The following is a 72,089-nucleotide window of genomic DNA, read 5'->3' as shown; positions in this document are numbered from 1 at the left end:
ACCCAAGGTCAATAGAGGCAATACAGAACTGGCCTAAGCCCTTAATGAAAAAACAAGTCAGGGCCTTCCTTGGCATAACTGGGTACTTCGTCGGTTCGTACAGAATTTTGCCTCTATTGCAGCACTATTGACTGACCTAATGAAAGGCCCTAAGTCAGTAATGATTAAATAGACCCCAGAGGTCATGTAACAATGGGTTAGCATGGGAGCGTCTGACGTGTGACGCTAGGCTCCGCCCCCACCACCCTGCACGCCCGGATCGCTGTACCTCACCGGTCCCGGATCGCTTGCTTGCTGTGCCAGTCCGGGATGTCGCCTGAGATGCCGAAGTTTGGGCTCTGACCCCTGCCTGTTGCCGCTATCTGGGAGCTATCCTACGGAGACGCTGCTGTCTGGGTACGGAGACGCTGCTTACGGGACGCTGCTTATGGAGACGCTCCTGGCTGGGTGGTGAGTTGCCGAGGCACATGGTTCTGAGGAACGGAGGAAATCTAAACCAGAGGAGGCGGTGAGCTAACGGAGCTGAAGTGGTTGGGGGGTGTAAGATGGTGATTGCAGAGCTCCCTTAAGACTTGTGGGGCCGCTTGTATCTTTCCCCCTGGTGTGAGCTGGTTTGGGTCTGCATTGATGGCTTTTAAGGAGTGAATATATAGGGGTTGCAAGCCGGATGTGGAGATCGGAGGTCGTTATGTAAAATTGAGGGGTTAAGTGTCCTCAGCATTGTCGGAAGACAGAAAGTTATAAGTGAGGGAAGAGGGAGATAAAGAGGGAAGTAGAGACAAAAAAAAAAAAGGGGAGGAATTAAGATATTTAGTCGACTGTTGAATACAGTATAACAGCCGTACTTATACTCCCAATGCTATCCCTAGTTGGACTCTGACCCTAACCCTCTGAAGACGTTCTTCTACAGGACTAACCTCCTTTCTAACACCTTTAACATCTCTAACATCTTCAAACCCCTTCGGACTAACCACGGACTATACTAATCCTAGGCGGCTTCATCATTGTATCTGGGGGAGGAGAGAAAAAAGGAAAGAAAGGAAAGGAAAACCAGACATCTGATTCGTTGAATATCGGTTTGGGACGACTCAGTGCTATTTTTTGTAAAAACTGGATGGATAATATCTTCCCTAGTGATCAGATCAAGGATCTGCGCCGAATAATAAGAGACTATCTACTAGCTACTCGTGGGACTCTTTTTTTTTATTTATTTTTTCCCCTTCCCCTCTATATGTGATACTTGTTTATTTTTTGGGATATTAACGAATTGTTTTTATCTTTTGGTCTGTTTGCTTTTTTATATTTTTGGTAATCTGGTAGCGGTGGTGGCTTGGGAAAAAGAGGGGAGGAAAGAAAAAAGGAAAGAAAAAGGTGAGAGAAAGGGAGTTTAAAATGCCACCAAATAAACAATCTGCCCCTACGGGTGGTAGCGGCAGGAGATCAATAACAGGCTCAGAGAGCGGGCACAAACAACAGGGTTTAAATACATTTTTAGCTCCGAGTTCACCAGGTTTTAGAACTCCACAAAAAAATGGACCCCAGAGGCAGAAATGGCTTTTCAGAGCCTAAAGTGTGCCCTCTGTCAACAGCCAGTGCTCATTTCCCCAGATTTCGGAAAAGAGTTTCTGGTCCAGACTGATGAGTCCGATACAGGCTTGGGAGTGGTCCTGTCACAAGTGGTAAATGGGGAGGAGCACCCAGTGATGTACCTAAGCAGAAAACTGACCCCAGCAGAGAAAAATTACGCCATAGTGGAAAGAGAGTGTCTGGTCATTAAATGGGCACTGGGGTCTCTGAAATATCATCTGCTGGGTAGAAAATTTGTCTTGGTGACAGACCATGCTCCTTTGGCCTGGATGAAGCATAACAAGGAGAGAAATGCAAGAGTGACAAGGTGGTTTCTCTCCTTGCAAAATTTCAATTTCAACGTAGAACATAGGCCGGGGAAATTGCAGGGGAACGCAGATGCTTTGTCCAGGATATACTGCATGGTTGCTGAAAGTGCCCAGACCTCCGGTCTGGAGAAGAGGGGAAGGGGGGATATGTGGTAATGTGAACAGAAGAATATATGGTAAAGTCCTGGAAGGGAAGTATATCTCATCCAGGTTCCTCAACTGGGCGAGGTAAGCAAGATCCAGGATGGTGTTGCTGAAGCTATTTTCTTTAGTAGTTCATGGGCTGGATTTTATTGGACTAGGGAAGTGTCATGGAAGGTGTACAGAAAACTAGAAGACACAAAATGAAGATCCGACTAACTGGATCCAAAACTAAGGAACCAAAGGGAGAGCCCTGCAACAGACCTTGCTCTCTCCCTAACTGCTCAGCCTATGCAAAAATCTCAATGGTAGATGATCGCATATCCTCGTTCCTGGACTGTATAACACCTGAACACCCTATAATAGTGAGGGGACACGACCACCGGCTCCATACACTTGATACGGAGGGAGTCAGGGTCACCTGGGATCCAGCAAACAGGAAAACACAAATGAATAAACAAAACTTATCTGTAGAAGACTCAGTAGTAGCATCCAGCATGCACACACTCAAGGAAGTTGTATAAACCGCAAAGTGATGCAGTATGGGAAGGGATTTAAAGGGATGCAATCAGTGCAACTACATGACAGCTGAGAGAGGCTAACGAGATGAGAAAACAAAAGCTTCTCAGATATCTGGTGGTGACAGGAAGGTAGGCTTGGTAGTGGGACCTCCCCAGTCCAGGGCCTGTTTTCCCCCTAGGGATCCAGGTGTGTCATCTGGGATCGTTAAGGGGAAATAAAAACCTGTCCCAGGCTGTTAGTCTGGGGAAGTGATGTCTGGAGAGAAGTCCGGAAGGCTGGCTGTTGTCCTGACTAAAGAAAAGCCTGATAACCTGTGTGACCTGGATTTAATAGGTAAGCCAGATTCTGACCTGTATTAGTTAGTGCTCAGACGAGCAGGATTTGTTTTACATTTTTGCAGAAAGTGTAAAGGCTCTTTAGGCCTCATGCACATGGCTGTTCCGAGCATTGGGGACCACAATTGCGGTCCCCAATGGACGGGCAACATCCATGCAGCGGCCCGGACCCATTCAACTTGAATGGGTCCGTGGTCTGTACGCATAGCAAGAAAATATGACATTTATTTGCGGTGCGGAGCAACGGAAAGAAAACAGCATGGAAGCACTCCGTAGTGCTTCCGGTGTTCCGTCACTCCGTTCCGCATCTCCGGAATTGCGGACCCATTCAAGTGAATGGGTCCGCATTCGTGATGCATGGTGCACGCGGCCGTGGATTGCCGACCCGCCATTTGCGGGTCGCAATACGCCCACGGCCGCCCAACGGTCGTGTGCATGAGGCCTTATTTTGCAGTTTGTAGCACAATAAAGTGGAACCTTATTTTAACTTTATCCTGTTGTCTGCACACGAACCTGTCACTGCCGCCCTGCTTGAGAGAGCAATCCCCGACAACTGATACATGGATAATACACGGATACACTGCAGATTTGCCATCATGGATTTGTGTGTGGTATTTGCAGTGTATTACAGTAGTAGCAAAGTGGGTCAGATTTTAGCAAATCATATCCACAGGCTGCTGAAAAGAATCAGTGTAAATTTACTGATGGTGTGGATTTAAAATCTGAAGCATGCCAATTTATGCTGTGCATTTTACCTTTTGTAATGGAGAGGATAAAATCGGTGGCAAATGTGCTGCAAAATCCAGCTCCCATCAGGAAAACAAAATGTCCTAGTGATGAGGTACACTGGTGCAGGTCTGATTACAGTTACAGTACAATTGTTTTTCTAATGAGTCATGCACCAGTATATTCACCATATGACTAGGGCTGATTATTATCCACTGGAACTAATATATGACAGGTCCTATTAAATGACTGTGTGAGATTTGAAGTAGGCCAAGACAAGATGCAAGATGGCTTCGACAAGCCACATTGACCATTTTGGTTAAGGTTAACATTTTTTTGTCTGGCCAAAAGCCGGCATTTTGCTAGAAAGTGCCCGCATCTCTGTTGGATTCCAATGTAGTCCATGGCCCCTCTGGGTCCAGCAGTATCTGGCTAGACCGGATTCGGTGATCTCTGGAAGACTGTTGTCTGCAGTCACAGCCTCCAGGTCTGAACCTGACCTACATTTACACGATCTACAGGCTTGGTCAATCTGTCCCAGTATGTCAGAAATCTGTTGTTATTGTGTGAATTGACCAATGGTGCCTGCGGTTTTACATTTTGAAGAATTAGTGCTAGACTTTCTCATTACACCTGGAACCTACCCTCAGACAGTCAGTCTATACATGCACCAGATTTATCACTAGGGCTCAGGCTTGGTGATAAATTTGGTGCAGGGATAGACACTTTTTTCTAGAGGCTCATGCACACGACCATTATTTTTGTCTGTATCCGATCTGCATTTTTTGTGGGTAGGAGGCAGAACCATTCACTTCTATAGGGCAGCAAAAGATGCAGACAGCACAAAACGTGCTGTCTGCATCTGTATTTCCATTCTGCGGCACCTGCAAAAAAATAGAACATGTTCTATACTTGTCTGTTTTAGGATAGGACTGTTTTATAAATGGCAGGATGTTCCGTTCCACAAAATGCGAAATATACGTGGCCAGTATCCGTGTTTTGCAGATAGCAAAAACACCAACGGTCATGTGCATGAGCCCTAACTCTGTAATAACTATTGGTTGGCTTATGTTGAGACAGAATTTTAGGCCAAAATTGTGTTGCAATGCATCTTTGCCACAACATTTTGGCTAGACTAGGCTTAGAAACTTACTTTAAACAAAGACACTCTAAACTGCGCCACCTTTTGGCCCAATGTATGCTAAATGCTGGACACTGTTTTCCTTACTTTTTTATTTTATATATACAGTATATGACATTTGAGGTGTTGCAATTTGTGAATTAAATAACATGCAATTGTGGTGACAATATATTTGGAATCCTTGCAATCAATATAGAAAATGCTCTTCATATAGCACTCTTTTTGAACATGTCACGTTTCTAGTTGATCATGTTATTTGCCTTCCATATATTTCAAGTATGCTTCGAAATCTGACAGGATGATCTAATTTTTGATATGATTACACTTGACAAATGGGGAATCAGCTTAAGCCACATTCAAGACATTATGTCAGTTTTAATCACTTGAATAGTTCACATTTATTCATTCACTTGAGTTCTTAACCAGAGGCATCTGCAAATGTCTGAGGGGATCCAAATTTTTATAACAGTGCTAGCTTTTTTTAAAATAAACTTTATGGGTATGGCCACACAATGCAGCCATGCCGCGGTTGTGATGAGGTCGAGGGATCAAAGTAACTAATTAGGACTACATCGTTAATTAGGTCTTGTTTGGTAATTAGCTGTGGTTTTGTGGGTAATTAACCCCTTATGGACACATGACGTACCGGTACAGCATGTTTCCCTGAGTCCTGATGTACCGGTATGTCATGGGTTTAAAATGCGATTGCGGTTAATCGGAACAGGATGCCCACTGAAATCATTCAGCGGGCATCCTGTCACAATGCCTGGAGGGGGGGGGGGGGGTCATGTGACCCCCCTGTACCGGCGTTTCCGGTCCATTCGGGTCTCCGGTGTCCCGATGAACCGGAAAAGGACTGTGATCGGTGGTGTGATTACACACCACCGATCACAGTCTGTGCATTTGGGAGAGGTGGTGCTGGCCGTGCTGCTGAATGCCGCTGTCAAGGGTGCTGATTGGTGCAGGGAGAGAGGCGCGAGATTCAAACTTCCAGCGCTCCTCTCTCCCCTCCTCTTCCTGTTCAGCACCTACACCGTCCTCACCAGGCTCCTGCGATCCCCCCCCCCCCCCCCATCGGCACCCATCACCCTCCAGGTAGGTTAGGGTCAGTGAGGGAGAGGCACCGTTAGGCAGGGATAGAAGGGAAAAGTTAGTTAGGGAAAAAAAACAAACAAAAAAAAAAAAAAAACAAACAACACTTTATCTAAACTTCTAGTTTTTTTTTAGCTTTGAGACCCTAGACCCCCCCTGCCACTTGCCACCACCACCAGCCCCCCACCACCACTTTTTTTTTGCGTTCGCTGACTGGCCGGCACTCTTCGCGTCCGGCCACTGTTAGCACATCGCCCGCCCCACCGCTGATAAGCAAGTTTGAACTTTTTTATTTTTTTCCTAAGGCCTCATGCACACGACCGTTGTTGTGTTCTGTTCCGCAAAATAGGGTTCCGTTGTTCCGTGATCCGTTTCCGTGTGTCTTCCTTTATATTTGGAGGATCTCTAGACATGAAGGAAAGTAAAAAATAAAAAAAATCTAAGTCAAGTTTGCCATGCAAATGATAGGAAAAAAACGGACGCGGATGACAATCTTGTTTGCCTCCGCGTTTTTTCACGGTCCCATTGACTTGAATGGGTCCGCGAACAGTTTTCCGTGAAAAATATAGGACAGGTTATTGTGACGAACTGCGACCGCCGCGGCCACAATACGTCACGAAACCGTCACAGCGCCCCTAGTGGTCAATCCGCAAACAGGCCTCCCAGCCACTTTCAGCACACCGACAGTCTAACTTGAGTCCGTACAGTCGATAGGCTGAAAGCGCAGGGAGTGGACCGCCGACTGACCACCAGTAAGCGTGCGACGAACTGCGACCGGAACTACACACAGGGTAGTTTAACTGCCACCACCTTGCAATTTATGGGAGCAAAGAACCCACTATCTAGATAACACAACCGAGTAGCTTTCCCTTCGGAGAGGCTAGGGTAAGTTTTTGCAGTGTTTGAAAACAGGCATATGGCTAGAGAAATGACTTGGAGGTCATTTATTATATATCTATATACAATACAAATTATCACGATGCACAGTAATTATTAACACAATAATCAAGGAAAGTATAGTCCAATAAACAAAAGGGAGAAAAGAAAGAAAATACTTAGTTTCCGCAGAAAAGATGTCTGTTGGTGAAATAGTCCGTTGCAGGGGTAAAGTCCAAGAAGCCTTTGTCCAGTGTAATATGCCTACAGCCCACAGGTTCTCTGGCTGAGGCCCTCTTTAGGTGTTGTTAAAAGTGGAGAACTCCTTTAGCAGATTCTAGGTCTGTGTTATAAAGGGTCCTAGAATCAAGGCGGGGAATTTAGAGTCCGCCTGCTGGGCAGGCTGTATTCCTGAGGTGAATGTCAGTTCTGAAATATGGCATGTGCCATATCGCGGGATGTCTCCGCTGTACACAAGTAACAAGCACATATTCACATTCCCCACAAAATATGGAGTTCAGGGATACCAAATATTACTATTATAACTGGTTCTATGATGGGGTAACACCATAACTTTACCTGGGCACATCTTAGAGTTATGTTTTTCCTATGTAAACGTCCAGTGAATTCTGAGTGACACGATGATGTAATTTTTACGTCCGTAAGATGCATGGGCTCTCTTAAAAAGGTAAAAATCATATCTCAGATTCATGTTGCAGTCTGGGAAACCTTGGTGCCGGCCTGTCTGCAGCAAGCCAGCTTACAGACCCCTTATGGCAGCGACACCAAATGTCTCCCCCCCCAGGTGCAGTCTTCACACCTAGCTGTGATATCTCTTCAGGAAGGGAAGTTCTTTTGTCAACCTGAGGAAGCCAGCTGTAATTGCGTTATCTGCTGGGCATCTATTGACTGACTTGAACAAAAGGACTATGTCGTTCTCTGGGTACAACAGAAGGACAGAAGGAGACACTCTGAATAATCAAATTGTAGGTTCTAGGGCCTAGGGAAATAATTACTGTTTAATAAGGCAGAGTAATATTGATAATATTGGGAGGACAGTTCAATATTCTCGCGGATCATCCGTGACCGTTATAAAAAAAACTAACAAAAAAAAAAATGAAGCTCCCAGGCTATGGAGATACTAAAATATTTTTTTTGGGTTCCTAAAATGATAATATAGTGTAAAATCTAAATACATTTTAAAATGTAGACATATTAGGTATCGCCGCATCCGTAAGAATCTGCCCTATAAAAATAACATTTGACCAAACCCCTCGGATGAACAGCGTTAAAAATATAAAATAAAAACACCAATTTTTTGGCAACATTTTCATTTGAATCCATTTTTTCCGGTAATAAAGCAAGGGTTAACAGCCAAACAAAACGAAATATTTATTGCCCCGATTCTGTAGTTTGCAGAAACACCCCATATGTGGTCTTAAATGGCTATATAGCCACACGGCAGGGCATAGAACGAAGGGAACGCCATATGGTTTCTGGAAGGCAGATTTTGATGGACTGGTTTATTTACACCATGTTCTATTTGAAGCCCCCCTGATGTAGCCTAGATTAGAAACTCCAAAAAAGTGACCCCATCTAAGAAACTACACCTCTCAAGGTATTCAAAAGTTACTTTACAGACTTTGTTAACCCTTTAGGTGTTCCACAAAACGAAATAGCGAATGTAGAAACAATTTTAGAATTTAAAAATTTTTTGTTACCTTGCTTCAAAAAAGTGTAATATAGAGCAACCAAAAATCATATTTACCCTAAAATAGTCCCAAAACAACAACCTCCTTATCCAGTAGTTTCCTAGATGGGGTCACTTATGGAGTTTCTACTCTAGGGGTGCATCAGGGGGCTTGAAAGGGTACATGGTGTAAATAAACCAGTCCAGCAAAATCTGCCTTCCAAAAACCATATGGCGTTCCCCTTCTACTATGTCCTGCCGTTTACCCAAATATTAGTTTACAACCACATATGGGGTGCTTCTGCAAACTACAGAATCAGGGCAACCCATATTGAGTTTTGTTTGGCTGTTAACCCATTTTTTTCCCAGTAATAAAGTAAGGGTTAAAATGGAAAATTTTCCCCCAAAATATAGAAATTCCAAAATGGTTTCTCCATCTGCCATTAACTCTTGTGGAACACCTAAAGGGTTAACAGAGTTTGTAAACCCAGTTTTGAATACCTTGAGGGGTGTACTTTCTTAGATGGAGTGACTTTTTTTGGAATTTCTATTCTAGGGGTGCAACAGGGGGCTTGAAATGGGACATGGTATAAATAAAACCAGTCCTGCAAAATCTGCCTTCCAAAACCCATATTGCCTCCCATTTGGCCAAACAGTAGTTTAGGACCACATATGGGGTGTTTTTGCAAACTACAGAATCAGGGCAAGCCATATTGAGTTTTGTTTGGCAGTTAACCCTTGCTTTGTTCCTGGAAAAAACAATTGATTATATTGGAAAATCCCCCCCCCCCCCCCCCCAAAAAAAAAAAAAAAATTCTCACATTTTATGTCCATTTGCCATGAAGTCTTGTGGAAGACCTAAAGGGTTAACAAAGTTTGTAAAATCAGTTTTGAATACCTTGAGGGGTGTAGTTTCTAAAATGGGGTCATTTTTGGATGGTTTCTATTACGTAAGCCTCACAAACCGACTTCAGACCTGAACTGGTCCATAAAAAGTGGGATTTGTAAAATTTATGAAAAATTTCAAAATTTACTTCTAAGCTATGTAACATCCCCAAAAAATAAAATATAATTCCCAAAATGATACAAACATGAAGTAGACATATGGGGAATGTAAAGTCATCACAATTTTGGGGGGTATTACTATGTATTACAGAAGTAGAGAAACCGAAACTTTGAAATTTGCTAATTTGGTATTTTTTTTATGCAAAAAAATTAACTTTTTTGACCCAATGAAGTACAATATGTGACTAAAAAACAATCTCAGAACGGCCTGGGTAAGTCAAAGCGTTTTAAAGTTATCAGCACTTAAAGTGACACTGGTCAGATTTGCAAAAAATGGCCTAGTCTGTAAGGTTAAATAGGGCTGTGTCCTTAAGGGGTTAAGAGAGGCGCGAGATTCAAACTTCCAGCGCTCCTCTCTCCCCTCCTCTTCCTGTTCAGCACCTGCATAGTCCTCACCAGGCTCCTGCGATCCCCCCCATCGGCACCCATCACCCTCCAGGTAGGTTAGGGTCAGTGAGGGAGAGGCACCGTTAGGCAGGGATAGAAGGGAAAAGTTAGTTAGGAAAAACAAAAAAAACACTTTATCTAAACTTATTGTTTTTTTAGCTTTGAGACCCTAGACCCCCCTGCCACTTGTTAGCGCATCGCCCGCCCCACTGCTGATCAGCAAGTTTGAACTTTTTTTTTTTTTTTCCTAAGGCCTCATGCACACGACCATTGTTGTGTTCCGTTCCGCAAAATGACAATGCTATAAGCGGCTTTATTTAACCAGTACATGACCATCGCACGCAGGATCGCATCCTGGCGGCGGCCCTGTAATTCCTCCTGGACGCGCCAGCGCGTCCTCTGGCGAGATGCGAGATTTCGGGCAGAGCCGGCCCGCACATGCGCAGTGCGGGCCGGGAATCGGTAAAAAAGTATTTCGTCACCAGCCTGCCAGCCAATGATCATTGCTGGCAGGCTGGTGACTTAAAATATAAAAAAAATAAAAAATATCGAATCAGAATCCATTTAACACCTTATATTTATAAATATAAGGTGTTAAATGACTTGTGTGCTCCTCTGCTGTTCCTTTTCGTTTGTTGGTCCCAGCAGAGAAGCACACATCACAGTGAGTACACACCAAACACTACACTTAGCCCCAGATCACCCCCCATCACCCCAATTAACCCCTTAATCACTAGTGAAAAGGGAAAAAAGTGATCAGTGTAAACTGTCACTTTTTTTTAACTGGTATTGACTGTTAGGTTTTAGGATAGTTTAGGCCCCTTTGTTAGGTAGATAGCGTCGGTTAGCGCCCAGCCCAACGCACTCACTGATTCGCTAATTAGCGTATCGCTAATCAGCATTGGTACTTTTATAGTATCTGTAAGTGATCAGAACTGATCACAGTCAGATCTATAATAGTATTAGTGTCACCTTAGCTCGCCCTCCACCCAAAATGCAGCGTTTGCCCGATCAGGCCTGATCTGTCGCCCACACGTGCGTTCATCCACGCCCGCCCCGCCGAAGTGACAAACAATTTATTTATTTTTGATCACTGCACAATCACTTTACAAGCGCTGCGGCGATAAAAAATAAATAAATCAGTTTTGATATTTTTGATCAATCGCAGCGGCTTCCGGTACTTCGCTAGCCTCCCATTTGTAAGACAGGCTTGCTTTTTTTTTTTTGGTTAGTCTCAGGGAATACCCCCTAAATTTAGTTAACCAAATGGCAAGTAACGGGTATTCTTCTGAAGAGGCCTACAGGCTTCTGACCCAGTCGGATGAGGAATGGGAACCCTCATCTGACGAATCCAGCGGGTCAGAATACGAACCTGTAGAAAGCAGTGGCAGTCTGACCCAAAGTTCGGATGAGGAGGTTGAGGTCCCTGATACCACAAGGCGTACCCGGCCCAGTGTTGCTAGACCACAGGTTGCGCAGGATCCGCTTCAAGGGCAGCGCCAGCCCCACGTGCATTAGTTCCCCCGTCGCAGCCACCGCACAGACAGGCCCGTAGAGCCCCTGAGGTGCTGGCAAACCCTGATTGGCAGCCCCCAACTTCAGCCGCACCAGTAGTTCCCCCTTTCACCGCCCAGTCTGGAGTTCGGGTTGAGACAGCTCAGATCGGATCAGCACTGGGGTTTTTTGAGCTGTTCTTGACTGCGGTGCTCTTGGACTTAGTCGTGGCAGAAACAAATCGGTATGCCACTCAATTTATAGCTGCCAACCGGGGAAGCTTTTATGCCCAGTCTTTCCAGTGGAAACCCGTCCAAGTTTCCGAAATTAAAAAACTTTTCTGGGCCTTCTCCTCAACATGGGCCTAACAAAAAAAAGCATGAATTGCGGTCATATTGGTCCACGAACCCAATTCATCACATGCCCATGTTCTCTGTTGCCATGTCCAGGACACAATTTGAGACCATCCTGCGTTTCCTGCACTTTAGTGACAACAGCACCTCTCGTCCCAGAGGCCACCCAGCTTTTGACCGGCTCCACAAAATTCGGCCCCTCATAGATCACCTTGACACCAAATTTGCAGATTTGTATACCCCTGAGCAAAACATCTGCATAGACGAGTCCCTTATACATTTTACCGGGCACCTTGGCTTCAAACAATACATCCCAAGCAAGCACGCCCGGTATGGGGTCAAATTGTATAAGCTCTGTGAAAGGGCCACAGGCTATACGCACAAATTTTGTGTCTATGAGGGTAAACATCAGACCCTGGAGCCGGTCGGTTGCCCTGACTACCTGGGGAGCAGTGGGAAGACAGTCTGGGACTTGGTGTCACCCTTATTTGGCAAGGGGTACCATCTTTATGTGGACAATTTTTACACAAGTGTGCCCCTCTTCAGGCATTTGTTTTTAGAACAGATTGGCTGCTGTGGCACCGCGCGACCTAGTCGCCGGGGCTTCCCCCAGCGGCTCGTTACCACCCGTCTTGCAAGGGGGGAGAGGGCTGCCTTGTGTAATGAAGAACTGCTTGCGGTGAAATGGAGAGACAAGCGTGACGTTTACATGCTCTCCTCCATTCATGCAGACACGACAATCCAAATTGAACGAGCAGTCATTGAAAAGCCCCTCTTGGTCCACGACTATAATTTGCTCATGGGAGGGGTGGACTTCAATGACCAGATGTTGGCTCCCTATTTACTTTCCTGCAGAACCAGGCGCTGGTATAAGAAGCTGTCTGTATATTTAATTCAATTGGCTCTGTATAATAGTTTTGTTCTCTACAGTAAGGCTGGGAGAACAAAGATCCTTCCTCAAATTTCAGGAAGAGATCATTGAGAACCTCCTCTATCCAGGAGGTTCCGTGGCCCCAACCACCAGTGTAGTGAGCCGTCTACACGAGCGACATTTCCCCAGTGTCGTTGCTGGTACCTCAACCCAAGCGCCACCCCAAAAAAGATGTTGTGTCTGTAGCAGGAGTGGAATATGGCGTGACACCCGCTATTTCTGTCCTGACTGCCCTGACCACCCTGCCCCATGCTTAGGGGAGTGTTTCCGGAAGTACAACACACAGGTACACTTAGCATAGGGATCACATCTCACAGGACAGGTACACAGGGCTCTTAGGGACATTTCACTTGGGACAAAGTGCATAATGTACTTCGCCACATCTCTGGGCGATTTGCGCTTTGCACATTGTCCCATGGGGAAGGAGAGGTTTGTCCTATAAAAGGTAAAAATAGCAAAAACTAAAAAAATAATAACCGGTAAGCAAAAAAGTTAATGTTCTGTTCAAATGTTATTATAAAGTTCATGTTAATAAATTTATTGCGTTGCGGCCTGTTTTTTTTTTTTTTTTTTTTTTGTTTTTTTTTTACACCTTCTACACCAACCGATGAACCAGCTGCACCACTGATGTGCATTCTGACAGAAGCATTGCGCTGCTGTCAGATTACACAAAAGTCGGTGTATGCGGCACTGCAAGACGAGATTTCTCCTCTGCAGTAAAAAAAAAAAAAAGATAGATATGTTTGCCTAGGCTTATGAGCTGAGGGGCGGTGTTCAGATGCTTTGGCAAATACACATATATATATATAGCAAAGAAAATCCGCAGCACTCCTTGAAGTATAAAAAAAAGTGTAGTTTTATTCACACATGTCAAAATGTATTATTTTGACATGTGTGAATAAAACTACACATTTTTTTATACTTCAAGGAGTGCTGCGGATTTTCTTTGCTGCTTAAGTCCTGAATCGAGGGACCACCGCGGGCACCTCACAGCTACAGCTGTATATCAAAAGGAGTGCTGCCTGACTTTTTCTATGGATAGATTATATATATATATATATCCTGTGATTCGAGTTTTGTCATTTATGTTTTATGGTGCCCCTGCAAACTTTTGTATGTGGGGGAAACCACATGCGATTTCAAGTCTCGTCTTAATCAGCATCGCTTCTCCATACGGAAGAAGCGCAGGGATCTCCCTGTTTCGCATCACTTTGCGGATTTGGGTCATGCTGAGGGCGACTTGAAATTCATGATTGTCGATCATGTTCCACAGCTGCGTTTAAGATGCTTAAAAAACGTGAGTCCGAATGGATCTTTAAGTTACAAACTGTGAAACCGAGCGGTTTGAACGTAGAATCTAAACCATGGTTATTTATATGACTCCCCTTTAGTCTGCCCCGGGTTGGCTTTTGTAGTGAAAAAATATTTTTCTCTTAAATGAATATATTTGGATAATATATTTTTTATTCTTGTCAATTACAGACTTGGACGGACGGGCTTTGCTCAACATGAAGCTGGACACTTCTTGAATTTCTATGGCTCATCCCGCAACAGCTGCATATATACTACAAAGTCATGATACAACTTTATTAGGATGCTTTTATTATTATTACACCTGACAGGGTTAATGGAGTAAAATGGGGTGAATACGGTAGGTACCGGCTTCCCCCTTTTTCACTTATAAGTTCGGATGACGGTGCATTTACTCTGCACGTCTTCCGCAATTATACCCGGGGTGATACATTGTTTTCAATTAGCCGCTGCTCTCGATTTACTCATTGCTGAAAAATTCTTATACTTATTCTATTGTGATGTACAAAACGCAACCTGTCATGTGATACCCGCCTACGAGATCATGTGATTAATCTACCGGTGAGGTCACAGACAGGCGCCCGCCCCCGTTATGACATCATGGACATGCGCAGTGTGAGTTCCGGGACGCCGTCTCCATGCGGTGATGTCCGCATCAGTGTGTCAGCCAACGATTGAGCCAGCCCGTGTTCATCTTATACTCTTGATTGTCACTTATGTAATCTTTTAACGTTACGGCATAATCACTATACTTGGACACTTTAGAATCCGACTATTTGAATCGGATATATCTTCTAGGCACAAAGCTTTATTTGGATTACTTCTTATGAGATTTCTTCACCTTTTTATCACATGAATGTTTGATTGTCATTATTTATGTATGTTAATGACCTATGACTATATAAACTCACAGTTTGTTACAATGCCAGGGCATACGGGCTGAGTGGGTATGGATGTTGGGCGGAGCTCCTATGTCCTGGCAGACGCCTTTCCCTCTTTTTTTTTTTTTTTTTGGCAGAGATTTTTTCATCCACATTGATCGATGCGAATGAAGAAATCTGTGCCGTTCATTTTTTCTTTCAGCCCAGAGGCTGAACGGGAAAAAAAATAATAATCTTTTTACCTGTATGCTCAATATAAGGAGAATAGCAGAAACTCCTAATGCTGGCCATACATGTAATGATTGCGGAGACCCTCAAATGCCAGGGCAGTACAAACACCTCACAAATGACCCCATTTTGGAAAGTAGACACCCTAAGGTATTTTAAAGTTTTTATTTTTTGTCACAAGCGGAAAATGATGAGTCTCATATTCTCATATTCCACTAACTTGTGACAAAAAATGAAAACTTCCATGAACTCACTATGCCCATCATGAAATACCTTGGGGTGTCTTCTTTCCAAAATGGGGTCACATGTGGGGTATTTATTCTGTCCTGGCATTTTAGGGGCTCTAAAGCGTGAGAAGAAGTCTGGAATCCAAATGTCTAAAAATGCCCTTCTAAAAGGAATTTGTGCCCCTTTGCCCACCTAGGCTGCAAAAAAAAGTGTCACACATGTGGTATCGCCATACTCAGGAGAAGTTGGGCAATGTGTTTTGGGGTGTCTTTTTACATATACCCATGCTGGATGAGAGAAATATCTCTAAAATGACAATTTTTTTTTTTTATTTTTTTTTTTATATTTTTCTTTACACATTTGGATTTCAAACTACTTCTCACGCATTAGGGCCCCTAAAATGCCAAGGCAGTATAACTATCCCACAAGTGACCCCATTTTGGAAAGAAGACACCCCAAGGTATTTTGTGATGGACATAGTGAGTTCATGGAAGTTTTTATTTTTTGTCACAAGTTAGTGGAATATGAGACTTTGTAAGAAATAAAAAAAATAATCATTTTCTGCTAACTTGTGACAAAAAATAAAAACTTCTATGAACTCACTATGCCCATCAGCGAATACCTTAGGGTGTCTACTTTCCAAAATGGGGTCATTTGTGGGGTGTTCCTACTGTCTGGGCATTGTAGAACCTCAGGAAACATGACAGGTGCTCAGAAAGCCAGAGCTGCTTCAAAATGCGGAAACTCACATTTTTGTACCATAGTTTGTAAACGCTATAAACTTTTGCGCAAACCAATAAATATACACTTATTTTATTTATTTTTTTAGCAAAGACATGTAGAACAATAAATTTTTTGAAAAAATTAATATAGAAATGTAGTTTTATTTGAAAAATTTTACAACTGAAAAAAGGGACAAATGTCATTTTTTTGCAAAAAAATAAAATAAAATCTGTATATTTCGATTAATAACAAAAAAGTAAAAAAATGTCAGCAGCAATGAAATACCACCAAATGAAAGCTCTATTAGTGAGAAGAAAAGGAGGTAAAATTCATTTGGGTGGTAAGTTGTATGACCGAGCAATAAACCATGAAAGTAGTGTAGTGCAGAATTGTAAAAAGTGGTCTGGTCATTAAGGGGGTTTTTAGCTAGGGGAGCTGAGGTGGTTAAAGGGGCTGTCTCACAAAAATTATTCTACAGTCTTCAAATCAGCCCCTGGATTTGAATACTTTTGTAATTGCTTGTAATTAAGGTTATTCACTGAACGCCATCTGTATCGCACCGCCTGCTGTTTGCTCTTTTTCTAATTGCTCTGTCCTGCTCACTGAAATGGATGCACATGCTCAGTTCCATACTTCAAATGCCGCCAGCTGCAGCAGAAAGGACACACTCCAGAGAAAGGACATGCTTCCTCAGCTGACAGCTTGAAATAAATCTAGCAGAAAAAGTCAAGCAATAAATGGCGAGATCTTTCCATCCATGCGAGATGCAGGGCAGGGTCTACCTCTGTTAAAAGAGGTTGTCATGTACTAGATTATGTATAATTGAAATTTTTTACATTATTCATGGCATAATGCTGTTAATTACATTCAGATTTCAACAATTCACTCATGTCATGTATATACTCCGATGCATACCTGTGGTACATTTCTCTCTAAGCTTTATAAGTTCGTCATCCAATCTTTTTACACCTCCAACCTTTTATGCTTGAAAATAGGCACTATAAAAAGGGAGTAAAATGGATTTAAATGTAAGGTATGGCGAAAGGACCACATTTATAAAAGCCCTACATGAGTTTTCGGTCATCAAAAAGTCACGTGTTTTTGAGCCAAGCCGCACTTGAATAATAAAGTGCTACTTCTTGGTGGGTTTGCGCCCCCACTCACCACTCTTCCATACTGAGGTGGTGGTAAAAAAGGAGAGGGGAGGGGGACAGTGAAGGGCTGGACCTAGATGGTAGAGCAAATTCATTAGAATTTACAGCAGAAGAGTGACATAAAATTATACCCGAAATCTGCACCAGCTCTGAGGTGTCACAGATTTTAGTTTTGTGCACAGATCTGCCGGGCTGTTAGCACAGATGCATTTCTCTAGCGCCACCTTGTGGCAGTGGCTCCCTACGAGTCAAAGTCTGACTTTTTAACAAACCTTGGGACAGGACAAGGGAAAATAGCCATGCCAAATACTCACTGTAGACAGCTGTTTCAGGGATGACTGCCTCTTGCCCCTAAGGAGTAGGATTCTGGCTGGCTGAGTGTGATGCCTTGGATGCAGTTTAGGCAGGATGCCGGCCCTCCTTAAAGAGACCACCTGGTACAGAGACTTATTGGAAGTGCTCTGTGGTATGGAGACTTGCCTCTTACTAACTGTGGCACATCCCATGCCAGCAGGCAGAGATTAAAACCAATATATCTTATGTAAATTGTATCTTTGCATAATAATTCCAATCTAGAGACAATACTGGAGCATGTGGATGTCACCAAAGAATCAAAATGTTGGCTTCAGCAGGCAGATTAGAATTTTCATCACTTATTTTATAGTAATCTTAAACCTCAGAGAAATACATATATTATAGTATATATTTTATATTTCATTGTAAAAAATAAAAGTATTACAAAAACATTTTTGATTTAGGGTTAGATTACATAGCTAACAGAACTTAAATCAGACATTTACCGATTAACAGCTAGTAAAAACATTACAGTATATATTTCTATCCAAGACAATAATGGAATGAACCCCAGACATGCACACACAGGAAGTGGAATCATTTTCAAGTTTCATAGTAAGCGAAATATTCCTAGAACATAGAAAACAATGTTTCATATACTTAATGTGTACCTTTGTTTTTAAGAACTATAAACTAACCACGTATATAAACGGCTAATACATTTGAACATTTTTATACAATTTGAATTGTACTAGTATTGGTCACATTTATGTGCTATAATGTTATGATCTTTTGCATAGGGAAATTATTATATCAGCTATGACCGTTTTTATTTAATAAGTAAGCAAAAGTGTCAAACTGTGCATATAAAAAGTGGGACAACAGAAATATAGGTTTCCACTAAGGATATTTAAAACACATACAGGGTGGTACTGCGTCTCAATACAAGTAGAAAAATGCTTAATCATTTCTAGTTCAACTTCAGATTTTTTCAGTTTGATGCATAAATATGCTTGACTTGAAAAAAAAAAAGTGTATACTATTTTTGTATATAATTGTATTAAAAAGCACACCTCAATACAGCTGAGACTGCATAATACTAATGCATTCCAGCTGAACATATGCTATGGCAGCACATCATGGCATTGCATATATTTAGTAAATAAAGCCTACGGGCAAGTCTATAGATTTTGGCACCATTAACATACTATAGGCTGACCCCACCTCACAGACATAATTGTTCTTTAACATAAATTTGTGTAAAAAAAAAAACGATTTGATACATATGCAAATTAACCTGAGATGAGTCCTGTCCCTGACTCATCTCAGGGACAGGACTCATCTCAGGTTAATTTTCATATGTATCAAATCTTTTTTATTAATTTTTTTACACAATAAAAAGCACACAGAGCTATGGGGACTGGGTATTGCAGATGTGCTAGTGGCCATCTAGCAACACATGTCCTCAGCTCTATACACAAAATCCCGGTGACAGGTTCCCTTTAAGTACTTCAGAAAGCCATGAGAGCCAGAGCAGTGCACAGGCCTTTCTGCCACTGCCTGCCTCTCACAAACCCCACTGCCCTCCACATGCACAGAGCAACTTCAGAACACCAGTGCCAGGGGCATGCTCCTCCTCTTCTCAGAGCATACACAAACTGGAGGCTGCAGTGCCACAGCTCTGTGCCCATACACCATGGAAGAATACACACACTGTAGAGAGAATACGTGGTGCCCCCTCCCCACAGGAGAAGAGGAGCTAACTTATTGGGCTCATCTTGAGCAGGAAATCGGGCCCAGGTTTTGACTGAGACCGAGCAATACCTTTGTCACCCATTTGCAGGATGAAAAGGGGAAATGCAAAGTTTAATTTGTGTGGGTCCTTCTTTCTTCTGAAGGAACAGCAAGAGTTAATAGAGCTTAGTGCATGTGTGTATATCAACAAGCTGAAGCTACCCAAGCTGTACCCACACAATCTGTAATGATAAATGAGGGGAAAGGAAACGGGATGCAAGATCTTACAGTAGGACGGGATTAGATTGACTGAAGGGGTTAACAATGGGGGATGCTTTGCATACAGCTCGGCACAGTCCGGTACTATACAAGTTTAAAGCATCAGGTAAACCTCAGAACATTCCTTTGGCGCATTACAGTGTGTGCCACAGAGATGATACCTGGTGCCCCCCTACAAACAGCGTCCCTCACCACGGTAGAAGAGGAGCTAACTTACTGGGCTCATCCTGAGCAGCAGCTGGGACCGGAGGGCGAGCCCTGCTCTAGTTCCTGCACATGCTGCTCCGGGTGCTTTAGAGTGTGGGCAGCACCCACTGCGAGAGCTGCCCTGTGCAGATGGTGTGTGGACATATAGTTAGATTGCGTGCTGCAGCTTCAGAGCAGCATGCCGAATGGTTGGCAGCCTGCTCAAACCAACCAATAACAAAGCTCCTTGCTGTAAGGAGCTTTGTTATTGGTTACTTTAGGCACAGGCAGCATCGCTGCGCTGCCCATGCATGAAATGCCGTTCATAGCGCGGCCTTCACTGATGAATCATAGGGAAAAGTCTAAAGCGTATTGTTTCTCCTTAGACTTTTTCCAGGGAGTAAAATGGCCTGAACAGGCGTCTATGACACTTGTACAGGCATTACTGCGACCTCTGGTAGAAGGTAATTTTTTCCATTAGGTACAAAACACTCCAATGGCTAGGTAAAAAGGGCAAAATCCCTTGACGTTAGCCATACAAATGAGGCAACAATCAGCTGCATTATGGATGAACAGTCATCCGCGCGACTGTTAATAAGAATGATCCCACCACAAAAGTAGATGACCCAGGAGTCCATTTAATAATTTGGAAGATCATGCCATAGACATGCAGCTAGTTTTCAAACTTTGGCTGGCCGAAATCAGCCTTTCCGGTCAATGTTGGTCACAGCTAAGTAACAACTTAGTGATAATTTGTGAAAAATGTTATTAATCTTTAACTGAAACTACCAAAATGCACCAGCATTAGGTTGTCACGTCACTGACATGGCTCATGATAATGAAAGCTAATTAGCAAGTACCAAGTATTCAGGCTGCTAATTATTTTTGGGTCATTGTGTCTCTGAAGTATAAAACTAACAAACACGATCACAATACTTGGTACTGACAGAATATCAACTGCCTTTGATTAACATTTTTCTACATCACATAGTTCAATATGGCTTTACTTCTGTTAAAGGTGTCCACACGTTATGGAGTATGATAAATCACCACTAAACAAGTTACATAATTCTAGTAAAAATAGATCATAAAAAAAATCTAGAAGTAGTTTCAAACGTTATTCATACATATTAAAGTGCACCAGTTATTCTGTGGACTGAAGTCACATTTCTGCCAGTGAACTAACAGCCTGAATTGTTTACACCTTACATTATAAAAGAACATGTGCTGTAATTCTAATATTTCAGATTTCTTCACAGTTTGCCTTCCTTATCTTCCAGTTCAGCTTCCGTTTCTGTTCCTGAGGGTTCGATGACATGAGCAGTTGCTGAAGTACCAGGCGATAGGTTGCACAAACAATCTGCATTGCTCTCATCAACGCTATCAACTATTACTATGCTGGCTAAATTATTTTCTTTGTGTTCTGTGCCTTCTGCTTCGAAGGCTGCTGTAATAGAGGAATCTATGATGGGGTCCAACAGTGCTTGCTGAGAATGTTCTGAGCTGGAGCCATCCTTTTCAGATTTATTCCCAGCATCATCAACCTCATCCTCTACCTGGCTGTTCACTTCATCAGCTCGTTCTGATTCCACTCCCTTGTCATTCACTGAAGTACTTTGTGGCCTCTCTAGACTATTTTCAACCTTGATAACCTTCGATTTAGGTGCATTTTTCTTCAAAGATCTACTTAAACAAGTCTTTTTTAGAACTTTGTTTTGTCCAGACTTAAACTTCTTCGGTGGCCCCCAAATAAAGTGCTCTGGGGGTTGGTAATGATGAGAAGCAAAACGTAACAGTTTTCTTCTTTCCCTTCTATCCTTGATAGTGTACACAAAATACTCTAATGCACTTTGCTTCATGTTTGGGATAGTGTTCTCAACAACAGACTCTTCAAGAAAAGCCTTCACTAAAGGAGACTTAAAATTCTCATATCCAAGTTCCCCAAGACTTTTCAATATGCGGGTAATTCTTAAATAGTTATGCTGAGATCTAGAATGATATAAATATGACAGATGAAGCAATTCTCAAAATACCATATACATAGCTTTTCTATTTATGAAAAAAAAAAAAAAAAAAAAAGCCAAGCATTGTAAAGCCAATTAATGCAAAATCTAGAAGGGCAGCCAGTTTCCCGATACTGGAACCAGCTTTCACCTAAAATACATATGGGCCCATGCATATATTACTACAATTTTATAAATGTACAATCATTACAACCTATGGCTACATCTTCTGATGCCTGTAACTGGACTAGAATGTGATATTCAAGTGTTCCTCCCATTAAATTAATTGCAAGTTTCTGCAATATGCCTGCAATAGCTTTTTGTGTCCATTTAAAATGCATATGTTGATAACCTAAGAGTGAAAAATAACTAGCAGAAGTACCACACTGGTGTATGAACTGTGCAGGACACTTCAGAGAACCACAGCAATATGGTATGGTGCAAATATCTTACAGGTAATGTGGAAGCCAATGCACAATAAAGAGAACCATATATAATCAGCTCTAATAAAAAGAGCCTTTTTTATTAGGCGATGGCAGCAAATGTTCTGAAAGTGTATGTTGATAGTGATCTGGGCTGAACTTGTTCCAATAAAGAAAAATAAACCTAGACACATTTGAATGACATATCAAGCTTCAGAATATAGGGAAGAGGGTAGCAGGTTGGTATAGTCTTTGAAAAGGGACAATATATGAAACTAGACTAGATTTCACACACGTCCAGTAGTCTAGACTTGTGAGAACATCTGTTTTTTTTTAGAGAAAGGTTTCATCATATTTAACCTTTTTCCTAGAACAAAACAACTTTATTTTTACATTTTCCAGTAAAATCCGAAATGTCAATATTTAAATATTCCGTCCTTTATCATGTTTCCATCCGTTTCAGCAGCTTTGGAGATCAGAGGAGATTAAATACCTCCAGTCTGGCTGCTAAAATGTAACATGAAGCTCTTGGGACTAGATGTAAAAATCCATCTCACAGCCCCTCTAACAGTCTCATGCCATTTATAATATTATGTAGCTCAAGAGCATTTGAGCCCACTGAAATGCCAATACTCAGGTTGACTGCTGTCTCTTTGTACCCCACATAGTTGTTTCCTATATAGTCATTAAAAAGGTTTCTGTTAACCTATACTTGAGAGCAACATACAAATCTAATCTTCACAATACTTTCGGATAGGTTTTATGGACCATCATATTGGTACTATTCACTGTGTGAAAAGCACTCTAAGGTAAAGGGGTGTTGTGAACTACATGTCTGTACATTAAAGGGGTTTACCCAGGGGTCGAGTGGAGGGGGAACGCATGGGAACGGCGTTCCTGCACTTTTTTCATGGCAGGAACGCTGTTCCCTTTCAGCCTCAAGCCAGGAGAACGCGGCTGAATCAGATTCACAGGGGGAGACGGAGCACACTGTGCAGGGCAGGCTAAGGGAGGAGGGGCAGCTTCAGTTGAGAGGAAGCTGTCTGTGCAGTGCTGCTGCCTGCGACTAGCCTCACTGTGACTCCTCTCATGGCACCCCGCCCCCTAATGACATCATCTCCTTCACTACGAGATCATTTAGAATGTCTTTCAGAAAAGTTTGTCCAGGGATTCGAACTCACAACCTCTACACATCAGATGCCATGAAAGCTGTCTAGGTAGTTGCTCAAAAAAAAAAAAAAAATATAAAAGACTTCTACTTATACCTAGTATACTGATACCTAGTGTACAACCATACACATGACAGCTGCCCACTGTGTATGGATGTAGCAGAGCTGGGTGTGTTGGGGCAGCTGTCATTTGTATGGTTGTACACTAGGTATCAGTACACTAGGTATAAGTAGAAGTCTTATTTTTATTTTTTTTTAAGCAACTACCTCGACAGCTTTTATGGCTGTGAGGGTAAATGCCTTGCCTCTAAGGAGTAGAGGTCATGAGTTCGAATCCCAGGACAAACTTTTCTAAAAGTGTTTTTTGTTTTTTTTCTGATACTTCTACTGATACCTAGTTTACTGATACCTAGTGTACAACCGTACACATGACAGCTGCCCCAACACACCCAGCTCTGCTACATCCATACACAGTGGGCAAAGTTACCTACAGTGGAAGTCTTATATATTTTTTTTTTTTTTTAGGTACCTAGCTAGACAGCTTTCATAGCTGTGAGGGCATATGCCTTGCCTCTGATGTGTAGAGGTCATGAGATCGAATCCCAGGACAAACTTTTCTAAAAGTGTTTTTTTTTTTTTTTTTTTTTTAGTCCGCAGCGACACAAATTACAGCATGCTAGATTTTCTGTGCTTTTTTATTTTTTGGAGAGGGGGGGGGGGGGGGTTGCAGTGGATCATGGGTGAGTTCCCACACTTTTTTCCCAGGACTTGACCCCTGGGTTTACCAACACCTATAATGACCCCCAAAATGCCCAGGCGCCTCATACAGGTTATACTCACTGTGCTCCCCGGCACTCACTCCTGATGCCTGGCCGGGTGATGCTAGGGAGTCTCGTTCCAGTCACGGCCCGGGTGTTTTGATCCATGCAACGGGAAGACGCAGTGGCAGCTGTAGAGGCATCAGGAGTGACGTGGGTGCCGGGGAGGGCAGTAAGTATAACCTGTATGAGGTGCCCAGGCATTCTTGGGGGCACTATCAGGTTTGGATAACCCCTTTAAAAGCTATAGCACATGGCTCTTTTGCATCAGATGATACAACAATAAGATGACACCAATAAAACAGGTATAAAAATAAGAGTGGATTAGTCTGATGTGGTTCTATAACCTGTAAAGACAATGGTTAAGAAATTTACATACTCATTTAAGTGCTGGAATCTGTCTTGCCAGTTTGCAGCCCGTGAAACATTTCCACTCTTGTCTGCAAGTTTTAACCCAAAAAAATCCAGCATAATTTTGTATGCCAGGAGGAATCTTTTAGTAGCTTCTTTCGTTTTTTTAAACTCCTTGGAAGAAAAGAAAAAAGATGCATACTTTTACAAGTCAGACTCAAGGACAACTGATTCATTGAACACATTCAAGAACTGTCTGGAAGCCTTTCTGCAATGTAAAAATATTGCGCTGCAGGAGAGTATGTTTAAAAGTCCAAAAATTATATATATGTGTTCTATTGTCTATGGAAATCTTCAGTCAAATAGGTTCATCCATGCACCTCAAACACAGCTGTGGTGTGGAAATCTGAAATAAAATAAAAACCGCACTATGGTGTAGTAACTTCTCAAAAGGAGTGTCACCTGATAACAGGTTATACTCAGAAGACTCAGATGGTATTAGGCGTAAAAAGCAGGCTCAGCGCTGTCATCTACCCAGGAACTGCACACCTTGCATGTCGTTCACTAGACCACACAGATGGACAGGGTGCTTTACTGCTTATGTGAAATCTTGCACAAGCACAAGCAGGATCCCAAAATGAGCACCACTTTGGCAGGAAATCACCAAACTCCACAAGGTCTCGGAGAAAAGATGTCAACCAATAGTGAAGTACATACCACAGTGTTGAATAAAAAAAGATTTATTATACTCACAAAGAACGCAAGTTTTGGAGCAAGTTAAAACAAGTACACAGTGCCCGACCCGGGTTTCGCCATGATGCTTCGTCTGGGGCGTGTGAGACGAAGCATCATGGCGAAACCCGGGTCGGGCACTGTACTTGTTTTAACATGCTCCAAAACTTGCGTTCTTTGTGAGTATAATAAATCTTTTTTATTCAACACTGTGGTATGTACTTCACTATTGGTTGACATCTTTTCTCCGAGACCTTGAAGAGTGTGGAGCTTGGTGATATCCTGCCAAAGTGGTGCTCATTTTGGGATCCTGCTTGTGCTTGTGCAAGATTTCACATAAGCAGTAAAGCACCCCCATTGAAAGTCAATGGAGGACGGATCAGTTTTCTATTGTGTCAGAGAAATGCATGCTGCGGTTTGCTCTCCGGTATGAGAACGGAAATGGAATGCATTTGGGAGCATTCGGTTCTGTTCAGTTACGTTTTGTCACCATTGACAATGAATGGGGACAAAACGAAAGCATTTTTTCCGGTATTGAGCCCCTATGATGGATCTCAATACCGGAAAAATATTAACGCTAGTGTGAAAGTACCCTAACTATTTCAGTAAAGCCATAATTATATTGTTGATTTTTTCTTAAGTCAATGACAATCCTTTCTCTGAAGTATCTTCTGACCGTTTAACAGGATTGTCACCCAGAAATCTGCATGACATCCAGTGTCATTAACAGTGTACATGCTGGACTTATTGTAGCTGGGCAATGGCCCTATCAGTTTTGGGTACTGGCAGTTAAAACAGGTAAAGTAGGAAGTATTATGCTTCTGTTACTATGCTGCCCCCTGAACGTGTTTCAAAGCATTTCCTAAACTAAAAATAGAATACAGTTAATGTGGGGGAAAAAAAAAAAAAACAACATTACTCATCCTAGGTTTGTCAACAATTTGACAATGCTAAACTGCTGACAGCATAAGGGGCTTGGGAGTGCAGAATAAACATAGCATTTGTGCAGCTTTTATCATCATGAGTAGTGTGAATATTATTTTATTCTGCTTCCAAGTGCTGGAGACAATGCTTCATGGTAAAGTGCTTTGACTAGATGCTACAGCTGCCACAAGAGAGCAGCTGTAGCTGCCAGAATAAAAGTTCATATTAACATTACTTCTGATAATAAAAGCGCCAAAAAAATAAAATAAAATAAAAAATACACAGTATATTTGCACTGCTCTCCCTACCAACTGCTGTCACTAGCTTAGCAGGTCAAAACTGCTGACAGATCCCCTTCAATTCTGTTCTATATTACTAAAGGACCTTTTTGATGAGATTTTTGCAGACAATTATTGGGAACGACGCGTTCCCAATAATTCCCTAGTGGTGAGAGCTGCCCAGAAACGGCTTTCTTCAGCAGAACCTTTAAACAAGGCAATTACTGGGAAAAAGCATTCCTAGCAAAAAGCTCCTTCACGATAATTGACCTAATAATCAGTCCATGTAAAGGGACCTTAAAAGCTATGGCTCTGTTGGCTCCTGGGTTGCTCATAAAGGACGCAGTGAGGAGCAGGTAAATATAGCATTGTTCACAATTCACATGTCAGTGAACAACAGGTATCGCTATATGAACAGTCACAGAAGGAAGGTTGTCGATCACTGATAAAACCACCTCCTTTACTTCAAAACCCAGAATCAGCAAGGGTTTAAATTACATACTTACAAAGTTAATATGGTTGAAAAAAGACATAAGTCCATCAAGTTCAACCAAGGGATAGGTGGGGGCGCGAATCCCAGTAGGAAGTAAGAAATAGAACTTATTCTCTTTTCCCAAAAAACTATATATATTAATCTGTACAGCTCCTCCTGCTTTACATCATGCTGCCTACAGCTCAAACACCATGTTTAATATGCCAGGTTCCCTTTAACAATGAATCATCTCCCAAATACCAATTCCCAGAGATAATGTGACTTTTTCTTCAAAAATGTAATTAAAAAAATTTTAAAAAAATGTACCGTATTTTTCATTTTATAAGACGCACTTTTTCCCCTCAAGTGGGGGGAAAAGTCACTACATTTTATAAAACAAACATCACGCAAATTACTACCGTAGTTGGCTCAGGGGCTCTCACTAACAGCTCCTGAGCCTGCCATTAAACTGTTGGGCAGGCTGACGGCTTCACTGAAGGCTTCTGCCGCCAGCCAGCGCTTCCTTAAGGCTGGCGGCTTCACTTAGGCCCCTTTCACACGGGCGAGTTTTCCGTGCGGGTGCGGTGAACGTATTGAACCCGCACTGAATCCTGACCCATTCATTTCTATGGGGCTGTGCACATGAGCGGTGATTTTCACGCATAACTTGTGCGTTGAGTGAAAAATCGCAGCATGCTCTATATTGTCCGATTTTCACGCGACGCAGGCCCCATAGAAGTGAATGGAAAGCGTGAAAATCTCATAGCATCCGCAAGCAAGTACGGATGCGGTGCGATTTTCACGCACGGTTGCTAGGAGACGATCGGGATGGAGACCCGATCATTATTATTTTCCCTTATAACATGGTTATAAAGGGAAAATAATAGCATTCTGAATACAGAATACATAGCAAAACAGCGCTAGAGGGGTTAAAATAAATAAATAAATAAATTTAACTCACCTTAGTCCACTTGATCGCGAAGCCCGGCATCTCCTTGTGTCTCCTCTGCTGAACAGGACCTGGGGTGAGCTGCTGCATTAAATAGAGGTTAAGGACCTTTGATGATGTCACTCTGGTCATCACATGGTCTTTTACCATGGTGAATCACCATGGTAAAAGATCATGTGACATACCATGTGATGACCGGAGTGACGTCATCAAAGGTCCTTAACCTCTATTTAATGCAGCAGCTCACCCCAGGTCCTGTTCAGCAGAGGAGACACAAGGAGATGCCGGCTTTGCGATCAAGTGGACTAAGGCGAGTTAAAAAAAAATATATATTTTTAACCCCTCTAGCGCTGTTTTACTATGCATTCTGTATTCAGAATGCTATTATTTTTCCCTTATAACCATGTTATAAGGGAAAATAATACAATCTTCAGAACATCAATCCCAAGCCCGAACTTCTGTGAAGAAGTTCGGGTTTGGGTACCAAACATGTGCGATTTTTCTCACGAGAGTGCAACGCATGACAATGAAAAATTTTCCTGCAACGCACCCGCCTCTTATCCGGGCAAATAAAAAAATGATGCCCGTGTAAAAGAGGCCCTAATGTGCTCTGTATGCCGCCAGCCCGCACGTCCATTGATCTCCCCTATGGTGGTAAAGCATTGGGTGGGCTGGTGGCTTCACTTACTGTGGTCCACTGCCGCCAGCCCGCACATGCATCTTACCTAGGAGATCCTAAGGCCACCGTTGGGCGGGCTGGTGGCTTCACTCATTCAGTTGATCGGTGGTGAGTGCATCCCGCTAAGCACACCTCCACCAATCAGCCTCCTTCCCATCTCCCGCTGTAACAGCTCTGCTCCTGCTGTGTATGGCGGTTTTGTGGATTTAGTCTCTGGGCGAGTCCAGCTCAGGGGTTGTAAACGTGCATCATACATTACTATAACCCCCCTCATCCATTAGGTATCCACTCATATACTGCAGTACATGAGTGGATTCCTATTTAATATAAACACTGTCCAGGGACTGTTCTGTAATTAGCATGTGTTTATATTAAATAAAGCTACAACCCCCCCCCCCCACATCCATAGGAATCCACTCATATACTGCAGTACATGGGTGAATTCCTATGGATTAGTGGGTTATAGTCATATGCCAATTACAGAACAGTCTCTGGACTGTGTTTATATTAAATATGACTAACTCCCCTTGAGAATATACACCAATGTACAGTACAGTGTATTTTTTAGGATGGACGTTAGTCACATAGCAGTGCGTCATCCACAGATCCCCCATAACAGTGTCATCCACAGACCACTATTAGTTCCAGACCCACACCTTTTGGTTCAAAATATATATATTTTTTCTTATTTTCCTCCTCAAAAACTTATGTGCGTGTCTTATAAAGTGAAAAATACGGTAATTCTTTTGAGCACTCCCTTAATAGATTTAATAAATCTGCATCTGGGTCAGAATACCTTGGACATCGAGAGTTGTCCCTTCTTCATTTTTATTTAAAAAAAAATTGGAAGATAATACAGCCTGTGCACAATGTTAAATTGAACAAGGCAATGTTTTTTGTTAGAGAGACTTCATTAATATTTTGATATATTTTTACCCAGTTTAACTCCCCAAACCTTACCAGGCCCCCTCTCCCATGTAACCTTGCTACGGAAAGGTTTGTTTTAACTAATACTAATTAGGGATCGACCGATATTGATTTTTTAGGGCCGATACCGATAATTTGTGAACTTTCAGGCCAATAGCTGATAATTTATACCGATATTCTGGGAATTTTCATTTAAAAAAAATAAAATAAAAAATATTCCTACACAAATCTGCTGAAAATTTATGTTTATTGTTAATGTGTAGTTTTTTTTTGTAAATCTTTTTTTCATTTATACTTAATATTTTGGTGTTTCATTTTTATTTTTTTTAACTTTTTTTATTTTTTCTAACTTTTAGCCCCCTTAGGGACTAGAACCCTTGTCCTATTCACCCTGATAGATCTCCATCAGGGTGAATAGGAGCTCACACTGTCCCTGCTGCTCTGTGCTTTGTGCACACAGCAGCATGGAGCTTATCATGGCAGCCAGGGCTTCAATAGGGTCCTGGCTGCCATGGTAACCGATCGGAGCCCCAGGCTTACACTGCTGGGGCTCCAATCGGAGGAGCAGGGGAGAGGGGATCCGCTACACCACCAATGATTAATACAGGGGGGGGGGGGCTTGGGTGGGGGGGACGCACTGCGCCACCAATGTTTTTAATGTGGGGGTGGGGGGTGCACTGCTCCACCAATGATTAATATACTGGGGCGCTTGGGGGGGCGCACTGCGCCACCAATGATTTATATACTGGGGGGCTTGGGGGGGGGGGGGGGAAGGGGGCGCACTGCGCCACCAATGAAGTTAAATCTCTCATTTATTCATATACAGGAGGCAGGAGCTGCAGAATGACATAGCCGGCTCCCGACCTCTATGAGCGGTAGCTGCGATCCGCGGCACCTGAGAGGTTAACCGAGGATCGCAGCTACAGCTCATAGAGGTCGGGAGCCGGCTATGTCATTCTGCAGCTCCTGCCTCCTGTTCAATTTGAATGAATGAGAGAGTTCTCTTCATTGGTGGCGCAGTGGCCACAGCCCCTCCCCTCCCCTCCCCTTGTCCCCTGTCCTCCCATTGGCTGCAGCGGCAGCAGCAGCACAGGGGGGGGAGACACTGCTCCTTCTCCCCTGTGCTGCTGCTGAGGGAACACTGAGAGCGCTGACAGCAGCGCGATCTGTGTTCCCAGTACGTTATCGGTATATCGGCAAAATAAATGCCGATACCGATAACAGTCAAAATCCTCAATATCGGCTGATAATATCGGTAAAACCGATAATCGGTCGATCCCTAATACTAATACAGTGCTGGCAGATTTCACAGAAGGGATATGCCCCCTGCTTCTGTGTGAAATGCATCTAGCTGTGCAACTGAAACTGTGAATAATATGGCTGAAAGATACATCAGGGAAGCCCAAACATTGCTCAAAGTTATGATTCTACAATTAAATATACCTGAATCTTCAAGAAAATGGTCATGCTTTAATTTCTGCAGTGCATGTCTCAATTGGAGGTAGGAGGTAAAAGTAAACTACTGGAAGATTATGCTTAAGAGATAGTGATGACCATCCCAAGATATCACCCCTCTCAATAACATCATAACATTTTTCCAATATCCCTGCTCTCCAGCTCAATTCATAAAGCTCCCCAAAATAATTATACTATATTAGGGTTGAGTCAAATAATAAATTAACATTATTAAGCTTTTTTATTCCCCCCCCCCAGCATTTCCCCATCATAACACTTGAGGCTAATCTAGCGAACTGCCCATGTAGAAACTGACCCGATTCCAGAACTTTTCCCCAATTGCTTAAAAGGGTTCCCTGGGAATTAAATACTTAAATATTACTTTATAATAAATATATATTATCAAATACCTTTCGTTATTTATAATTGCTCATTTTGTCTGGAGAGCAAATCAGGGGAAACAAAATGGCCGCTGCCCCATTAGTTCACACAAAACCTGTCCTGATCACACATGAGGACAACTTACTTTACAACACTGATCTAAAGAGCTGCCTCATCTTCCTCTCTGCTCTACTTGTCAGGGATTATGATCCTGAATACAGATAAGAACTTTAGCTGAATGTCTGGGGAATTTAGTTCATGAGGAGACATGAAGTACAGAGAGGATGGACAGGACAGGCTGTGGTAATGGAGACTGTAAACAATTGCTGCTGCTCATTACCAATACCTCACCCTCCTCTCATGTCTCCTCATCTCCATTCCCCCAGAGATTCACCTGTATTCAAGATCAGGATTCCTGACAAGCAGAGAGGATGAGGCAGCACTATGGCTCATTGTGGTGAAGTAACTTGTCCTCTTGTGTTATTAGGACAGGTTTTGTGTGTACTAATAGGATGGCACCATTTTATTTCTCCTAATGATTGCTCCCTAGACAAAACAAGCCATTCTATAAGTAATGAAAGGTACTTGTGAATACATTTATTCTAAAATAAATATTTAAGTATTTTCATTTTCTTAATTCCTGGAGAACCCCTTTAACCAGCAGTGCCAGGACAATTTATTATAAGTTTGGGAAAAAGGGCAGAGCTAGGATACTTTGTCTGGTGCACAGTCAGATTACTGTAATAGCAATCTTCCTACACAGATTGGTCTCCAATGAAGACAATGAAAGATAAATTGCTGCTCTTAAAAGGGTTTTCCCCGTCTCAGACAATGGGGGTATATTGCTAGTTCAGCTATTTCTGTTGGCCCCATAGAAGTGAATGGAAGCAGTGGCCTCACAAGCGCGGTGCACTCCCATTCGTTTAAACAGGAATTCCGAAAATAGCCTAGTACGCCTCTCTGCCATTTTCGGTGGGCCAATAGGAAAGCAAGGTGGTGGCCGGACCAGGCACTGCCGACAACCACTTTGCCAACGTAGTTTTCAGATGTGTTTACTAGATAGGTGGGACCCGCACCTATCAGACGATGTCAGACATCCATTGTCTGAGATGGGAATACCCCTTTGAGCTAATCCTTGTTGTCCCTTGCCATTTTCCAGCCAAAGATGGGAAATGTACCAGCTTTCCTCCTTTCTGCATTTCTATGTGTACCATTTACATCTTCTAGACTTAGAAAGGTCTTATGCATAGAGTAAAACTTTGAATACAAGTTATTTTACAGAGACTACGAGGCACATTTATTAAGACCAGCGTTTTAGATGCTGGTCTTAATAAAGACCCATAGCTGACTGTGGATGCGCGAGAGATATGAAGAGGCGCAGGCCTCTCCATAACATTGGAGCATCTAGCGCCAGGTCTAAATGAAAAACAGCTTTACAGAGATGGGCCTGCCGGTCCGCTTCCTTCCCCACCCACAATTTTAGACCTGGCGTAAGTGGGGCAAAGTCGCAGATAGCGGCGCAACTAACCACTATCTGCACCTGAAATACGCCAAATTTAGGCATATTTCAGCATAGTAAAGGACCTCTTATGTTTGTTCTTGTATTGTGTAAATTTTTATATCATTAATACATTTTAGGTCTCATTCACTTAAATATGTGCAGATTAGATTTTGTCTGTACATATATTATTTTTAAAATGTGATCATTTAGTTTCAGATGTAGACCGACTTGCAAAGCTCCATACTTTGTACTAAGAAGAGGCACTAAGCACTCAAAAAAAGAGATAGCTTATTAAAGTTAGCACAAGGGTGACAATAAATGGGAGGCTTTTCTCGTCATCTTTTCATCTAATATTTTCCCACTGCTTGATGTATTATTAGATGTCATATGGGAACTAAGAACATCAAAAGATGTCGTCTTCTCCTTTTTAGAAGAATCCATTAGAACAGCCAACAGCTCTCAGAACAGTTAAGTAAAGATAAATCCATGCTCTCTTAACAATTCATCCTCTACTTTTAAAGAAAAAAAAAGAAAGGAATTTTCATTAGCAAAGATATCTTCATGAGAACACAGGTAAAAGACACAGCAGGTATATAGCTTTAATCTTAAGAATCAATTAGCAGCAAGCATATAATTTTTTGTCATAATATTTCTGTTGGTTTTACCTCAATTTCAAATGAAGTTAGCTCCTTAGCATAAAAATTTAAGCCTTGCTCTCGAAGAGGGAAAAGCCTGCAAAAACAGATCATACAATTAGTGATATTCCTCATAAATATATTTAACACTATGTCTAGCCATAAAATCAGGAGTTTATTTCACATAACTAGGAACACATACAGGTTTACTAGTGCATTTTGAGATTTACAGCTTCTTAATCATACAAGTAGAGACATACCTGGATCCTTACAACACATGCAAATTATCTACTTTGGTATTAAAATAACATCTGCAGTTCTGGGCATTTTCTTGACCAAAATACAGTCAAGTCACCACTACCTACTTTCAAAGTTGGCAGTGCGTAGCTAATGAAGGACGTTACGTGTCCTGAGCTGGCTTGGTGGGTATATAAGGTGTGCAATATGCTGTCTGCACATAGATGGCATTTCTGTCACAGGTAAAGGGTTGATTTATCAGAGTTTCAAAAAGCGATAATTAGTTTTTTGGGACAAGGAAACTGCACAGTTTCAGAAATGTTTGCTTGCTGCCATGACCTGTTGAGAATAAGTGACATGGAAATTGCAAACCACTACAAGTATGTACCAATGATGTGAGAGGTTAACGTCAGCAACGAGGATGCATAAGGGAGGACCAACAGTGGAGAAGCCCATGTCACAATAGGCGAGAAGACTACCAGACATGTGTCTAAAACAAAAGTTCAGAGAATCCTACTGCATATGGTGCTCCGAAGCAGATGGATGGTCATTGCACTTCTGCTAACAAAGTTGCATTGGCAAAAAAGGCTTATATTTTTGCGGTAGTCTTGGAACTGGACCTCCACTGATTGGCAAAGGATTGCCTTCTCCAATGAGTCACATTTTCTGCTTTATTGAATAGATTGACTTGTCAGGCGAGAAACTGAGAAATAACACAGTGCAACCATTGCTGGAAAAACACAAGCTGGTGGTGGCAGCATTATGGTCTGGGGAATGTTACATAGATAATACAGTAGAAAAAAAAAAAAAAAAGACATAAGTCCATCAAGCTCAACCAAGGGATAGGTGGGGATGAGAATCCCAGAAGAAAGTGAGACTCAGATTTCTATACATTTTCATAAGCATTAGGCCTCATGCACACGACCGTTGTGTGCATCCGTGGCCGTTGTGCCGTTTTTTTTCGCGGACCCATTGACTTTCAATGGGTCAGTGGAAAAATCGGAAAATGCACCGTTTTGCAGCCGAGGCCGTGATCCGTGTATCCTGTCCGTCAGAAAAATATGACCTGTCCTATTTTTTTGACGGACAACGGTTCACGGACCCATTCAAGTCAATGGGTCCGTGAAAGAACACGGATGCACACAAGATTGGCATCCGTGTCCGTGATCCGTGGCCGTAGGTTGCTTTCATACAGACGGATCCGAAGATCCGTCTGCATAAAAGCTTTTTCTGATCTAAGTTTTCACTTCGTGAAAACTCATATCCGACAGTATATTCTAACACAGAAGCGTTCCCATGGTGATGGGGACGCTTCTAGTTAGAATACACTGCAAACTTTGTACAAGACTGCCCCCTGCTGCCTGGCAGCACCCGATCTCTTACAGGGGGATATGATAGCACAATTAACCCCTTCAGGTGCGGCACCTAAAGGGGTTAATTGTACTATCATATTCCCCTGTAAGAGATCAGGGCTGCCAGGCAGCAGGGGGTAGACCCCCCCCCCCTCCCCAGTTTGAATATCGTTGGTGGCACAGTGTGCGCCCCCATCGGGCCCCCCCCTTCCTCCCTCTAATGTTAGAAATCGTTGGTGGCACAGTGTGCGCCCACCATCGCCCCCCCTCCCTCCCTCTATTGTAATAAATCGTTGGTGGCACAGTGCGCCCCCACCATCGCCCCCCCTCCCTCCCTCTATTGTAATAAATTGTTGGTGGCACAGTGTGCCAACCACCAACGGCCCCCCCCTCCCTCTATAGCAGTAACAACATTGGTGGCAGTGTGCGGCCTCCCATTCCCCCCCCCCCCATCATTGGTGGCAGCGGAGTTCCGATCGGAGTCCCAGTTTAATCGCTGGGGCTCCGATCGGTAACCATGGCAACCAGGAAGCTACTGCAGCCCTGGTTGCCATGGTTACTTAGCAATAGTACAACAGTAGAAGATTCATACTTACCTGCTTGCTGCTGCGATGTCTGTGAACGGCCGGAACTCCTCCTACTGGTAAGTGACAGTTCTTTAGCAATGCGCCGCACAGACCTTTCACTTACCAGTAGGTGGAGCTCCCGGCCGGACACAGACATCGCAGCAGCAAGCAGGTAACTATGAGTCTTCTACTATTGCTAAGTAACCATGGCAACCAGGACTGCAGTAGCGTTACCGATCGGAACTCCGCTGCCACCAATGATGGGGGGGGGGGGGGGGGGGGAATGGGAGGCCGCACACTGCCATCAATGTTGTTACTGCTATAGAGGGAGGGGGGGCCGATGGTGGGCGCACACTGTGCCACCAACGATTTCTAACATTAGAGGGAGGGAGGGGGGGCCCGATGGGGGCGCACACTGTGCCACCAACGATATTCAAACTGGGGAGGGGGGGGGGGGGGGTCTACCCCCTGCTGCCTGGCAGCCCTGATCTCTTACAGGGGAATATGATAGTACAATTAACCCCTTTAGGTGCCGCACCTGAAGGGGTTAATTGTGCTATCATATCCCCCTGTAAGAGATCGGGTGCTGCCAGGCAGCAGGGGGCAGTCTTGTACAAAGTTTGTAGTGTATTCTAACTAGAAGCGTCCCCATCACCATGGGAACGCCTCTGTGTTAGAATATACTGTCGGATCTGAGTTTCACGAAGTAGCTCATATCCGACAGTATATTCTAACAGAGGCGTTCCCATGGTGATGGGGACGCTTCAAGTTAAAATATACCATCGGATTGGAGAAAACTCCAATCCGATGGTATAAAAGAACTCCAGACTTTACATTGAAAGTCAATGGGGACGGATCCGTTTGAAATGGCACCATATTGTGTCAACATCAAACGGATCCGTCCCCATTGACTTGCATTGTAATTCAGGACGGATCCGTTTGGCTCCGCACGGCCAGGCGGACACCAAAACGACTTTTTTCATGTCCGTGGATCCTCCAAAAATCAAGGAAGACCCACGGACAAAAAAACGGTCACGGATCACGGACCCCGTTTTTGCGGACCGTGAAAAAAAAACTGTCGTGTGCATGAGGCCTTAATGTCATTTACTTTTAAGAATTCATCTAAACCCTTTTTAAAACTGTCCATTGCTCTTGCTGTGACCACGTCCTGCGAAAGTCTATTCCACAGATTTACAGTTCTTACAGTAAAGAAATTGACGCTTCTGGAGACTGAACTTTTTCTTCTCCAGCTGGAGGCAGTGCCCCTTGTCTTTTGAGGGCATTTGACATGGAACAGTTTTTCACTGTATATTTTGTATGGCCTATTTATATATTTGAATAGGTTAATCATGTCTCCCCTTAGAAGTCTCTTCTCAAGACTAAATACATTTAATTCTTTTAAATCTTTCTTCATAACAAGACCCTCCATTCCTCTTATCAGTTTTGTTGCTCTCCTTTGTTTTTTCCAGCTGCAGTGCGTCCTTTCTATGGACTGGTGTCCAGATCTGAAATGCATATTCCAGATGAGGCAGCATCAACGCTTTGTAAAGTGGTAATATTACATCCCTGCCCCACGAGTCCATGCCTTGTTTAATGCATGGCAATATCCTGCTAGCCCAAGAAGCAGCTGATTGACATTGTATGCTGTTATTTAATCTACCAGGACACCTAATTCTCTATAAGCCCAGTGTTACATCCCCTAGGACATATGATGCATGGAGATTATTACTACCAAGAAGCATAACTTTAAATTTATCCACATTGAACCTCATTTGTCAAGTTTATGCCCAATCACTCAGCTTGTGGTTTATGGACATCTTCCATAGACTGCACAGTACTACAAAGCTTGGTGTCATCTGCAGAAATAGAAATGCTGCTATTAATCCCATCCTTGATATCAATAAATACATTAAATTGAGGACCCAGCACTGAACCTTGGGGTACACTACTTATAACCCGGACCATTCTGAACAGGAATCATTGACCACGACTCTCTGCAGTCCTTCAACCAGTTTTCAATCCAATTACAAACTATACTTTCCAAGCCTATAGACATTACTTTACCTGTAAAAGTCTATGAGGGACAGTATCAAAAGCCTTTAGAAAAATCCAGAAACACTACATCCACAGCCGCCCCTTTGTCCAGAGTTCTACTCACCTTCTCATAAAAACAAAACTAGGTTAGTCTAACTTCTGTCCTTGGTAAACCCATGCTGGTTATCACTTATAATATTTACAGTCAAATACTCCTGTATATAGTCCCTTAAAGGGGTTTTCGCACGACCAAAGTAAAAAATGAAAATCAGACATCATATAGTACATGACAATCCCTTTCTAACACACCACAACAACACTGCAGGTGGCGCTATACAAATACATTTTATTGAATAACTCGATGGCTGTGCTAACTTTTTAATTACATGCAATTATAAAAAGTATTCAGATCCAGCTGCTGGCGTGAAAAAAATAAAAATAAATTTGTAGAATATTTTTTGTGGGACAACCACTTTAAAAAAAGTCCTTCAAATATTTTTCCCCAATAACAGGAGTTAAACTAACTGGTCTAAATTTACCTGTGGAGGACTTAGATCCTTTTTTGAATATGGGCACCACATTTGCCTTGCGCCAATCACTTGGCACTGTACCAGTTCCTAGAGCATCTTTAAAAATTATAAACAGGGGCACATCAATAATTGAACTGAGCTCTTTAAGAATTTGGTTCTTTGGTATTGTTGCGTCCATAGCAACCTGCTCTATAAAATTAGCTCTTGATCTAACCTGTCAGATAAACGTTGTAAATAACAAAACATAAAAAACAGTGCCAAAACAGCTATTTTTTTGTTACCTTGCCTCACAAAAAGTGTCATCTAGAGCAACCAAAAATCATCTGTACCCTAAAATAGTACCAAAGAAAACTGGCACCTTATCCTGTAGTTTCTAAAATGGGGTAACTTTTTTGTAGTTTCTACTCTAGGGGTGCATCAGTGGGTCTTCAAATGTGACATGGCAAGTTAAAATTATCCCAGTGAAATCTGCCCTTCAAACAGCATATGGCGCTCCTTTCCTTCTGCGCCCTGCTGTGTGCCCCTACAGCAGTTTACGACCACATATGGTGTGTTTCTGCAAACTACAGAATCAGGGCAATAAATATTGAGTTTAGTTTGGCTGTTAATCCTTGCTTTTTGTTAGCGGATTTTTTTTTTTTATTAAAATGGAAAATCTGCCCAAAAAAGTGAAATTCATAAATTTCATCTCCATTAATTCTTGTTTGTAAAATCAGTTTTGAGGGAAAGGGGGGGGGGGGGGGGGGGTAGTTTCTAAAATGGGGTCATTTTTGGGTGGTTTCTATTATGTAAGCCTCACAAAAGGGACTTCAGACCTGAACTGGTCCTTAAGTGGGTTTTGGAAATTTTCTAAAGACACAAATAAAATTTCTGTGTGGTCCCTGGAATATAAAATGAGCAGCAGTCCCAAAACATCGGAGTAAGTCCCTTCTCCTATAAAATCCAAAAGAGTACATACATATAGGTCCGCACTAAACTTGAATGGGGAGGGTTTCACAAACAGGCAGTCTTCACGGAGATTTCACAGCTTCACAGAGATTTCACAGCTTCACAGATGCATCCCCAGTATATGGTCTCGATATCAACCAGCTTCCTTCAAGAGGAACAGATCATAGTGCAATACCCGAATCTTTTTTTTAAAAGGTAAAATTTATTGTACTTACAATAAAACAACTTGCATATAGCGTATAAACTTGCCTGACCCTGGTTTCGCCTTCGCTTCGTCTGGGGCATCTCAATCAAATCCACCCAAACTCAGATTTAAATAACATGTCATAGGATAACATGTCATTTCCGGTTTACCAGAATAAAAATGTATACAATAAATAAATAAATAAAATAAATAATCACATAATGTTCTCATATATAAAATATTAGAATGCCCGTGGCATATATTCAAACACTTACAGCGATAAATGCAGAAATCACTGTCACAAACCACACTGGCATCGCGTAGCATATACACATGCGCTAAAGCAACAGCATGATCGTGAATCCGCCCGTTAGTGCACTGTACTCAGAGTGCATACCAATATTCCGGTTCGGGCGGACAGTGCCTTGCCCTGTGTGAATATTAAAATATATGTATATAAAAAGGATATGGAAATCTAAAACCTCTACAGCTACCTTAAAACACCTAATATATCCCCATTACCTTATACCATCTATTACCCCCACCCTCTACCATTCAAGGAGGAAGCCTATGCGTACTATAAATGGTAACCTAATGGAATGATGTTATATTAATCCATACTGACAGCTTTCATGTTCCATTTAATATTGAGGCCTTTGGGATGTAGCGTATTTAAAGAGGACCTTTCACTCGTATACAAACTAAAAACTAAACTCCATCAGTGGGCAGAGCGGCGCCCAGGGGTCCCCCTGCACTTACTAGTATGCCTGGGCGCCGCTCCGTTCGCCCGGTATCTCAGCTCCGTCTGTTGTACTGGACTGATTTTTTGTAGGAGGCGTGTCCCTTGCTGCAGCACTGGCCAATCGCAGCGCACAGCTCATAGCCAGGCTATGAGCTGTGTGCTGCGATTGGCCAGCACTGCAGCAAGGGACACGCCTCCTACAAAAAAAATCAGTCCAATACAACAGACTGAGCTGAGACACCGGAGCGGCGCCCAGGCATACTAGTAAGTGCAGGGGGACCCCTGGGCGCCGCTCTGCCCACTGATGGAGTTTAGTTTTTAGTTTGTATACGAGTGAAAGGTCCTCTTTAATTCATAAATCCACTGTGCTTCCCTCTTATTTATTTGTTTCACCGCATACCCCTCTCCAGTTCTTGTGTACGTGTTCAAACCCCACAAATCTCAGTCTTGCAGGATTTTTGGGGTGAACTTTTTTAAAATGTGCGGATACACTATGGGTTTCAAGACCTCTTCTTAGGTTTCCAATATATTCACTTATTCTAATTTTAAATTTCCTTAGGGTTCTGCCCACATATTGTAACCTGCAGGGGCACTCTAGCACATAAATTACCCCTGCAGACTCACAAGATAGGTGTCCTCTCACTTTCATTTCTTTTTGGCTGGAACACAAAAATATTCAATTTTGTGTCCTGAATTTCTTTTCTGCCATCAATCTATTTTTGCAGCCGGAACAAAAACCACACCACACAAAATTGTTCTGGGTGGTGGCCTTAGGTCTTTTTCTTCAAACACCCCTGTACTATTTTAGTGCACACAGTGGGGGCCCTTCTGAAGATAAACTGTGGTTTCTCCGGGATCATTGAGCCAATAACCGCATCATTTCTTAGGACTCTCCAATTTCTGGATTATTTGTTTAAATCGGGGGACATGGGGCTGAATAGGTGGTTTTAAACGCCCATTTGTATTTGTCAGTATTTTTAATTTCTATTATCCTTTTTAGCAGTATTGTTCTCGCCAATTGCCCTCCTCTGTTCTTCTAGTGACTCCTCATTATACCCCTTTTCTCTGAACCTATTTAGAATGATAGTACTCTGCACCTGTTTGTGAAACACTCCCCATTCAAGTTTGGCGCGGACCCATATGTATGTACTCTTTTGGAAATTTACTGAAAAACTTCAAGATTTGCTTCTAAACTTATAAGCCTTCTAAAGTCCCCCAAAAAATAAAATGGTATTTACAAAAATGATCCAAACATGAAGTAGACATATGGGAAATGTAAAGTAATAACTATTATATGAGGTATCACTATCTGTTTTAAAAGCAGAGAAATTAAAATTTGGAAAGTTGCAAATTTTTGGTAAACTTGGTGGTTTTTTTTTTTTATAAATAAAAAAATTTGATTTAAATTTACCACTGTCATAAAGTACAATATGTGACAAGAAAATCTCAGAATGGCTTGGGTAAGTAAAAGCGTTTTAAAGTTATTACCACATAAAGTGACATGTCAGATTTGCTAAAATCAGTCTGGTCCTTAAGGTGAAAAATGGCCCGGTCCTTAAGAAGTTAACAGCCCAGTCATGCGAAGAATCCAACCATGTCTCAGCCACACCAACTATATCTATGTGTTCTTCTAGGACAGTGATGGTGAACCTTTTAGAGACCGAGTGCCCAAACTGCAACCAAATACCCACTTATTTATCGCAAAGTGCCAACAGGGCAATTTAACCTGAATACCAATATAGTATATCTTCCATGTACTTTATCATTTAGCTATAATAGCTTAATAGCCTACATTCAGTGAGCCGCCTGTGCTGTTCATTGTGCGTCCTGTGCTGATGAATGGCAGGAAAAGTCTAAAGCATATTGGTACGCCATAGACTTTTTCCAATGAGCGGGTGCCCACAGAGAGGGCTCCGAGTGCCGCCTCTGGCACCCGTGCCATAGGTTCGCCATCACTGTTCTAGGACCATAGCCTCCAGCTCCCCCATTTTGCTAGCTAGACTTCTGGCATTTGTGAAAATACATTTTAAATTACTATTCTCCTCCAGCCATCTAACCATTTTTTCCACCAGGGCAGGTGCACCCTCCCCATTAAGGTGCAGTCCCTCCCTACTGTAAAGCCTGTAACCAACAGAGAAGTCGGCCCAGTTCTCCATGAACTAAAACCCTTTCTTCCTGCACCAGCCTATGAGCCATTTATTTAACTCCCCAAGCTCCCGTTGTCTCTGGTGACGCTCGTGGCACTGGTAGTATTTCTGAAAACACTACCTTGGAGGTCCTGGACTTGAGCTTCCTCAAAAAGTCAATAAACCCCCCATTGTCTGAGATGGGAATACCCCTTTAAGGTAATTTTTGGAAAAAGATTGTGATCATACAGTATGTATGTCTTACGAACAGCTGTGTAAATGAGCCATACATGCTTGTCTTCTAGCTGGTAGATCTGGTTGACCACCCATAGATACAGTTTCCTTTAGTTTTAAATGCTGTTTCATTTGATTATTGTCCTGGTCAATAAAAAGGTATATTGTAAAAAAAATATACTTCACATTTTTCTTTCACTCCAGTGACATACACTTACCACTGTATATAAGTGTGATTATGTTCCAACTTGTCATAGTCGCCTTTCCATTTATTTAAAATGTCTTCAATAGACACACCTAAAATAGAGAAATAGGTTTGAAATCTGGTAATGACTGCATGCAAAAACAAAAAACCCATAATTACAGTAACTGATATTATATTATTAGACATCATTAACTAAACAAAAAAATACAATACAGAAAGTTATCTTCTGTATTGAAACATATTGTAACGCAAGTGCAGGTAGATTTATAACTACAAACTAGCATAGCTGAAGATGTGAAAAGTCAGCAAGGAGGAGCAAAGTCATAAAGAACCTTCCTCAAGAAACTGATTCTACCACGGCACCAAGAGTGTTCTTCATAAAACAAATGCATTCAGACAGTCTAAATACTTATGTCAATGCATAATTTTAGTTTTTCTTTTTAAATAAATTTACAATAATTTCTAATAGATTTCTTTCACTTTCTCATTATGCGGTACTGAGATTGATGGGGGAAAACTTGATTATTTTTCTTTTCGCACAAGGTTGCAACATAACATGTGAAAAAAGTGAAAAGCTTTGAAGACTTTCCAAATGCACTGTAAGGCTACTTTCACACTAGCGTTAATATTTTCTGGTGTTGAGTTCCGTCATAGGGGCTCAATACTGGAGAAAATGCCTCAGTCTTGTCCCCATTCATTGTCAATGGGGACAAAACTGAATGCACCAAAATGCATTCCGTTCCGTTTAGTTGCGTTCCCAGACCGCAGAGCAAACTGCAACATGTTGTATTTTGCTTTCCATCCTGGGATGCGGAGCAAGACGGATCTGGCATTACCCCCAATGCAAGTCAATGGGGACGGATCAGTTCTCTGACACAATAGAAGACGGATCAGTCCCCCATTGACTTTTAACGGAATTAATGACGGATCAGTCTTGGCAATGTTAAAGATAATACAACTGGATCCGTTCATAATGGATGCAGACGGTTGTATTATCAGTAATTGAAGCGTTCTTTTTTGCTGAACCCTGCCGGATCCAGCGAACACGCTAGTGTGAAAGTAGCCTATATTAGAATTAGATTTTTGTCTATCTAATGATATTACTGAATGGTTAACCTCAAAGTCCTTCACTGATCCTATGCTACTAGTGTTTGGGTACACACTACAAGATGACAGTTATGTGAATGGGCCAAACAAGCATGGACTGCATATCAAATCCAGTGACATCACTACAGTGTGCCCCGACTAGCCTGGGCACTCAAATGATACGCATGTTGTTCCCACAGATGACACGCCGACATGCAGACATGTGACAGAAGCGCTGAGACACTCAAACAGCAGCAGTAAAGGAACAGTGAGGAATCTTACTTTGCCTTATTAGGGTGATGATCAATATAAAAGGATGTAGATTAAAGGGATATACTAACCACAGACACAAAGTCCACTAAATGGGTCATGTCAGATAAAATTGTGATAAAAGCGGGCACCATCTCTGAAACCCGAACCTTTCAAAAAGAACGGGAGCCTGAAGCAGCAATTGGTGGGCGGGTATAGGGGTGTGACAAACCCCATGTGTGGCATTCTTTACACTGAAGTATATAGAAGTTATGCAAAAAGATGTGCATGCTTGCTTCTCCGGGTATACCACAAAGGTCTGTAGTCAGAATAACCCTTTAAAGGATAATGTTGAAACCATGCATGCTATAATGGGCGTTTTTAAAGTTTATATTTGATTTTTATTATGATCATCTATAAAAACAGGGGTAATTAAATCATACCATCAGGCTTAAACGGGATCTTGTTCATATAAAACCTGAGATTGCTCAAGTCATTTTGACAGCGAAGATCCTTAAGATTCTGCTGGAAAAAAATATATCTATAAAATTATGAATGATATGATATATTTCAGGAAACATAGCAAATTATACGGTCACAAGAAAAAACAAAAAGTACACCCTCTTTAAATTCTATGGTTTTAAGTATCAGGACATACAATAAAAACATCTGGTCCTTAGAAGGTATTAGCAGCTGTCAATTACGGTGGTGGAGGGGTGACGATTTTTTTTTTTTTCTTTGCAGCCACAGGACCTGGGCTACTTGCAGTCATTGAATCGATCATGAAGAAGTAATAAAGTATCCTAGAGTTAAATGCAAGGCCAGCTATCAGCTAGCTAAAGCTTGGCCAAAACTGGGTAATGCAAAAGTACAGTGATCCCAAGCACACCATCAAATCTACAACAGAACGACTCAAAGAAAATAATTAAGGTGTTGCAATGGTCCAGTCAAGGTCCAGACCACAAGCCAATTGAATTACTGTGGCAGGACCTTAAAGGCTATGGACACCTTTGTGCACTAAAAAACATTAACCCCATATCTTACCGTAATGCAGAACATGAGAGGGAGATACTGTGTGCGCCCGTGTGGAGACAGGAGGAGTTACAGAAAATCTGTCAAAAGACGGATTCTCTGTAAACTCACTGAGAGCAGCCTGCTGTGCATAGGAAGCACAGCAGGCTGTAGAACAAAATTGAAAAAAGAAAGATAAATAGAACCTTTTGGAGAAATTATTTTCTCCACAAAATAGATAAAAGGGGCCATTCATGCAGCATTTTTTTTTTTGCAGTGTACACCTAGGCTCAAATTTCTCCTGCAGCTGTGTGGTTTCTGCCTCCCATTCATCTCAACCAGAAAAAGTGCTGAGGATTGCAGACCAGTGGTTTAAAGCTGTGGCCACTCCAAGAATGCCCCTTCTTAGCACGGTTGTGGTTTTCAACCCGATCTTCAGTGCTGCCTCTGACAGAAATTGCAATGTGTGTCCAAAAGAGAGAAAAGCTCTCATAGGGTAAATAAGTCAAGATGTGAGGACCCTCACAGAGGGATGTAGTCTGCTCACCTGTTTAAGTTGTGCTATCCTGGGTACAACACTAGTGAGAGAAGAAAAATAAAACTTGAACTACCTCGATATCTGGTTGTGCACTGCACCTCTCACCATCAACGATCAACTCGACAACTCCAGTCCAGCCAATTTCCAGTCCCACAGAAACTGGGAAGCAGAAAATCGCGCAATACACCATGCAACCACCGTTGAAATTTAAGCGAGGGTGTCCACGCAAAAAAACTGTGTGAATGGCCCGTTAAGGTCCTGCCACAGTATTTAAATTGGTTTGAGGTCTAGGCATTGACTGGCCCAAAAAAAAAAAAAAAAAAAAAAAAAAAAAAAAAAATATTGCGGTGTGAACAGCCCCTAAAAGAGCTTTACATAATTAAATGTCCACAAACCTCAATCAACTGAAGCAACACTGTAAAGAAGAGTGTGCCAAAATTCCTCCAGAACATTGTGAGAGGCTGATAAAATCATAAAAAAAAAAAAAAAAAAAAAAAAACACGATTACCTCAAGACATTGCTTTTACTTAGTTTTCCCCATACATGGCTTTTCCATTTTGGCTTCATTTTTGCTGCATAAGTAATTAAATGGTGGAATCTGTTGTGCGGTGTTAATCAAATTTTATATTTGTGGTCGAGGCGACGGGAAGATGACCCCAACTAACAAAGACTGCCTGAAGCTACCATCTAGCTATAATGGCTGGAGATATGCCCTTAGCCATGCCGTGGGTAGGCCTATAAGGAGGCAAAAATCAAAGCCAAATAGAGAATGAAAGTTTTATTTAGCAGAAAAACTAATTTACAAAGCCAAAACAAGTAAAAGCTTTAGCAATTTTGGCACATAACGAACAAAGCAGGAAGATTGCCAGCATCCCATCTTTTTGATGTGAGCCGGAACCCCATGTGCTGATGCTGAGGATGCTGCTCCGATGCGGAACGAGTGTCCTGAAATATGTTTGAGGTTGTAACCGAGACCAGAAGCTAAGGAGCGAATATGCGTGACAAATTGTGAAGTGAGAGGGCGGTTATTAAGTGGAAGCAATGGGGAATCTGGAGAGGAGCCGTGTAAAACTGACAGTAAATGCTTTAGGACCTTTACGGGGCACCATTCATTTAAAGACTCAAAATAAATAATTGACCTTAGTTGGAGGCCCTACCTGAGAGGTTTTGGTGGAGTAAAGGTACAGAGTGAAATGATCGCTGTGCCTAAAGCCAAACCTCTAACTCTGGATGAAGCGCTAGTGAATTTCTGGGTTTCAAGAAACCATAAAAGCCAAGGAACATAGCTGCTTTAATAACTGTACTGATATGGGGCCCAAAATGATTGCCATCTAGTGAACTGGCGAGTTCTCTGAATAGATTTCCAGAGACCGGTTGCCTGCCCGGACCTGGACTCGTGGAAGCCTTTCTGTATGCCCCTTAAAGTGTCTTTAACCGCTTGTGATGCAAAGAACGACCCACAGTCCAGATGCTCTAAGATGTGATGATGCTGAACCTCTGCCACATAAAGCTTGATCGTGTTATAAGACAGGTGAAGCTCCTCGCGACAGTACGCTAAGAAGGCCATGATATATGTGGTGAGGTTGACATTGCTTCTAGGATGGAGCCGTGCAAATTGTTTAAAAACATTCCAACCGGTTTTGTAATTACGAGCAGTGTTGGCCGACAATGACTTAAGAATGAGAGACCTGGCTACCGAGAAATGTTTTCTTACTCCATCAATTCCCTGGCTGCTGGTGGGGAAATTCCTGTTTGGTCTGCATCTGGCATCCCCAGAAAGAAAGTGGGGAAATTGAAACCGCTATATTTTGAACTCCCTGAATGTTAAGGGGAAATTGAAATGAAGGGACTGCCACACCAACTTGCGAACGAATGGCATGATTTGCAGAGATTTGGACCTGCCTTTGGAGAGGATTGTCTGTGATAAAGGCCACAGAAGAGTTTTCCCAAAGCCTACCCCAAACTAATGCGGCAGCGACTATGGGATATATTTCGAGCAACAGGGAGGATTTTAACAACTTTTAATGAAGAGAGTTCAGGCGGCCAATGACCGGCAAACGAATGTCTGCCGAAAATTGCCGTGAACCCACCGGAAGCGGCCGCATCGGAAAAAAACTGGGAGAGGCCGGACTCCATTGTGGCACGAATAAGGAAACCCTGTTCCAACCAGACAAGAAAAAGTCGCACAAGATTTTGCAAAGGTTTCTTTGATCTTTAACAACTTATCTACTGGTAACCTAGCTTGCATTTTTGGGGTATCCAACACGATGCCCAGAAAAGTCACCAATGAGGAAGGGCCTTCTACCTTTGATGGAGCAACGGGAACATTTAAAGCTGAAAAAAAAAAAAAAAAAAACATTATCTGTAAGAGACTATCCAATTTGTCGGGATCATGACCTGGTGGCTGTATTAGTAAGACATCGTCCAGGTAATGGATGACGATAGGGCAGTCAGCATGATTAACCAGAATCCAATGGAGAGCCTTGGCAAATTGGTTGAAGAGCCACAGGCTGCTTTTGTACCCAAAAGTTAAACGATTAGCAAAGTAATACAGACCAGACCATTTGATCCTATAAAACTTCCACAACTGTGGGTGAATTGGAAGCAACTTGAATGCATCGGCAATATCGGCTTTAGCCAAACATGACCCCCTACCTGTCTGAATGATGAGCTTGATGGCCTCGTCAATGGATGAATATTGCATGGAAAATTCTTCTGACGGAATAAGGGAATTAATGCTTGGGATACCGGAGGCATGGAGGTCATAAATTAAGCGTTTTTTTTTTTTTGTTACTTACAAGCCCTATGGGGCTGACACGGCAAAAATCAAAAGGGGGTGTAGCAAAAGGCCCCAACAAGAAGCCCTTTTGTATTTCAGACTGGATTAGTAACTCCACCGAACCCGGGTCATGGAAAGCATAAAGGAGGTTGGGACCTTCCCAGGTCGTCTGAGGTAGAGCTATCAATCCAGTTTGAAAACCTTCTCTGAACCCCGAAACTAGCAACTGAACAAAATTAACGTCATCGTATGCTGATGAGAGGCTAACAAATCCACATTAACCCCGGCTAGTCAGGTGTTTCTAGATGACCTTTGTGGACTGAGGATGAGCCCTAAAACAAACGGAGCAGACGTGAAGGACCCTACACTAAATGTAATTACACAGAGAAAGATAGTAGTTATTACAAACCTGAGTTTTACCTAAGAAACCTATGGGTCTGCCTAGTTTGTCAACCGCTGGGAAAGTTTTAGGCGGAGCCGAGGGGGGGGCGAAACGAACCTACTCTGCGAGGTAGAAACCAGGTTAGGACACCACTCAGAAGAATGGAGAATGGATTGACAGGTGGTGCATGCGGGGGCCTTGAGCCCTGCAAAACAACTCCACATCCGTGACATCCAGTTAGTGACATGCTAAAACTGGGCTAAAGCTGCGGCAGGAATGATAGTCGTAAAACGCGTACCCACCATATTTATAGCCCAAATCCGTCACTCTGTATAAATAGATATCCAACTCCTGCTGTCTACTGGGCTGTGTAGAACAAATAATATCCCTGAAAAGGCTAAATGCTAACAAAAACTCTATGATGGCAAGCTTCTTGTTAAGCTGAGAGTCTCAAGAGTTAAGGACGATGGAGACATCGCCACAGGCGATGGTTTTATTATCAAACAAGTCGTGGGTGGCAATGAGAACGGACGCCAGATTGACATCTTTACCCGCCAAAATGTCTTTCTTAATATTATTGGGAACAAAATGCAACGGGGCAATGTTTGGAGTGCAGGAGACAGAGAGAGACAGAGCCTGGGATGGGAGAGGTTGGATAGCAGGGGATTGAATCCCTAGCTTCTACTGCGAAAAGCCTGTTTTGCTAATTGAAAACCAAGCTGGACATATTATTGATGGCTGAATGAAACTGTTCAACTGATGAAGCGGATGAGTGAGACCAACAGCCTATACAGTTCAGCCTTCCAGGCGGATGCAGGATGACGAATCCCCTTTTATTCAATTCAGCTATCAGCCTGGGAATCATCCAGCTGCGGAAGGAGAAGCTGCTGGCGTGGTCCGCACTTGCGGATCCAGCAATCGACAGGGCATCTTCAATATTCGAGGCGTGGGACATTGTTCACTGTGAAACGAAGATAATTTTATTTTTTGGGGGAGGAAGGAGGAGGGAGGGAGGGAGGAAGAAGGAGAAAACAGGCGACAGGTGAAACAATAAATGAGGTGACATTGAGAAGTGCCTAAAGAATGTGACAGATTTAAACTTAAGGAGACTACCCTGTAAGAGGTGAGACGGGAAGACGAATCCGGTGAAAGCATAGATAGAAGCACTTGAAACTGGCAAGCATTAAAGAAAACTGACATAAGCCCGGCTACAAAGCCAGGCCAGAAATGACCTTTAAACCACGTGAACCTGCAAAAACGTGACCGGCCATAAAATTAAACAACGTAAGCATGACGAACGTGAACAGGCAAATGTGGACAATTAAGACTATGTAGCCTGAAGAACGTGACAGGCAAAACAATTAAAACAACGCAAGCCTGAAGAATGTAACCAGGCAATGGGGACAATTAAAACAATGTAGCCTGATGAACGTGACAGGCAACATTTAACTAAAAAAAAAAAAGGAAAAGCTACTTTAAACTACATAAGCCTGAGAAACGTGACAGGCAAGTATCAGTTTAACAACGTGCTCCTGAAGAACGTGACGGGGAAAGGAATGCTTTTCCGCAAAGTAACCAATTTTATTTTATATTTACACATTTTTATTTTATTTTTTAAAATCGCATGAGTGTGCAACATGACCTGGAGAGTAGAAACGAAATTATCACAAACATTGAGTGGTAGGAACTTTAAACTGTTTGCTAGGGATGATTGCTAAGCTCATGCAGCCTACACCTATTGTTCATTGAAGTATATTTGGAGAATCAGCCAGCTGCCTAACAAAGGGAAAGAAGGAAGATTATTAAGGCAGGGCCCAACAACATGGTATGCAATAGTTACTATTGTGCTGGAGCAGGAGCAAAATCTAACTGGGTGATGAATGAAGTGATGCCGTTCCCGCGAGTTCTCGCAATGCTTGGGAAGTGCAGCTACTGCAGACAGACTCTGTCGGCGTCCGCGTGTCCGCACTAGGGAGGCAGGGGCGATTTGCCACGAAGCAAACCCTGCTTACCCTTAGACACGATACGGGAGAGCGTCCAAACAGATGCTGTGCAGGAAGTGCTGCATGCACTGGAAACGCTCGTGCACCTGAGTGTGGCATCCTGGGGGATATAAATAGGCCCTTTGCCCCACCCACAATGCAGGCCGAGTGCACAGCCTTCCCTTTTTACCTCATTTAAGACCTTCGAAGGACCAAAGATTTTATTTTATTTTTTTATATTCTGTCCTGATACATAAAACCATAGAATTCAAAGAAAGTGTACAATGTTTATGATTGTACATACAGTAACTCACTTCAGACACTAGAGATAAACTGTTCCAGGGGAGTTAATGTAAATGGACAATCACTCATTACAATCACGCTAACTGGTATGAGGGTTTTCTAGGAGCTTTGTCCTGCACCAACATCATACACTAAGGTAAACAAATGCTTATGAACATCTGTCAACCAAATGTCCTAATTTCGATTCTCAGGGACGCTGGAGAATAGTCATAAAAAAAATATATAAAAAAAACACAACACACACCAAACACCTTTCATCACAGTTTACGCGTGATTACACCAATGAAGCAGGTCTTGGAGGTAATGTTTCTCTTTGTAGAGAGTGTCAGAGCTAGCATAGGGAATCTTATAGGCCAGGCAATGGTCCTGGGGAAAGATGTACATATCCATGAAGCAGTTATGGGAGATAGTCACCACTTTAATGTAAGTGCTTGAACTAGTGGATAGAATGCAGATCAGTTGAAATAAAAAGGGCAATAGACATAGAGCTAGATGGTTTGTTAGATTAGTAAAGAGGAAAGCTTTTGTAAAGAAGACATGATTTTTCGTGTCTGATGGCTTAATTTAGCTTAAAATGTACCAATCTTAGAGAATTTATATTGCTATGGATTTCCAAGCCTGCCTGTTTCCTCTATGACTAGATCATGAAAATATTACAGTAGAATTCAAGAATTCCAAGCTTGACAGTTCAGTTTTTCCAGTTAGTATCAGACACTGATGAGCCTCCATTTAGCTGTGGTGTAAAGAAGCCAGCTATAAAAAAATAAAATCTAAACTCTGAATATCACAAAGCCCACAGGCAAGGCTGCTAAGGTTCTCAGTGGAAGGCTGCGGTTAGCAACTATAAAAGCTAAAAAAAAAAAAAAAAAAAAAAAAAAAAAAAAAAACACGCAACAACCCATAATCAGTTTATATAATATGGTAAATGCCAATGATAGTACTTCAATGTATGAAAATTATATTAAACTTGAGAAGCTAATTGTGCAAAAAGCATACAATACAGTTAACACTGACATAGATTATGAAAATAGCAAACAAGGTCACTGTAGGCTAATAAACGCTTATGATAACCTTGGAGCACTGTGGATTCTAACCATTAATGCAAAGCGACAGTGACTCAATGACAAAAAAAAAAAAAAAAAAAAAAAAAAAAAGACATGCAACCCCTTTTAAGCTGGGTTTCAGAAAGCAGAAGCAAATAGTAATAATTTAGGTACATGCATTTGGGGAACAGTAATTGAGAATGACATCTAAAATCATAGTACAGTAAACACAAATAACACCACCAATGTTCTAGCTAACAAGCTAATAAAAGGCCAAACTACTCATTTTGTTCGGTTAGGTTCCTGATGCAATCTAAGTCACTGTCCAGTTGTCAGAAAAATACTATTACAGCTACATTAACTGCAGATTTCACAGAATATGAGTAGAGAAAGTGCGACAAACAGTTATCTCTGACACACAGGAAGATTGGAAGACAAAAAGCATACATTCTGTTCTTTTACAAAAGCAGTATGTAAATGTCAAGGAATTTCTTACTGGATATTGGTGTCGATACTTGTACAAATCTCTTGCTGCATAAAAGCTTCTCTTTGGTTTGATGTTCAGTTCAGTGGCGGTGCCGTCACTCTGTAAAACAGTGCACATTGTATGGGTTAAAAAAATAAATAAAATAAAGTCAATGGCAAAACCGATGTAAATGTGGAGGGGGGGGGGGGCCCATAGCAGCCACCAGTAGAAACCGGATTGTTTGCCATGGACAACTGTTCAAAATGAATTACGGTCTGCTTTGAAAAATCCCTTTTTTGTTACAAGGATCCCCTAAAAATAAGCTGACAAGGGCTGTGTCCCGCACAGTCGCAGCAACCGTTCAATTGACATCATAGACGGAACGAAGCCCAATGAATAATACATGGACAGATAAGGGTCCATGAAGCCCCACTCCTCTCTGGATAACTTATATAGGGTCAAACGTGAGAATTCTCTAACAGGTTAGCCTCAGTTTAATGAATATACCAGGTAAAGCTCCTAATGCATATGATGCTATGGCAGTGCCTAATGGTGGCATCCATCACACATGGGCTATCAGATTAACGGATACATCATGAAAAGTTAAAGGGATTGTCTAGGTTCAGAGCTGAACTGGGACATAACTACTATTTCACCCAGGTAGCTCCCCCTGATATGAGCATCAGAGCATTTCATGCCCCGATGCGTTCCTTTGCCCTGCATCTCGCAGGGCAAAGGCATTTTTTGGAGATCTGGTAACATACTGGGCTCTCCATGGAGACGGCTAGGCAGAGGCTTTTGCCTAGCAGTGAGGCCGGTGATGTCACTGGCACTAATGGGCCAGCTTAGTGCTGCCCTAGCCTGTAAGGCCCCATGCACACGGCCGTTGTTCACGGCCGTGTGCGGGCCGTGGAACCGCGGCCTGGATCCCTTCCTGTGAGCTGGAGCGCACGGCGTCACTGGTTGCTATGACGCCGTGCGCCCCCTGCTGCCGGCACAGTACAGTAATACACTGGTATAGATCATACCAGTGTAGTACTGTATTGCGGCGGCAGCAGGGAGCGCACGGCGTCATAGCAACCAGTGACGCCGTGCGCTCCAGCTCACAGGAAGGGATCCAGGCCGCGGTTCCACGGCCCGCACACGGCCGTGTGCATGGGGCCTAAGGCTGAGTTCACACGAGCGTGACAGATTTGGTCCGGATGCGTTCAGGGTGCGTTCAGTTAAACTCGCACCATTTTGCAAGCAAGTTCAGTCAGTTTTGGCTGCAATTGCGTTTAGTTGTTCAGTTTTTTCCGCGCGGGTGCAATGCGTTTTGATGCTTTTTTCACGCGCGTGATAAAAAACTAAAGGTTTACAAACAACATCTCCTAGCAACCATCAGTGAAAAACGCATTGCATCCGCACTTGCTTGCAGATGCAATGCGTTATTAACGCAGCCCCATTCACTTCTATGGAGCCAGGGCTGCGTGAAAAACGCAGAATATAGAACATGCTGCGATTTTAAAGCATTGCAGAAGTGATGCATGAAAAAAAATGCTCATGTGCACAGCCCCATTGAAATGAATGGGTCAGTATTCAGTGCAGGTGCAATGCGTTCACCTACTGCATTGCACCCGCGCGGAAATCTCGCCCGTGTGAACTCAGCCTAAAACAGCTAGGGCAGCGCTAAAGCCAGCCCATCAGAGCTGATGACCTCACCAAACACACTGCTAGGTGAAAGCATCGGAGCATCAAATGCTCATATTAGGGGGCCTGCCTGAGTGAAATTCTGGGTATGTCCGGGTTCAGTCCTGAACACAGACAACCCCTTTAACGACGTATACATTTAATGGATGCCATACGATGTCTTCTAACTCCCCTAGGCTACCTTGTAAAAAACAAATACATTTAATGTATGTGTCTTCCTATTGTACCATGCAGGACGGAATAGTGCAGTGTAATTTGCTGTTCCTTCCTAATTTTTTTGCAACATACCCACATTTGTATACTGGCAAGACCAAGGTTAAAAGGATACTTATATGGCCTCTGCCTGACTAATGGATCAGTATTTACTTGGGAGCTTTCCTGGTATACACACTTAAAAGGGAGTCTGTCAGCTCCATAAAACCCCCCCAAACTAGAGTAAGCGGTGTATAGTATAAGTAATGGCGAGTCAAATCCACTTCCATTCAAACACTGTGCTCTGACGAACTAGCAATAAAATGCATTGAGCGGACTCCCGTGCTCACCCACATAACGGAGAGGACTCAAACAGAAGTCCTCTCAATGCATTTTACTGCTCATTTGTGGAAGCACAGCATCAGAATGCAAGCATGAAGATAAAATTACATAATCACTTACACTATACACTGCTTACTCTAGCTTTAGGGGCGTTTTGCAGCTGACAGATTCCCTTTAACATGGGGGGGGGGGGGGGGGGGGGGGGAGGAGAAAAAACAACAATGTGAACCCAGCCTAAGGCCTCTTGCACCAGACCGTATGGGTTATGCGGTCTGCAAACCACAGATCCGCAAAATACGGATACTGGCCACATGCATCCCGCAATTTCTGTTCTATTTTTTTTTTTGGGGGGGGGGGGGGGCAGACATACGGATGCATTTGTGTTATCCCATTTACATAAATTGATCCACATCCAAAATTTGCAAAAGTAAATAAAAAAATGCAGATCAGTAATATATATATATATATATATATATATATACACACACACACACATACAGTTGTGTGCAAGAGGCCTTGCCCTGTTATTTCTTGAATTGTCTCATGTCAAACTTAAAATCATGCGGGATATTAACAGAAAATTTGATTTTCTATTTGTTGTTGCTAAATTCACATCTCATAATTTTCACTTTATATGTGATAACTGCCATACACAAAGAGGTGTCACAAAAAAAAAAAGCAACACTTCATGCATGTCTATATGGTTGCTAATAAATGACTTGCCGAGATCCCTGGCTGTTGCTAGCAGTATAAAAGGACTACGTATAAAGTCGAAAAGAGCATGTCAGAATTTGTTTCCCAAATAAGGGAAGATTAAAGAACATTGTCCTATAAAGACAACCTCTCCTCTATCCACAGATCGGTGGGGGTCCAACCTCTAGGGATCCCAGCATTTAAAAAAAATAAAAAAAAATACTCCCCATTTAAATGGCGCGGCAGACACACATCCATGTCCACTGCTCCATTCAACTATGGGACTGACTGCCAGAGATGGCGAACAATCATTCGGCCATCTCCGTCCGCCCCATTCAGCTAAATGAAGTGGCATCGTACATACATCTCGGCTCTTCCAATTTAGATAGGGGAGAATGAACCCTCATTCTCCCAATTGGCAGACGCACCAGTGAGTGGACCACCAATGATCAGGCACTTACTGAGTGAGTGGCCAAATGTTGCCATGGAGTTCTAGCCTCCAAGGGCCCACTAACACTATCACTGGTATGTGAGAGAGATATAGAAATAAAATATATATATATATATATATATATATATATATATATATATATATATATATATATATATATATATATATATATATATATATATATATATATACATACACACACACATATACACACACACACTAGGCCTGCACAATATCGCAAATCGCCAATTGGCCAACCCAAAAATGCTGCAATTGTATTACCATATTTTTCGCTTTATAAGACGATAGGGGGAAAATGGCAGTGCGTCTTATAAAGTAATGGTTGACTTTACGTGGCTGACAGGGATGTATCGCCGGCTGCTATGTTGCACAGCGCGGCCGGCGATGCATCAGTTACAGTGCGGGGAGGGAGGAGGGGCTGGAGGCAAGTAGTTATTTTAAAGGGAACCTGTCACCGGGATTTTGTGTATAGACCTGAGGACATGGGTTGCTAGATAACCGCTAACACATCCACAATACCCAGTCCCCATAGCTCTGTGTGCTTTTATTGTGTAAAAAAACCGATTTGATACATATGCAAATTAACCTGAGAGGAGTCCTGTATGTGAGATGAGTCAGGGAATAGGACTCATCTCAGGTTAATTTGCATATGTATCAAATCGTTTTTTTTACACAATAAAAGCACACAGAGCTATGGGGACTGGGTATTGCGGATGTGCTAGCGGCCATCTAGCAGCCCATGTCCTCAGCTCTATACACAAAATCCTGGTGACAGGTTCCCTTTAATGAACAAATGTTCTTCTATTTATCTGTTCTGTGCAGTGCTATTAAGAAAATGGCAAGTTTTGTATTTTGTACTTTTGCAGTAATATGTTACTTAATTTACTAAAATATGTTTTATTTTGAAAAACACTGTGCATTTCAGTTCTTCAGTTAAAGGGCTTCTGTCAGCCCACTAAACCGTTTTTTTTTTTTGGTTAATAATAATCCCTATACTGCGAGCTCCCTATACATACGCTAAATATTCATTTTGGTTCAGTAGAATTTGTTAAAAAGCTATTTTTATAATATGTAAATTACCTTGCTACCAGCAAGTAGGGCGGCTACTTGCTGGTAGCAGCCGCATCCTCTGATCCTAATGACGCCCCCTCCGCAGTGTGATTGACAGTGCCAGGGAACGGAATCGTTCTCTGCTGGCCCTGTTTGAATTCCAAACCTCGCGCCTGCGCCGTACCTGTCTTTAATCGGCGCAGGCGCACAGAGGCGGCCGCTCTCTCGGTCGCTCCATCCTCAATGCGCCTGGTGTAGATGTGACGTCATCGGCGCAGGCGCATTGAGGATGGAGCAGCCGAGAGAGCGGCCGCCTCTCAGTGCGCCTGCGCTGATTAAAGACAGGTACTGCGCAGGCGCGAGATTTGGAATTCAAACAGGGCCCTGTCAACCACACTGCGGAGGGGGCGTCATTAGGATCGGAGGATGCGGCTGCTACCAGCAAGTAGCCGCCCTACTTGCTGGTAGCAAGGTAATTTACATATTATAAAAATAGCTTTTTAACAAATTCTACTGAACCAAAATGAATATTTAGCTTATGTATAGGGAGCTCACAGTGTAGGGATTATTATTCACCCAAAAAAAAAAATCACGGTTTAGTGGGCTGACAGAAGCCCTTTAAGCATAACTACATTTTAGCATTATCAGCAATTTCTCTGTGCTTTTGCCTTGAAAATCCAAGCAAATAGACCTCTAGCACAATTCCCTTAAAATATTGCATCGCATAACGTTATCGCAATTTTTAGGGCCCTAATTGCAATCGCACAAAATTCCCATATCGTGCAGCCCTGAAATCCGGGACTAAGGGATCTGGATTCCCTCTGTGCTGCACAAGTAATTGTGTGTTAATAGGTTAAGTGATTCAAATATTCCCTTAGCTAATCTATAGGATCAAACAGATTGCTCCATGAATCCTCCAGGCACAAGTGCCATTGATAAAGTCTACTTGTTTTGTCCACATTTGCAGTTTCTGGTAATTGGCTTATTCTGCAAGTCTGTTGTTTAAAAAACCCGCAGCAAACACTTTTACCTTTGTGTAACCAGATAATTCTCTGCATGTACAAGGAAAATAGTTATTTCATCATCCATAAATATACATTGGGCTTGAAGGGGTGATCCAGCCAGAAGTACTCATCTATGCACTGGATAGACGCTAAATTAATGGGGGGTCTGACTGCAAGGACCTGGGTCCCTTGCACCACTGCTAGGAGCAGTGGTTGAGACTATGCCTCTGTGGCACTGATGGGCACAGCAGACCCCAGCAGACAGTTGATCTTTGATGTTTGAAGAGCGTCCCTCACTTTTAGGAGGAGTTGTCTCAAGTTTGACACTTCACACAATCATGAGAATGGGGGGGGGGGGGGGGGGGGGGTCCGGTACCTCCTATTTGTCCGTCAGTCCCACAGACTGAATGGAGCAATAATGTGCATGCTTGACTGCATGTCCATCCAAACATGGGACTTCAGTGATCAGACACTTATCACGTACACTGTAAATGTGGTAAGTGTCAATGTGAGGACAACCCCTTTAAAATCTACCTGTTTTTTCCCCCACTTTCCCCTAGTTTTCACAGCACACAGCCACTTCCCCAGTAATTACAGGAGCACCGCACTCCCTTTTCTAAGCAAACGGTCCCAACAGAACTTCACATAGCACTGACCCTGGCTGTTATCCCATGTACTCCTCTTCCACGCCCTCTAGTGGCAGGAGTCTGCAGACAAGCAGCCTATAACTGTGCTGTATCTACAGTAGCTTCCAGCATCAGTCTGCGCTGATGACAAAAGGAGCAAACTACCGTCATATAGATATAGGCACGCACTTGTGGAGGTTCTTCACTGTAGGTTGACAAGGGGTTGTCTCACTTCAGCGAATGGCAGTTATCATGGGAGAGAAAGTTAATACAAGGCACTCATTTATTGTGATTGTCCATATTGCCTTCTTTGCTGGCTTGATTCATTCCCTCCCCCCATCACATTATACACTGCTCGTGTCCCTGTAATTCAGCAGCGGTGGTCATGCTTACAAAGTATAGGAAAAAGTGCCAGCCTCTTGGATCGGGACCGTGGGAGCGCACATAAGCTGCCACCTTTTTCCTATACTGTGCAAATGTGACCACCGCTGCAGGATGGCAGGGTGGTTGTAACCTCTGGATATTAGCAATTAAATCAAGCCAGCAAAGGAAGTAATATGGACAATCACAATACATTATTGGCCACAGACCCTACAGGAAAGTTTTCCCGTGGGCCACAGCCCAGGGGTCTACCAGCTGATCAGGCTTAGATATACAATGGCGAGCCAGATGCCTGTGAAGGCGTCCGGTTGCCATAGTAACCATTGGAATGCTGTCACAGCAGAGCAGTGGCCTGATGGGGGAAGAAGGGAGCTCCCTCCCTGTTAACCACTTCCATATAGTGGTCCTATTGGACCGCAGCATGGAAGCGTTTAAAAGGCCGACATTGCTTGAAATGGCTGACATCAGTGTTGGCACCAAAGTGTCAGATGACACTCTGCACAACGCCGGCCATCCTGAAAGGGAAGGGGCACATTGAGGGCTGCACAGGGTGAGGGGAGGGGAGAATCATATGACATTTTACAAGGTTCTGATCCCCACAGCCATGAACTGTGGGGATCAGAACCTTCCACCAGCATTATTATTGTCCGATTGGCTAATCTGTACAATCAGAGCAATCACCGGCCTGGGATCACCCTCACTGGTAAGCGGAGATCCCTACTCATCATGGAGCACTAAGTAGCAGTGCTCCATGACGAGTATACATGTCATATAGTACTAAAGGGGTTAAGAAAAAGTATTTGGTGTAATCGGGTTGCACCCAAGCTCTATTCCATTCTGTGGCCACAGAAAGGAACAGCGGTTATGTGCAACAAGAGCAATGTTGACGTCCTCATTGCACCAAAGGCCTAACTTCCATATTAAGATAAAGTATCTTGGGAACTGAGCCTCAGATCAAAAGAAGAAAAGCAGCATTTTAATCAGGTGAACTACAGCTGTCCCGCAGCATGTGAAGGCACCCTAGGGAGATTTAGCACATAGGTTTTTGCTGGTCTTTTTCTGCACTTTTATGTTTCTAGTGGCGTTTTTTTCACGTGCATTTCTTGTGGTAAAAAGCTCCAGATGTTAGCTGACAGTCTATGGGAAATATAAAACACAGGACACATGGCTACTGGCATTTTTGTTCACTGGGTGGCCTTTTTTTGTATTTTTATTATTTTTTTAAAGAAAACACATGCTGGATCTCTTGGCGTTTTTTGACATCATGTTCTCTGTAAGGGAAAAATGCCATGAAGAAAAAGAAACACTGACATACACGCTTTCCGCCACATTATATCAACTGTTTTACACACTTTTCTAACCTGTTACGCCTTACCCAACAAGGGCTGTGGCTACAGTGAAAGTGTGGTTTTAATGCCAACTTATAGGTGGCGCATGCTTAGACTAGACGCAGGGATGGCCAACCTGAGGCTCTCCTAGCATTCCCAGACTGCCTACAGCAGGGCATAGTGGGAGTTGTAGTTTCACAACAGCTGGAGAGCCGTAGGTTGGCCATCCCTGGACTAGAGAGTTCATAGATGTGCCACATCAGCCACGGTGATCAATTTGGCGCAGTTTAGGAATGTCTAAGTTTACACTGTCTTACTAAAAAAGGGCTCATACACACAACCGTTGCAGTTTTTGCAGTCTGCAAATCGCGGACCAGCAGAATACAGATACCTGCAGAGGTCCTGCTGCCATATTTTTTTTTTTTTTTTTTTTTTTTTTTAACTCCTTCAGAAACGTTCTATCCTTGTCCGCAAAACAGGACATGTTCAATTTTTTTGCAGGGCTGCGGAATGGACTTATGGATGCAGACAGTAAACGGGTGTTCTGGCCGCACCTTTTGCTCCCCGGTGAGATGAGCGGGTCCACAAGAAATAAAAATATAATGCGGAACAAAACCGCGGTCGTATGCATGACCTCTTAATAACATGTTTCCCCACTCTCTCCTCGGTTAGGCTACTTTCACACTTGCGTTCGGAGCAGATCCGTCTAGTCTCTGCACAGACGGATCCGCACCTATATGCAAACGATGGTATCCGTTCAGAACGGATCCGTTTGCATTATATTTCAGAAAAGAAATCTAAGTCTAATTGTTAGTTAGACGGATCCGTCCTGACTTTGCATTGAAAGTCAACGGGGGACGGATCCGTTTGAAATCACACCATATTGTGTCAACGACAAATGGATCCGTCCCCATTGACTTGCATTGTAAGTCTGGACGGATCCGTTTTGCTCCGCACGGCCAGACGGACACCAAAACGCTGCAAGCTGCGTTCGGGTGTCCGCCTGCTGAGCGGAACGGAGGCGAAACGGAGCCATACTGATGCATTCTGAGCAGATCCGCATCCACTCAGAATGCATTGGGGCCGTACGGATACGTTCGGGGCGCTTGCGAGAGCCTTTAAACGGAACTCACAAGCGGTATCCCGAACGCAAGTGTGAAAGTAGCCTTAGTGAAAAAAAGAAATACCACAGTTCTGAAAATCTGTCAATTTTGGTGCACAAGTAATTATTATTATTATTTTCTGGCACATGCACAGAACTCAATAATAAATCTGGCGCAGAATTTAACACACACCAAATTTACAAAAGGTCTATGTGCCAGTATAGTACATTTCTGTAACATTACAACAATATTAGTAAATCTCCTCCAATGTGTGTAAAAAACACCCAAAAAGCAGGAAAAAAACACTTGGCAAAATAAATAAATAACAGATATTATTCTGGCATTTTTAAAATCCCACACATCTCTGGAAAATGTGATGAGTGAACTTGTGTTTTCAAGTTTGGGTTATCAAAGAATTCCGTTATGGTCCGTGGTAGCGGAATCCATAAGTTATGGACCGTGGTAGCGGAATCCATAAGTTATGGTCCGTGGTAGCGGAATCCATAAGTTATGGTCCGTGGTAGCGGAATCCATAAGTTATGGTCCGTGGTAGCGGAATCCATAAGTTATGGTCCGTGGTAGCGGAATCCATAAGTTATGGTCCGTGGTAGCGGAATCCATAAGTTATGGTCCGTGGTAGCGGAATCCATAAGTTATGGTCCGTGGTAGCGGATTCCATAAGTTATGGTCCGTGGTAGCGGATTCCATAAGTTATGGTCCGTGGTAGCGGATTCCATAAGTTATGGTCCGTGGTAGCGGATTCCATAAGTTATGGTCCGTGGTAGCGGATTCCATAAGTTACGGTCCGTGGTAGCGGAATCCATAAGTTATGGTCCGTGGTAGTGGAATCCATAAGTTATGGTCCGTGGTAGTGGAGTTCTTAGATAACCCGAACTTGAAACCACAAGTTCTCTCAACACTACTAGTGATATAACCGAGTTTCTAAAAATGTATAAATGATGCATATGGCATTGGTGGCAGTATACCACATACTCAGTCATGCACACTAGAACAGTAATGCCCAGAATGTACCAGGTGTGCCCATGTTCCTGCTCAGCAGTGGAGCACAGCAGAGATGGTAAGATATAGTTACACTGTACCCAATAAAAGATATAGTCATGCCCATAGTCTGTGTGCCCCTGGTCTGGGAAGTAGACGGATAATGCAGAGCTGCAGCAGTCCAGCCGGTTGGAGTTTTATGCCCACTAATAACATGGCACTGCACACTGTATAATAAGTAGGGCAGAAGTAGATCACATATGCCCCCTGTGCCATGCCTGGCTCTGCACACGTGTACCTGGCTGGAGGGGTCCGTGCAGTCGCCCGCCGTCACCTCAGCACCGGGCTGGTCCTCCCCGCCACAGCGCGTCTGGTCTTCCCCCTCCGCTTCCTCCTCATCCTCTCCCAGCAGGTCTTCTCCCCCGGAGTCCGAGTCCCACGTAGAGTCGCACTCCTCCACACTGGTGGGCTCTTTGAAGCTGACCCCATTCAGGAGATTGCCCATTGGCACGGAGGGTGCTAGCAGTGCCCAGCAGCGGATGCTGGCATGTCACGGAGCGCCAGGCCTCACACTACAACTGCCGGGACCGCCGGTGCTGCGCTGCCTGCCCGGAGAGCGGAGGAGACAGGTGATCCCCCCTTTATTGGTCGCTAGCAGCTACTCCTACTTCCCCTTCTCTGGAAGGAACACCCACGTCATCACATCACGTGACCAACTACTTCTTAACGGCTCAGCTTTCTGCCTGGGAGTAGTCAGTTCTCTGGAGTGAGAAGCACTTTGCAATGGCTTCTGCTAAGGCTGTAGTCAGAGGGCATTAGTTTGTAGTCCTAGGGGGTCGTGAGTAGGACAGTGAGGGGAGGGACGAGGAGCATGCTGAGGTGGTCCTGTGGGGTTTTAGGGGGTCGTGGGTAGGACAGTGAGGGGAGGGATGAGGAGCATGCTGAGGTGGTCCTGTGGGAATTTAGGGGGTCGTGAGGAACATAGGGAGGAAGGCAGGGTTGGCAACCAGAATTCTTCTTTTTTTCTGGCCATCTAATCCCAAAATCGGGGACAGCCAACATTTTTACGAGACAAATTGGAAAACCATAATGACTGATAAATATTATGTAGACTAGCACATTCAAATTCATAGTCACAGGTGCATAGCCATCAAGCAAACATGGTTGATAAAAAATACAAACAATAGAGCTGAGAGTTGGGGATCATTCTAGATTAAAGTGGTATTATACTTACTATAAATGGGGAAATAGAAGCTCTTTGTGCACATTTTTCAAACTTGTGTCGGGCCCATCTACCAGGCGTTAAGGTGGCTTCCACAGATGGGTACCTAACAATATTATACCGCCTCGCTTGGACTTATCTAAGCCTACAATTTCAGGGCAGTGTAGGAGCCAGCTACATACGTACTCTGCTCAGAAGCCCTGGGCAGATGGGCATTGCCAGAGAGAAGGTTAGCTTTTTTTTCACCCTGGCTGACGCTCTCCACTGCAATTGGGAGAGGCCGTCTCCCCCTCCCTGTACCGATGCTGGTATGAATTTAGATACCAGGCAGGAAAAGTGAACGGGGGGCACAGCTGGGGAATGGAGCAGCGCATACAGAAAATAGTAAGCACTGTAATATGCCATGAGTATGCCCCACAGGATCCACTAGTTATATTATAAGGTTCGGACCCGTGAAAGATCCTCTTTAACCATTGGGATACCGGAGGTTTTTCCTTTTTGCGTTTTCGTTTTTTTCCCTTATCTTCCTTGAGCCATAACTTTTTTATATTTCCGGTCACATAGCTGTATGAGCGCTTATTTTTTGCAGGACAAGTTGTACTTTCTGACACCACCATTAATGATGGCATAAAATGTAGTTGGAAGCGGTAAAAAAAATTCCAAATGGGGTGGAATTGGAAAGAAAAATGCAATTCCTCCACCGTTTTACGTGTTTTATTTCCCACTGCTTTTCATTTGTGGCAAAACCGACCCATGCCCTTCATTCTCTGGCTCCGTGCGATTACACATAATTTTAAAATTTGAGAATTTTATTTTTTATATTTTTTTGACATCACTATATTCTGACCCCCATCATTTTTTTATACTTACAGTACAGACCAAAAGTTTGGACACATATTCTCATTAAAAGAGTTTTCTTTATTTTCATGACTATGAAAATTGTAGATTCACACTGAAGGCATCAAAACTATTAACACATGTGGAATTATATACATAACAAAAAAGTGTGAAACAACTGAAAATATGTCATATTCTAGGTTCTTCAAAGTAGCCACCTTTTGCTTTGATTACTGCTTTGCATTCTCTTGATGAGCTTCAAGAGGTAGTCACCTGAAATGGTCTTACAACAGTTTTGAGGTGCTTAGCACTTGTTGGCCCTTTTGCCTTCACTCTGCGGTCCAGCTCAGCCCAAACCATCTCGATTGGGTTCAGGACCGATGACTGTGGAGGCCAGGTCATCTGGCGCAGCACCCCATCACTCTCCTTCATGGTCAAATAGCCCTTACACAGCCTGGAGGTGTGTTTGGGGTCATTGTCCTGTTGAAAAATAAATGATGGTCCAACTAAACGCAAACCGGATGGAATAGCATGCCGCTGCAAGATGCTGTGGTAGCCATGCTGGTTCAGTATGCCTTTAATTTTGAATAAATCCCCAACAGTGTCACCAGCAAAGCACCCCCACACCATCACACCTCCTCCTCCATGCTTCACGGTGGGAACTAGGCATGTAGAGTCCATCCGTTCACCTTTTCTGCGTCGCACAAAGACACGGTGGTTGGAACCAAAGATCTCAAATTTGGACTCATTAGACCAAAGCACAGATTTCCACTGGTCTAATGTCCATTCCTTGTGTTCTTTAGCCCAAACAAGTCTCTTCTGCTTGTTGCCTGTCCTTAGCAGTGGTTTCCTAGCAGATATTCTACCATGAAGGCCTGATTCACACAGTCTCCTCTTAACAGTTGTTCTAGAGATGTGTCTGCTGCTAGAACTCTGCGTGGCACTGACCTGGTCTCTAATCTGAGCTGCTGTTAACCTGCGATTTCTGAGGCTGGTGACTCGGATGAACTTATCCTCCGCAGCAGAGGTGACTCTTGGTCTTCCTTTCCTGGGGCGGTCCGCATGTGAACCAGTTTCTTTGTAGCGCTTGATGGTTTTTGTGACTGCACTTGGGGACACTTTCAAAGTTTTCCCAATTTTTCGGACTGACTAACCTTCATTTCTTAAAGGGCTTCTGTCACTCCACTAAACTCATTTTTTTTTTTTGGTCTCCCTACAATCCTTATTCTGCGATTTCTTAATATATATAGCTATTACACTGTTTGGTTCAGTAGTTCTATCAAAAAACTGACTTTTATATTATGCAAATTACCTCTCTAGCAGCAGGTAGGGCGGCTACCTGCTGCTAGCAGCCGCATCCTCCATTCATAATGACGCCCCCTCCTCATGTTGATTGACAGGGCCAGCGGACGCGCTCGTCCTCTGACTGGCCCTATCTCCGTTTTAAATCACGCGCCGGTCTTCAGTTGGCGCAGGCGCACTCAGAGGAGGACGCTCGCTCGGCCGCTCCATCCTCAGTGCGCCTGCGCCGGGTGTACATGTGACGTCATCGGCACAGGCGCGCTGAGGATGGAGCGGCTGAGCGAGCGTCCTCCTCTGAGTGCGCCTGCGCCAACTGAAGACCAGCGCGAGATTTAAAACGGAGACAGGGCCAGTCAGAGGACGAGCGCGTCCGCTGGCCCTGTCAATCAACATGAGGAGGGGGCGTCATTATGAATGGAGGATGCGGCTGCTAGCAGCAGGTAGCCGCCCTACCTGCTGCTAGAGAGGTAATTTGCATAATATAAAAGTCAGTTTTTTGATAGAACTACTGAACCAAACAGTGTAATAGCTATATATATTAAGAAATCGCAGCATAAGGATTGTAGGGAGACCAAAAAAAAAAAATATGAATTTAGTGGAGTGACAGAAGCCCTTTAAAGTAATGATGGCCAGTCGTTTTTCTTTACTTAGCTGCTTTTTTCTTGCCATAATACAAATTCTAACAGTCTATTCAGTAGGACTATAAGCTGTGTAATCACCTGACTTCTCCACAACGTAACTGATGGTCCCAACCCCATTTATAAGGCAAGAAATCCCACTTATTAAACCTGACAGGGCACACCTGTGAAGTGAAAACCATTTCAGGTGACTACCTCTTGAAGCTCATCAAGAGAATGCCAAGAGTGTGCAAAGCAGTAATCAAAGCAAAAGGTGGCTACTTTGAAGAACCTAGAATATGACATATTTTCAGTTGTTTCACACTTTTTTGTTATGTATATAATTCCACATGTGTTAATTCATAGTTTTGATGCCTTCAGTGTGAATCTACAATTTTCATAGTCATGAAAAAACTCTTTGAATGAGAAGGTGTGTCCAAACTTTTGGTCTGTACTGTATGTTGAGCAGAAGGTGGGCCAGTCCTTGAGACTGTCGGCGTCTGGTACAGTTCATGCCAGCGCTGACGTGTGGAGCTATAACTATGGTCAAGGAAAATATATGTCCTTTACAGCACACTGGGCAAATGTGGTTCCAGCCCAACCACACCAGCATCTTGGCCAAGTGATATCAATGCTGCCTCCGAGTTATAATTATGGTATTTCTGCACCAATGTCCTCCTCTCTCTTCTCATGCTTCACCTTGTCCTCAGCCTCCACTGTAGACATAGTTCAGAGTAGTCCTCCAGCATACCACCTATGCAAAGTATGAAGTGACATGACGTTCTGCACCTAGTCAGCCTGGGTGAACAGAGTCACACCAGAGAGAAACTGCTCTGCATCATCAACCAAGAAATTGAATCCTGGCTGTCCCCTCGCCAACGGGTGTTAGGAACCATTGTCACCGATAACGGCATGAACATTCTGTCTGCGCTGCATCAGGGTGGTTGACCCATGTGCCCTGCATGGCGCAAATCTTTATTCTGGTTGTTATCCAGTTCCTGAAGTCTTCCACCCAACAGCAAGAAGTCTTGAAAATGTAAAGAAAACTGTGCATGCACTTCAGCTACTTTACCGTAAAACACGTCCTCCTTGACCTCAGAATGGTGTTCCCCTACATCGCCTCATATACAACGTTTTCACACATTGGAACTCCACGCTCCACATGTTTGACTGACTGTATATCACGGCCGGTGTGCCGATCACATACGTGACGCAAAGGGAGGGAAAAGGGAAGGCCCTGTCCAAGGGAGAGGGAAAGATGGTGACCCCTAACTCACCTTGAGGCTGGCACCTGACTTCCCTAGACAGGTTTCTCACCCGTACGCCGATCACATGCCTAAACCCTGGCTTTCCCTAAGATGAGCCCTAAGTAGTGAATAGGGCGGTGGGAACACTAGTCCGCACCACTAACACTAAAGGGAAACACCAGGGAGAGGACAGACAATACTGACAAAACATATAATCCCAGGTGGGCGACAACAGCGGACAACAAAAGAACAACAGGGATCCGGAGGGTAATGCTCTGGTACCACAACGAGGAATAACAACGACACAGCTCCAGTGGATCAGTATAGAAGTCCAGGCAAGAAGCTCTATATCTGGCAACCAGAGAAGAAGGGAATATAAAGAGGCTGGGAGTGCCAGACAAGTAACAGCTGAGGAGAAGAAGCTACAGATCCCTAAGTGAGACAAAAAGGATTGCAAGGCAAACACAGAAAGCTACCATTAAGTAGCTGCGACTTCCTGACCCCGGGTATACTGGAGTCAGACGTGGCTCTTGACACCCTCGTGACAGTACCCCCTCTTTCCACGAGGGGTCTCCGGACACTCAGGACCAGGTCTCTCAGTATGAGAGGCATGAAACGCCCGAACTAACCTGTCAGCGTTTACCTCTGACGCTGGAACCCACATTCTTTCCTCTGGACTGTAACCCCTCCAGATATTGCACCAGATATTGAAGAGGGAGACGGACCCGACGAGAATCAACAATTTTGGATATTTGAAACTCTAGATTACCATCAATAATAACAGGAGGGGATGGCAGCGGTGACGGTTCTAGAGGTGAAACATACTTTTTGAGTAACGACTTATGGAAAACGTTATGGATTTTAAAAGTTTGAGGTAGCTCCAGGCGAAAAGCCACGGGGATAATGAGAGCTACTATTTTGTAAGGACCAATAAACCTAGGACCCAGTTTCCAAGAGGGAACCTTTAACTTAATATTCCTAGTAGATAACCACACATAGTCATTCACTCCTAGGTCCGGACCTGGCGACCGTTTCTTATCAGCCATGCATTTATATTTACCTCCCATATTTTTCAAGTTAGCTTGTACTTTCTGCCATACAGATGAAAGAGATGACGAAAACCATTCCTCTTCGGGAACCCCAGAAGACCCCCCCTCTTTGAAAGTACAGAACTGGGGATGAAAACCATATGCACCAAGAAATGGTGACTTGCCAGTGGATTCCTGACGGCGATTATTTATAGCAAACTCAGCTAAAGGTAAATATGATGACCACACCTCTTGGTTTTCAGACACAAAACACCTTAGGTATGTCTCAACATTTTGGTTGGTACGCTCAGTCTGTCCATTCGACTGAGGATGGAAAGCTGAGAAAAAGGACAAGTGTACCCCCAAACGGGAACAAAAAGCTTTCCAAAACTTAGAAATAAACTGGGTTCCCCGATCCGAAACAACATCGGAAGGGACCCTGTGAAGCTTCACAATTTCACTGATGAATACCTGAGCAAGGGTATTAGCATTAGGTAGTGCGGGTAACGCAATAAAGTGTACCATTTTGCTAAACCAGTCCACTACTACCAAGATAACTGTTTTACTTGCAGACAAAGGTAAGTCAGTGATGAAATCCATTGACAGATGTGTCCATGGCCAATTGGGAATGACAAGTGGCAATAAAGACCCTGCAGGACGTGTATGAGAGACTTTAGCGCGTGCACAAGTAGACACAAAACCCATTACATCCTGACGCAACCTTGGCCACCAAAAATGACAAGTCAATAGCTCCAAGGTTGCTTTACTACCCGGGTGCCCAGCAAGTGCCAAATTATGATGTGCCTTTAATAATTCGAGACGCAGGTTTAACGGTACAAACAATTTCTCTGAGGGACAAGAGACCGGGGCGTCCCCCTGGGCCTCTAACACCTTCCCCTCCAGAACAGAGTGTACAGCAGAGACAACTACTCCTCTTTGTAGAATGGGTACCGGATCACCCACATTACCCCCACCAGGGAAACTACGAGATAATGCGTCTGCCTTGGTATTTTTTGACCCAGGACAATAGGTGAAAGTTAAACCTGGTAAAAAATAGAGACCACCTAGCTTGTCTAGGGGTGAGACGCTTAGCTGATTTGAGGTACAGAAGGTTTTTGTGGTCCGTAATCACCGTGACGGGGTGGATTGCCCCCTCTAAAAAGTGACGCCATTCTTCAAACACTAGTTTAATAGCTAATAGTTCCCTATTGCCAATATCATAGTTTTTCTCCGCTGCAGATAGTTTTTTAGAAAAGAAAGCACAAGGAAGCCATTTGCCAGGAGACGGACCCTGAGACAGTACAGCCCCCACTCCCACCTCTGACGCATCTACTTCAACAATAAATGGCTGGGAGACATCAGGTTGGATTAGTACCGGTGCCGAGGTAAACCTCTCTTTTAGAGAGGAAAATGCCATTTTGGCGGCGTCAGACCATATAGAAAAATCAGTCCCCTTCTTAGTCATGTCAGTAAGGGGTTTGACAATCACAGAATAATTTTTAATGAATTTTCTATAGAAATTTGCGAAACCCAAAAACCGTTGCAGTGCTTTAACCCCTTCCCGACCTATGACGTGTATACTTGTCATGGAGCACTGCAGACATGGTGACAGCGCTGAGTGCCGGCTGTTACACACAGCCAGGCACCCAGGGTCAATGCCGAGGGGGTCCTGTGACCCCCCCCCCCCCGTATCGGCGATCGCTTCAAACCGCAGGTCAATTCAGACCTGCGGTTTGCAGCGCTTTATGTAGTTTCTGATCCCTGCGGTCACTGACCGCGGGGATCAAAAACTTTAAAATTTCCAAAATAAAGTTTTTTTACCCCCCCCCCGCACCCCTGAATGATATTATGTGGGCGGGTGGTGCAGGGGGAGGGTTTGCGGGCGGTGCGGGAGGCGGGTGGTGCGGCAGGCTGTGCCTTTACAGCCCTCCGATGGGAGAGGGAGAGAGCCCCCAGACAGCCCCCTGACACCCCAGTCCTCACCCTTCCCCGTCTGCACAGTTGTGACAGACGGGGAAGGTTCCCATGGCAACAGGATGCCTTCTCAGGCATCCTGCTGTCCATGGTGCTGAACAGATCTGTGCTGAAGGCATAGATCTGTTCAAAGTGTAAGTAAAATACAGTGCAGTACTGTATAGTATATTGTACTGTACTGTATTATACAGACATCAGACCCACTGGATCTTCAAGAACCAAGTGGGTCTGGGTCAAAAAAAAGTAAAAAAAAAGTGAAAAAAGTAAAAGATAAAAAAAAAACATTTATCACTGAATAAAAAATAAAATACACTAGACATATTAGGTATCGCCGCGTCCGTAACGACCTGATCTATAAAACAATCATGTTACTTTCCCCGCACGGTGAACGCCATAAAAATAAAAAAATAAAAACTATGGCGAAAAAGAAATTTTGCCCACCTTACTTCCCAAAAAAGATAATAAAAGTGATCAAAAAAGTCGCATGTACGCCAAAATAGTACCAATCTGACCGTCATCTCATCCCGCAAAAATGATACCCAACCTGAGACAATCGCCTAAAAACTGAAAAAACTATGTCTCTCAGACTATGGAGACACTAAAACATGATTTTTTTTGTTTCAAAAATGATATTATTGTGTAAAACCTAGATAAATTAAAAAAAGGTAGACATATTAGGTATTGCCACGTCCGTAGGAACCTGCTCTATAACAATAGCACATTATCGTACCTGTCAGATGAACGTTGCAAATAATAAAAAATAAAAACAGTGCCAAAACAGCTATTTTTTGGGAAATTTTCCATTTTAATCCATTTTTTCCCGTAACAAAGCAAGGGTTAACAGCCAAATAAAACTCAATATTTATTGGCCTGATTCTGTAGGTTATATAAATGCCCCATATTTGGTTGTAAACTGCTGTATGGCCACACGGCAGAGCGCAGAAGGAAAGGAATGCCATATGGTTTTTGGAAGGCAGTTTTTGCTGGACTGGTATTTTTGACACCATGTCCCATTTGAAGCCCCCCCTGATGCCCCCCTAGAGTAGAAACTCCAAAAAGTGACCCCATTTTGGAAACTACACCCCTCAAGGTATTCAAAACTGATTTTACAAACTTTGTTAACCCTTTAAGTGTTCCACAAGAGTTAGTGGCAAATGGAGATGAAATTTCAGAATTTCTATTTTTTGTTACTTTGCCTCACAAAAAGTGTAATATAGAGCAACCAAAAATAATATATACCCTAAAATAGTACCAACAAAACTGCCACCTTATCCCATAGTTTCCAAAATGGGGTCACTCTTTTGGAGTTTCTAACCTAGGGGTGCATCAGGGGGGCTTCAAATGGGACATAGTGCCCAAAAAAACTGTCTAGCAAAATACATACGTACAGCAGTTTACAACCACATATGGGGTGTTTCTGTAAACTACAGAATCAGGGCCATAAATAATGAGTTTTGTTTGGCTGTTAACCCTTGGTTTGTAACTGGAAAAAAAATAAAATGGAAAATCTGCCAAAAAAGTGAAATTTTGAAATTGTATCTCTATTTTCCATTAAATCTTGTGCAACACCTAAAGGGTTAACAAAGTTTGTAAAATCAGTTTTGAATACCTTAAGGGGTGTAGT

At 43.1% G+C, this 72,089-nt stretch overlaps 1 protein-coding gene across 2 annotated transcripts; it reads right to left on the bottom strand.

Annotated features, from left to right (window-relative positions):
* Nucleotides 1-18,874: 18,874 nt before the first annotated feature.
* Nucleotides 18,875-62,892, bottom strand: OGFRL1 (opioid growth factor receptor like 1). Of its 2 annotated transcripts, none has more exons than XM_044289973.1 (7): nucleotides 62,537-62,892; nucleotides 52,390-52,479; nucleotides 44,299-44,380; nucleotides 42,534-42,612; nucleotides 33,393-33,459; nucleotides 24,458-24,603; nucleotides 18,875-21,655 (listed from the first exon to the last, which is right to left on the bottom strand). In XM_044289973.1, exons 1-7 carry the CDS (start codon nucleotides 62,741-62,743, stop codon nucleotides 20,920-20,922), a joined length of 1,407 nt encoding a protein of 468 aa, XP_044145908.1. In that variant the 5' UTR covers nucleotides 62,744-62,892; the 3' UTR covers nucleotides 18,875-20,919. The 2 variants fall into 2 exon arrangements, with proteins under 2 accessions (XP_044145908.1, XP_044145909.1); XM_044289974.1 differs by having other exon boundaries at nucleotides 44,299-44,377.
* Nucleotides 62,893-72,089: the final 9,197 nt, after the last annotated feature.

This window comes from Bufo gargarizans, chromosome 4 (assembly GCF_014858855.1).
Source record: "Bufo gargarizans isolate SCDJY-AF-19 chromosome 4, ASM1485885v1, whole genome shotgun sequence".
Classification (NCBI taxonomy): Eukaryota; Metazoa; Chordata; class Amphibia; order Anura; family Bufonidae; genus Bufo; species Bufo gargarizans.
This window is presented reverse-complemented; position numbering and strand designations above follow the sequence as displayed.

Coding starts and splice junctions, on each gene's coding strand:
- OGFRL1 (XM_044289973.1), bottom strand. CDS start 62,743: ATGGGCAATCTCCTGAATGGGGTCAGCTTCAAAGAGCCCACCAGTGTG. Junction 42,613..44,298: donor GATCCCGTTTAAGCCTGATG/GTATGATTTAAT, acceptor TCTCTATTTTAG/GTGTGTCTATTGAAGACATT. Junction 33,460..42,533: donor AATCACACTTATATACAGTG/GTAAGTGTATGT, acceptor CTGTTTTTGCAG/GCTTTTCCCTCTTCGAGAGC.